Raw genomic sequence first — 72,089 nt, forward strand, 5'->3', positions numbered from 1 at the left:
ATGTGGCGATCGGTCAAAAAAATGACCACTTCAAAAATTTTTTACATTTTTGGGCTCGAGATCTTGAAACGTCGAGATATGCAAAAGGTTGGGAAGTTGGAGGTTTCTATTGGCTTACATATGGATGTTTGTATGCGTGGCACGATTTTGTTTACCCACTTTGAAGCTTAATAACTTCTGTGCCTTTTGTCGAAAATTTTTGAAATTTTTCACGGTACTCTTTGGATATTAGAGGATTGATGGTATTAAATTTTGATGGTTAAAGGCGAGGAGGTAAAAGATAGAGGGAGTCATGAGACATATTTCGAGTGGGGTCGGACTTAATGAAGAATTTACTCCTTGTTAGCATTTACAATTTTTTAAAATAAAACTGATCTCTATTCTCAAAATTAAGCTTTTTGCCATTTTATAATAAAAATTGTTTAAATCATAATCAACACACAATTTTAATTTTATTGCCAGAAAAATTATGCAACTCGTTCCTGGATTTTTTAAAAATGATGTTATGATTCCAAATAATATTTAGTATCTAATGAAACACATTTGATGTCTATTTTAGTACATTTTTCAGCCAAATAAGACATTTTTCATTCAGAAAACTTGATGTATTCTAGATAGGCTTCATAGTGTCCACGAATTATATTATATTGTATTAAGTTTACTCGTGAATTTTTGAAATACCAAACCACTATTATTTGATTTTACAGTTTAAAGTATCCTGCAAACGAAAAGTTTATGTTTCAATTTAAACAATCAGTGAGATTATACAAAATTATATAATTCCATTATAATTACTACTATATTTATCCTATATATTCATGTAAAGAACTGACGAAACACAGAATATAAGTAATGCGAACACACTTTTCATGCTATTAGTTTTAATTGATTCAATTTATGAAACAAAATATAATTTTATATTATTTTAGATTTCAACTTAAATAGTCCATTAAGAGATATAAAATTATTTGATATACTAAAATTAAGTGAAAAGATGTTATAAACTTTAATAATTCTAAAATTCGATTTAAAAGTAGAGTATCGAGTATGAAGAAATTGCCGAAATGAAAATAAAGCTTCAAATCTTTAATGCAACTCGTTCCTGGAATATGAAAAATCAAATGACCAAAATGAAATAAAATAATTAAAATGAATGCGAAATTAGAATATTAAAATCAAGTAAAATTGATTTCTGACGTTTTATAGGCATGAGTCTTTAATATAACTTAATATCATTTTAATATAGTTTTAGTTTTATATAAATGTATGAGCCTTTTTTTGTTGTCAGAAATGAAAGATTTTTCACAATGATAAGAATTATCTGCCATAGAGTAACTGATGAGATTCTAGAGAAAATTGTCTTTGTTTACGGATGATCTTATCAATTTTACTTTTATTGTTTATTTGTTTTGAAAAAGATAAAAAGTTTTGCACTTTTTTATCAACACAAATTGTAATAGTGTATATGAAATTTATTGCATTTACGACGTTTAAAAAAGTTTAAGACAGTTGTTTTTAATGGTGTCCTTAATATAAATATTGTGTAGACCAGTGTTTTTCAACCCTGTGGGTCGCGACCCCCCTGGGTGCCGCAAAGCCTTACACGGGGGGTCGCGGGTAAAAGAAAAAGACAAGTGTTTGTAGGTCCTACACTATAATAAAAAAAACTACAATCTCAGTGAGAAGGCTGTGCCTGTTTATTTTACAGTGCAGTTGGTTTTTTGATCGCTATTTAAGTCTCAACAGAAAGAAACTTAAATACGTAGTTTTTAAAATCACTGACATAGTTTTAATATGGCCCTGGGGGGTCGCCAGAATTTTTTAACTTGTAAAGGGGTCGCTTATTCAAGAAGGTTGAAAAACACTGGTGTAGACTTTTATTTTGTATTTTAAACAAATACTTTACCGAAGATAAATAAATTTAATTATTGTTCTTACTTCAAAATAATAATCAGTTCTAATCTAACTATAGTGTAGTATACAGTTTGTATATAATAAAGTATAAATTGTAATGCAGTAGAGTCTTTTTAGTCTATCACTCTCCAGTCCGACACGTCCAGTAATCCGCAGGGCGGCGCACATGACATTTTCCTGTTACTACTTGTCGATGTATTCGACAGAGAGAGACTGATAAACCTGTCAGTCGCTAGTTGTATGTTGCAAATGTGGTAGACGAAACGGTCATAATTATGGTTAATACGATAGATTAGCCTGTGAACCAAGTGCGTGTTTTAATGTACAGTACATACATATTAATATCAAAATTCAGTAATCCGTCATCCGCCGGTCCGATATATGTCGGATTACAGAGACTCTACTGTATACTGTCTACTGTATTCATGCGTAAAATTAAAGCAGAAATAGTTATATATATATATATATATATGTATATTGTAACCAATTTTGGAAATCAGTGTAATTATATGGCATGTATACTTTAGTCTTCATTTAATTTTATCTTAGTTAAGAAATTATTAAATTAAAATATTTCATATGTTATTTATGATTGCTAATGGGCTATTAATGTTTAAATGAACTCTAGTGTTCCGTCACTTGTGGTAATGGAACTCAGAGCCGCGTAGTCTTATGTTTGTCTTCGGAACAAGATACTTGGAAAATCATTCCAGATATTCATTGTGATTCTTTGAACAAACCAAAGACAGAGCAGCCCTGTCAGATCCAATTATGTACAGATGAATGGTACACTAGTGAATGGACAGAGGTATGATTTATTTCTATCGATTTAAAACGAAATATACATAACATATTATTAATATTTTAGTAGAAAACTATATTTGAAATTAATCTGAAATTCTTGAACTATACAGTGCTCTAAACCTTGTGACACGGGAGTACAGACGAGAGAAATAACGTGCATCAATAACGAACAATGTGTCAGTATGAATTGCGAAGAAAAAAATAAACCGCCAATTCGACAAGCATGCAACACAAATGAATGTCCCGAAGTCAAACAAGGTAGGATACATGAGTAATATACAGTATTTTTTAAATAAATTTTAAGCGTAATAAATATTTACCGTCGATTAAATAAATTTCTTGCTGTAAGCTTCATTTAAGATTTAGTTCCTTATATAAAAAAAGCCATTTGTCTTAGTAAATAAACAGAAAGTAAAGATCAAATAAGTGGAAGAATTGATCATCTTTGCTATTCCTGTATTTATATCCCGATAGAGCAGCCTGTCCATCAAGTGTTATCAAGAGATTTTGACCATTACTTGTTTATCCAAACATGTAATGGCAAAAATCTGCAGTCAGATCGATATAAGACTTTCCTTAACTTCTTGATAACTTTATAAATCAATTATCACAAAATTGTTTCCATTATGTCGTTAGTATATTAAATCTACATTTATTCGTTTTAATCATAGTGAATTAATTACAATATAAAGATAGGTTTTTGCTTTTATTAAAATCAATTCTTATCTGTGATTAAGAAACGTCAGAATATTTACGAAATTTCTATGTGGTGTTTTAGGAGCTAGAAATTTCAAATTTTTATTTGTTAAATTAAAAATTTCGTTAAAATTTGTTTTTGCAGATTTAGTAATATTGCATTTAAAAACAATATTTAATCTTTATTTGGTGTTTTTTAAGTATTTTTTCCATAAAATGTTCTGAATTTTAAGTTTTTAGTGATAAGGGTTAAATTATTTTTTAAAATATTTGATATTCGTACGACGTTATATTGAGGCGGAGCGTTAGCAAAGTCTCTTCTATGTGGCTTATAGAATTCAGTTCATTCTCAAAATTTGATCGGTCGACATTGATTAAACTTTGTCATTTTACATAATATAAGATGAGGAAATTAAGAATGTATAAAAATCGGAGTTAAACACATCGAAGACTGTGATTTCTGGTGGTGGAGCTATTTAAAGCTCCACCACCAGAAATCTTGTTTATCAGGAAAGTTTTGCAACTTTAACAGACTTCAGGGATCGTAATACACTACACGTGAGAAGCATTACTGCTACATACACTGTTCATTGCCTTCAAATGTTACACTTGAACATTGGGGTACACATCAGTAAACATTCTCTGCAGTAGAAATATTTTTCGTGCAACAAATAAATGCATTCTATTTGTGTTTTTGTTTTTTTATTTTAGTTTTTGCAAAAGTTTTTTTTTGCATTCTTTGTACAGTTTGTATACAAATTTTGGTGTCAATTTTCAAGATGGAAGTATTCGAATGCAAAAATTGAGAACTTTCCGAGAATTTAAGCTAGGTACTGTACTTCATATTAAAAGTTTTCACATGAGATCCGTATATAGTGGAATAGAGATGGATTAAGGCAAAGTAACATGTGGGCGATCTGCCAAAGAGGATGTGTCCTGGGAGGACTTTCAATGAAAAACTGGCCCCAGTTTACATGTTCACACGTGAAGAAAAATCCGGAAAATTCTACGTGGCCAATTGGTCAGGCGCAAACCTGGTATTAACTATGTGTTCAGTAGTTTTGTTCGCTCGACTCGTGTGATCCTTTTGAGTGAACAAATCAATTCGAGAATCAATTTGTGTCTCCCTCTGCTGTCGAAAATTCTAATCGCATTATATTAATACAATAATCAAATTATTCTGTGATTTGACTTCTCCAAAATTTTAATATGCTAATTATTTGTTAACTTCAATCTCTGTATTATAACAATATTAATCAACTTCTTCTCGAATATACCGTACTATGTAGTTACTAATCACTTCGTAAAAACTGGCAAATCTTACTTTTCAACGAAATATATTTGCTACATATTCTAGAGAGCAGCATTTGGTTCTTGAAAGTTCTAGATTCTTAAAAGCAATCGATTCTGCCTTTGAATAATTTCAACAAAGATTAATATTAATGAATACACTAGGCATGTATGTCCCTCGTCCATTCGTTTTTCTGAAAAGGTTCGAAATCGTTCCCAGAATGTAGTTTTGTCATGTCCTGCGGTGATCGTTATACATTGAGACTATTTTGTCTATAAGTAGAATTTTAATTTTCTGCTTCATTTAGGTTAAATTACGATCTTTGTACCCAAACACCTAGTCTGTTCCGCGTTAGATAGGATTCCTGTATACATTAAAATGTAATATAGAAAATCTCTCCGTTCCGAACTTTTTCTCCGATTAGGTAGGTTTTCGTTTAGATAAGAGCTTTTATTCACGATTTGAAAAAAGCGCCGAATACTGGTCGTAGATTCGTGCCTGATCAACGTTTCTGGAATTTCTTCGTGTATCTAGTATTTAAGTAGGGATCAATTTCTTTTAGAACGCTCTTCCGGAAGGTATTTCCGTGTTGCATTGCTGTATCCTATCAAACTAAACCAGACCGTCTTAAACAGGTTTTACTTTATGAATATAAATTGGTTACCAAAGCAATTTCTTCACATTATGCTAAATTTGTGATACAATACGAAAACACCTTTGTATTCACTTTTGCCACCTCCAATTATATACTCAACAAAAAAGAAAAAGAAAAGACAAACTTCGGTGAAATTATGATCTATTTCCTTTTCTCGACTCGAGAGAATAGAGTCAATAAAGTAGAAAATAGTGGTATAATTTTTAATTTTCGCATTCTTTCTGGACAACTTCGAAAACTGCTGGATTGCATTAAGTGAAATCTGAAATTACTTCAGAACTTTCTTAATCATTTCTTTCACTCATTCAAAAACAGCCAACCGCTGCCAATTGATTCCTTTTACATCCGTTTTCACAAGAAAATAATAAAAAGCCAAATGTAAGAATTTTTTCAAAGTCAACAATGTGGGAAATTTTTACATACCTTAAAATATCCAATCAATTTAACAGTGACCTTTTTCTAAATTAATTACGAATAGTGAACTAAACATTAAAAAAGTGAAAAATTTTCAATAATTTTAAATTGTAATAAAATGAATTCAGTTTTACACATTTATTTGTGTAAACAAATAAAAATTGCTTTTACTTTTTACATAAATAAATGCTTACATTATTTTTATTAAAAAATAAAAACCCACGGCACAACTACATCAATACTATAACCAGTTATTTTCAGTAAGTTGACTTATTTAAAACATCAATTACAGTGGTGCTTCGTACTTCGAATTTAATTCATTCTATGAGGTCGTTCGAACTCTAAACCATTCGAAGCCCGAATTAATTTTTTCCATAGAAATAGCGGAAAGCGAATTAATCCATTCCCAGATACTAAACAATACCCATTTCGATAAACTTAAAACAGCAAATATACATAATTTAAGGTTAAAATAACGCAATTATAATAACTTAAACCGTGGAAACAGTAAATAAAATATATAAATGCTGTATAATAGAATGAAAACTGCATTTACTGGTCGCACCTCGTCGAATTCGACATCTTTAACATGGCCGCCAATCTGCCACGTGTACCGCTTTCATGCTTCACGATATGTTCTTTTGCATCTCAATAGTCGATATTACAACCTTCCTCTTATACTTCGTTGCTTCCATACACTGCTCGGATGCCATAGTTAATAAGTAAAGGTTAAGTGAATGTTCGGGCAAGCTCCTGTCCACAATAATCGATTCGATTGCGGTTCAGATCGCTTTTCTTGAGATCAACTATATATCCCATAATATGCTGGTATCTAGCATCAACAAATCAAATCAATTCAAATTTAAATATTGATTTTTCAAATATTTTTTAAAAACGTTTTTAAGATATTCTTGGAATATTAATTATTTATTTTTAGAATAAAAGTAATTAATGGTAATATATAGCCTATTTTTATTTGAAATACTCCAATAATCAAATTTGTTAAATAAAATAAAAAACAAAAGTACTAAATCATGAGAAGCCCACAAATAAAACTTTTTAGAGAGAAATAGATTTAAAGTATATAATTTTGTAATTTACTTTTTACTTGTTTTTCTTTTCGAAATAAAATGATATTGACAAATACTATATCAAAAATACAAGTGAGTTTGAGTACAGAGAACATTGCATAGATTAATTTTTAACGTTTAAAACAAAATACAACTAATAATACATTTACTCAATTTGCGAAAGAATAAGCAGAAATAAATGTACTAAAGATACGCGTAATAATAATATCTACAGTAGAGCGTCGTTTATCCGAATCAATTGGGGAATGGGGTTGTTCGGATAACTTATTTTTCGGATAACCGATTATGTACGAAAAAACATATTAACCTATCCCGTGTTGAAATTTTTCTCCGTTGCGTGTCGCTTCGCGTTGAATTTTCGTCGATGTTAAGCCTAACGTAAACTTTTTAAAATAATAATCGTGGCTATTGTATCGTTAAAAATTATTTCTTTATNAGTGATTACATTTACGATAGATTTTTTTCCTTTTATGACAATACTTTATTAACAATGACAATCTTTTATTAAAAATTATTTCTAATTTAAATAAAAACATTTTTTTTTTCTTTTCTAATCTGTAGAAGTTAATAAGTAAATGAATACGTGCAGAATAATTTATAACTGTATTAGGTTAGAAAATCAAAGTTCTATATCGAATTAATCAAGAGATATTTAAACTCAGGAGAATATTTTAATCAGGGTGATGTTTCTTTGAAATTTATACAAATATGCATCAAATTATCGTAGGCTTTTTTACTACTACTATTATTATTTAATCTAGAGCAGTATTTTCCGAATGAGACGTTACGATTCTTACGAATTTCTGATCGTAAGTTATTGTTTTCAGTTGGATTCTTGATTTTATTATTTTATTTATTATTTCAAATTATTTATTATGGCCAAATTTCAAATATTTTCTTTACTCTTCAGTTTTTCTCTTCTCAACCTCTCAGGATTCATCCCAACAATATCTAAACATCTTTTCCCTGACATTGTTTTTGTCAACTTTATTATGGGCGTTCTATCGTTTTTTATTCTCCAAACATCGAGTTGAACTGATTTGCTTTCATATCATTCGTGATTAGCGGCTTATTGTATAAATTATACATTTCATAGTTATCATTTATTGGTTATCCTATCCATTACCGAGCCAAAACATTTGGAAATTATCTGGTTTTCAAACCTTTGTAATTTCTTTCTCCCTTCGTATATAGCTGCGTGTTTCAGATCAGCGCAGCACCAAAGGAAATACCATTGTCCTGTATGAACGAGAGAAAAACTGCAGGGTAAAGGGGCTGGAAGAAGAAGAATTATGTATTGTTTAAACATAAATAATGAGTAATTCTTTTAATTTTATAAAAAATAAATATTGTAATAATGTAAAATATTATTCGAAACGCAAAATGTTAATAATTTGAATTATTTTATTCAAGTTCCAGTTTTACAATTTTATCAATAGATTCAGTCTTGCGATACTAGTATTCGAAATATGTTGAAATTAATATATTGAAAAGAAAGAATTATTTTAATATGCAATAACTTTCATTCCGTGTGGAAGTGTGGTTTTAATATTAAGTAGGCAATAAATCATGTTGGGCGTGTATAGTGTTATTCGATGAGTAGAATTTTATGCCCGAATGATACGACGACAAGAATACTGTCACAACAAATCAATTGTTATTTTGAATATATGCGATATCATAATTTTTTTATTGCAATTGCGTATGTTGTCAGTGTTACCAGTAAAAATTAGAATTTATTAAATAAATCCGATGAATCAGAATGTACTGTACAGGCATCTTCTGTGGAAATAGTCTGTTTAGTATCACGTAACAAATTTTTAATTTAAAAATCTATGTTACTTGATACCACATAGAAACATTTTGAATAAATAATAGATGTACTTATTTATAATATCAATGAAAAGTCTCTACTTTTCCATCAGAAAAGTTCTTATTTAGTTTTTTTATTTTTCTATTCTAAAAATATTGGATTTCAATTTATGATGAGATCTGAATTCTACTTAAGCGCCATTTATAATGGATACGAAAGATATTTTCGATAAATATTGTTTATTTTATATTGATTAAGCATATTCGAAATATGAATAATATTAAGATTAGCACCAAAACTGAACAGATGATTAATGTAGAAATAGGAAACCATAATCACAGAAAGAAAAAGAAGAAAATATTTTAAAATGGTATTTGTGACAAACTCATTTTTAATAAAGATTTCAATTGGAAAGAAGTTTTGTTTTCCAGTACAGTTTCTTATGACGTATTATAAGTGTACTCAATTTATCACATAATTTTCTTAAACAATTGGCTAAATCCTTAATACGTTAATTATTTTAAAACCCTAATCTGTTATTAGAAACACTGCAAAAATTTTAATATTTTAAATGATTCTGTTTATAATTGGATGAAAGAATTTTTGAAACAAATTTTATAACAGTTTCTATTAAAGGAAAATTGTGAAACTATGTATCAAATTAAAATTACAAAGTTTAATAAGCTTAGGATATTATTTCATGAAAATGTTCCCGAATCACCGAGTGAATGAAACGCCTGAATACTGGTCGTGGGTTTGTGTCTCACCAACGAGCTGACCATTTGCAGTTTTATAGGTTTTATTTACGTGTCTATCACTTAAATAAGCCCCGGTTTCCTGTAGAATGCAAAGCCACGCACGAGCATATATTTATATTGTAATCATCTACTATAGCTAAATACTACGGGTATAATACAATGTAGGAACTCTGTATAGGTGTATTGCACTTTAAAACATCATTTAATATTTTAATTAATTACTTATACGATATTTTATTAGCAAAAATTAACGGACAGACCTAGAGAATCGACCAAGTTCAAAAGAATCAAAAATTAAACCGAGGACGTGTGGCAAACTTTATATGCAATTTGTTTTATTTTTATTGTTAATTTTTAATTTAATTTATTATTATTAATTTTTTAACAAAATATAGCATTCCATTTGTGTACATCTTATATTAAAAAAAAGCTTTGAAAGATAGTAAAACTCTGTTACTTCTTAGTAAATTATTAACCTATAAATATTATCCAAAAGGATGTTCAAGCAGGAAAGTTCAAGCAGTGCAGACACTTTCCGAATGGTGGCACAAATTTCTCATGTGGCAACTAGCAATGCATAGAGATGAAACTTTAGAGTAACATATGAGGCTTTATATGAGATATACACTACAGTATAAGAAAGTATGTTATTGTTTTTTGACGACGGTTTTTGCTTTATAGAATGATCGTATTTATCCTTATCGAAATTATCTGGTTAAAGAAATTCATAAGCCGAATAAGAATGGCCAGCTCCATCTTTTATCTAAATCCTATTAAATGCGCCTAACATGTTTTGGCCTAATTTGTCGATTCCTTTCAATTTTTAAGGAGTTTTATCTTAAAAGAATTTTAATAGCAATAATAGACACTTCCGAAATCCGTTGCGTTCGAACCTGAATCTCTTGTGAGACGGGAGAATTCAGTTTTCCGTTCGATTCAGTCTGACCGGAATTGGCAACAATATCCTGAAAGAGATTTTGACCAGTCTCGTAAATAAAAATCGTCTGAGAATCTGTGCATTGTGGAAGTAGTTGAATCACATCTATTTCTATCTCTTAAGCAATATGATTGGCCATTAGTTTTACTCGTTATAGAAGTGTCTGGTCCGTCTCTAAAAAATAAAACAACTTATTTAACTCATTCTAAAGTAAAATAATGCTTCACGAAATGCTTCATCGAATGTAATCATAACAAGTTTATGTGGCTGTTGGAGTGATTACATTTACGATAGATTTTTTTCCTTTTATGACAATACTTTATTAACAATGACAATCTTTTATTAAAAATTATTTCTAATTTAAATAAAAACATTTTTTTTTTCTTTTCTAATCTGTAGAAGTTAATAAGTAAATGAATACGTGCAGAATAATTTATAACTGTATTAGGTTAGAAAATCAAAGTTCTGTATCGAATTAATCAAGAGATATTTAAACTCAGGAGAATATTTTAATCAGGGTGATGTTTCTTTGAAATTTATACAAATATGCATCAAATTATCGTAGGCTTTTTTACTACTACTATTATTATTTAATCTAGAGCAGTATTTTCCGAATGAGACGTTACGATTCTTACGAATTTCTGATCGTAAGTTATTGTTTTCAGTTGGATTCTTGATTTTATTATTTTATTTATTATTTCATTATGTTTATTGGACTGAAAGTTCAACAAAAAACTACGACTGAAAAATGAAATAAAAGAATTTATAAACATTATATTTTAACGAAAGAAAATAATATTTTTTAATATAAAATTATTATTAACGACATATTATATGATATACAGGAATAAAGTAATTTAATTATTTTATTCCTTTATTAAAGTGAATTACTATTTACGAGTTTATTTATTACTCTTTATTTTAATTTAATTAATTTCATGTTTTGTGTGTTCTTAAAATATTCTATCAACTGCTTTTTACTAAAATTAAATATCTTAAATCAGAAAAGAAAAATTCAAATGAAATTATCGGAAATATAAAATAAGGTATCTTCAATTCATTATCTTATTCTTTAAATGTACTGTAATTAATTTTTGAAAGATTTTTGTTAAAGTTTAAATAAGTAAAGAAATTTCGCTAAATTGCCTAGACTATTCAAATATACCGTAAATTTGACAGTTGTCAGTAATAAATTTTAAAATTTGGCTTAATTAAAAAGGTTAATAATTACAATTCTATGTGCATTAGTGAAGATGAAGATGATTAGTGAAGTATACAAAATTATGATTGCAATTTTTTATTTTTTGAAAAATATTTTGTGTTATTCTTCAATATCTTCGTCTGAAGTTTCGTCTGGATTTTCTTCGTCAATTTCACCTTGACAAGTGTGAATTATCTTCCCGAGTAAACCCTGAAATTCATATAAAACTTATTTAAAATAATTTAAATGTATATTTATACTTATAAGCAAAAAATAAAGCTTGTAAATTTTTCCCGGATATTTTATTATAGATACGGGAAAAATTTAATTCATTAAACGTTAAAAATTTCACTATTGTGAATTCTTTTCACACTTTCGCATTTTCCGATAATGACGTCACTAATGACGCTTGGCCTTTTGCGTTTAAAGTGTGGAAGAGCTAAGTGTGATAGTGTGAAGGGCAAGGTGTACTTCCACCAGAAAAAGGAAACGCTAAGTATGGATAGGTCTTTCTGCTTTAGGTATTGAAAGAAGAAATCCCCTCTAGGCTGATTCGTTCTCACTTCTAAAGCACTGTACATAACTTTATGGCATTCTTTTTGTTGTTAATGATCTTTCTACCTATTCATTTAGGCATAAAAAGTCATTAATAAGCTTTAAAAGTTGAAAATTTAGTCGAGAAGGATATTTTTCGAAATTACAGTAATTTCTTCACAAAATGATTTCAGATCTGTAATAAAAATTTCTTAGATTGTTCCGAATTAAAATGCAGTAAAATGTACTTTTTCATCTTTTATAGCTTAAGAACCATTCAGAGGGAAAAAATAAAGACAAAAATAGAAAAAATTGCAGAGAAAAATTTTATGTATGTAAATCCTAAACGATCAATCTATATTGTTTTTATACCATACGATATTATATAAATGTTACTGATACAGATAAGTGACAAGATTATTGTTGTTTAGCAAATTATAAGAAGAGTTTAAGAAATTTTCTATATTTCGGCTGATTTAAATCATATTTATAATTTTAAAAATTTCAGAAGTTCAAATGTCTAAAACTTAAATAGAAAAGGCTTACACAGTGCATTACACTTCTATGATCAATTTTTCAAGTTGAAAGGAAGAAGAAAAAACGACGCCACATTCCATTATTATAAAAAATCTGCCGAGGGTATATTTAGTGAGGAATAAATCATAAGGAAACGTATAAAGTGTAGCTGAACGGAAGAATATAGTACAAGAAAGCTGTAAAGAACCTTTTCCGTGATAGTAGAGATGACAATATATATTATGTAACAATGGTTCTATTTGAGTCTTGAACTGTTCACCGAAATTTTGAACTTGTCACCTTTTGCAAATATATTATTACTTCTGCTTTTATTATAATTAATACTAATATAACATGAGTTACAATCCTATCTTGCAATAATTTATCATTATTTCTGCAACAATTTTTATCGGTTTGACTTCTCTCTACTTAGGAATACAATTAAAACTAATAATAATACATTAGTTTTAATATTTACATCAAATATACGTATTACCCGTCTTAATTTAAAATTATTGAATATTTACTTTTGTTGTTTTTTCTAATTGTATTCGTTACATGTTTTTAACTATTTCTATAATTGATTGTGACCGTTTCCTTAAAAATTCCAATGTTATTGCTTATTATTATCCATTAATTTTGTTCTCCTCCCAGACAACATTACGTAAGACGAAAGAGTAATCCTCTTCCTCTCAGATATTGTTTTCTGATTCATTCTTCTATAAAAAGATTCCTTTTTTTTTCAAAAAAGCATGTTACACTTTCATAAAACCAGAGTGTCAAAGTACAAACCTTTCAGAAATGAAGTTTCTCTGTTTTAAAGTTCCTATTGCAAAAAGAAAAAAGAATTTCGAAAAATTTTTAAATTTGTTTACGTGCCACAAACTTTAAATGAAATCGTTTTACACAAATTTCTATTGCAATGAAAGTCTAATGAAAATATTCTAAATTGCGCTTTCCATTATATACAGTACTACGTAATGGAATCAAAGCATAACGGTATCCATTGCATCTAAACGTTTCTGAATTGATCTTATGGTTTTCTTTGTTCTTTTGTCCCTTGCATAAAATGTTCTCATTTTCTTCTTTACAAACATATAAAATTCAAAAACCTTTCAGAAGTTTAGGAGAAAATGAGTTTAATGATTTTTTTAATAATATTTCTTACGTTTGGAAAATTTTTAGATTGTATTATAGAAATAATCTATTTAAACAAATTTTTATATTATAGAGTATAAATAAAAGGTTTCTAAAGCATCGCAAATAGGCAATTCATGTAATTATTTTAATACATACAACATACATCTATTGTTTAATGAAAACATATCCTTCGTCATAATATAAGAAATTCTACACAAGTGATGATGAACCTTTTTCTGAGACGGGTCAAAATTTATTAATTCCAAATCGTGGGTCAAATATATAATTTCAGTAATTATAAAATAACAAAAAGATACTTACAAATTTTACTTTAACTTTTTAATCTTTATCAGAAAAATAACAATAAATGCTATATAAGTGTAAAGATAATATTAATAATGATGTGACTATAACAGAAACAAATACTTCGTTTAATGGGAAATATCAATAATTCTATATCATAATATAATAAAAATAACTGAGATGTTAGGGGATAATTATTGCCATGAGCTTCCTTAAGGGTATAACATTATTTTTATTTATTTTACATTTTATTGAAATATTATTTTCTTTACAAAGAAGACGGATTTTATATTCTAAAAATATAAATTTCGGAACACTGAATCTATTTTTGACCTCGAAAAGTGTGTGTTTTGTATCCATAACATCCTCGTGTTTCCTTGTGTTTAAATTTTTTGATAATTAATATGCAGGTCGATTCAAAAAGGACTTTACAAGTTTGAAAGCATATAGAATTTTAATAAGAAGACACAGAATCACTTGAGGCGTTAAAGTTTTAATAGTAGAACAAGTTTATCTCGCATAGTTCAGTAATTGCATTGAATTGAGGAAGACGAAATAGTATTACTTTCAGTGACGAATCCATTTCATGTCAGTAGTAAAGTAAATAACCACAACTGCAAAATTTGGGACCTCGAAAATCCACAAGAAACTGTATAATATGTTTGTGACAGTCCAAAAGTGAATGTATTTTGTGCTTATAGCAAACATAAACTACGGCTCCTTTTTCCACGAGGGTATATACATTGTATCGTGTATCTGGATGTAGCTTACTGGAAAATTTCTCATTTCACAGTTAAACGGAAATGGCACAGAAGAGCGTTGCACACCAGAAAGACAACAAGACGGTGCAGCACCGCACTAACCTACTAATCCGGAATAAACGTTTTCCAGTCTCAGGTGGGTGGATTTGTTCCTTCGAGCAAGGCCGATACCATGGCAATCTCGGTCCCCAAATTTAACACCTCTAAATTTTTTCTTCTGGAATTTCATTAAAGATCTGGAGTTTATTCCATCTTTACTTGCAAATTTCAGAGCTCAAAATTTGTTTTACCGTCACATCACCGTTATTACTTCCAGTTTCGTAACTGAAGTAATAAAGGAAATGCTATTAGAGTTTCTCAAGAAATTGAACTTAGGTGGATATCTGCCGTATTACAAATGACTACATAAAAACCAAAATGACTGTTCGAGATAAAACTTGATGTGTTTTGCTGTAAATTAATGCATAAATTAATGCCTCATAGATTGTGAGCCAGCTGATTAACATTCTTTAAGCTTTTAAACTTGTAAAGTTTTTTCTCAACCAACCTGTAAATTAGATATGCATTTTACAACTTACTAACTTAGTGACACATTATCGTAGACTTTTTTCTTTAGACTTTATTCATGATATTTATTTAATGAAAAGTTTGCTTAAATTTGTTTATTTATTAAGCAAATTCATGCGTCGAGATGGCTATTGCATTATTATTGGTTAAATACACTGATTTCCATAAATTAAAGGACAAATGGAAAGATCGTGATAATTACAGCATCGATGTAGCGAATGCAAATGACTCGCGCTTGCATAGGTTTATGCAAATATACGAGCATAAAACCTGCTGTTTTCCAGTGAATCTCCTATTCATGCGCGGTAATGAAAGAAAGCATTTTGAGATTGCCATTTTGTTAAAATGACTTAGATATAATTTGCTAGTGAAATTACGTTACAGAGCTACAAGCAGACTTGAAGCAGGGCATTCAGGCAGACTTACAAGACGGTTGAACGTAAGTCATTCTGTAGTACGGGTGTGGAACCAGTCCAAACCACAGGATTATCTTCTCGAAGAGAAAGCCAAGGCAGGCTAGGGTAATGACGTCAGAAGACTGTTATTTGTGGCTGCCAGCCCACCAATGGCCAAGCGGTTCCGTTTCCTGAACACTGGTATTTCGGTCGTGGGTTCACGCACGCCAGGACGGCTGGCTACGTGGAATTAATGGAAAATGGCAAAGTTTTATCAAAATTGATCCATTAAATTTTGAGAACGAACTCAATTCTATAAGCCCATACAAGACGTGCTAGCGACCGTGAAACATCGTACGCGCTCATGAAACGACCTTATATCTCGAAAACGAAGTTATGAATCCCCATGTTTTATTGAATTTTTGAATTCTGCAAAGCAATTAATGAAAAATGGCAAAGTTTAATCAAAATCTATCGAAAGGATTTTGGGAACGAACACAATTCTGTAAGCCTCATAGAAGCTCCGCTTCAACTAATAAACAATCTATTAGTTTCGTAACTCCTGTACAGATATTCTTTGCTTGTTTAACGCGGGATTTGATTAACACGCGTAATTAATTGCGGCAATCCCTTTACATAGGCTACGCGGCAGAATTTTTAATTAACGCGGCTTTAGCAGCTGTCTTTACTTAACATAGACACTGTATTTGATTAATGCGATTTTGATATAAGCGGTAGCATCGAGAGATTAATATAACGATTAAATTTAGAAGATATGTAAATACAGTAAAATATCCCGTTCTTATGCTGTTTCAAAATAGATTTAAACTTAAGTCCTTGTCCTGTCTGCCGTTAGTATTTTACTGCTCAGAGGTAGACCGTAGCATAAATATATTTTTAAGTCAGAATCTACGATTAATTTGTAATACGGTTAATTCTATATTTTTAACACAGAACAATTAATTATTATGATGAATTTTGAGGCATATAACAAAGATTTTTAGTAAACTCTTACTGTTTACTAAACATCTTTGTTTAGTAAACAGTATTTTATTTTAAGTACAATAAATCATAAAAACGAGTATTTTATATTATATGATCGTCCTGTTAAAATTTAAAATATTTCAAAAATATTTTTTACAAATGTGACAAATTTAACGCATTCCGTATGAATTACAGTTGTCGTGAATAATGGATAAATTCTATAGAATTTCATAGTAAAAAGTTTATATGCTTGAAAATTCTACTTAAATTATATCTAAATATAATTTTAAATTAATAGATTTTGAGTTAAAAGCCTATTTAAAAGTTCTCGAATAGTTCAGAGTTTTATTAGTTATAAAAAATAATAAAATATTAATTTTTACATCAGACTATATTTAAAAGAATTTTTAATTATTAAAACAAGAATTTAATCAAAAAATCAAAATTAAAGAGTAATATTTTATCCCAATTTTATTACTTTCATTATAAAAATATTTAAAAAATAAAAACATTTTAATAATAAAAAATTAAATCTAATTAAATTAATTTTCTAACATTCTAAATTCACAAGAATCATTTTAAATAATAGCCTTTTTAATTTAGTGTTAACATTCTGAAATTTTTTATGATTTCTTTCCGTAATAACGAAATAAAATAAATTTTTTAATTTACGAATTAAGCTTTTAATTTCCTTATTAAAAATTAATATTTTAAATATTATGAGTAATAATAAAAATTTAAGAATATTGTTATTAAAGGTTATTACTTAGCAGGATTCTTTAATATTTTATCATGAAAATTATTTTAAAACATCATTTAAAACATTTTTAAAACATCAAACAGGATTTAAATGCCTTAATCAATTTATTTTATACAATTTATCATTATTATTATATAAAACTGTAGCCTACCTCATTTTTCTTTTTGCAATCTAAACCTTCGACACACGGACATTTGCCTATGTAAACGTCTTTATGCATTAGTTTAGTTAAACCTAATCCACTGCATTTTCCCCCTGAAATTTCATATATAATAAGAACAATATTATATGTTAATTCGATTACTTTCCAGAATGAGGACGTTTTATTATTGAAAAATAAAACCTTATTAAATTAACTTTATAATTGCATATTTTAATGAAAAAATTACTGACCTTTAGTACCTCTTTTGCGACAAAGGTTTAAAACATTTCCCATTTTCAAACAACACTCATCTTGTGCGCAATCTATTTGCTTAAAGCATGGCTTTGGAAGTGCCTGTAAAAGTAATACAATTTAATATAATTTCAACTATATATATTAGTCTTATATATTTTTAACCTCTGTAATTACGATGACCAAAGAAACTAATAAAATGTATTTAATCATTTTAATGCAATTTCAACCCCTAAAATTCTTCGTCACTTCTGTGAAGATATTGAAAGTAGTGTTTAAATTTATATCTCTCACTTTTATGTGCTGAAGTTCGTGAGAATGAGCAATTGTTCAAACGATAAGTTATCATTTTTTCGATAAAGTGACACGAATACCTTATTAATTTTTAATACAGAGAATAAGTATTAATGACAAAGTATTATTTTAATATTTATTTTTATTCGGTTCATACGAATAAAAATTGTAAATTAAATTTTTCTACGTTACGAAAATTATTTTTCATTTCATGAAAACATATGTTATAAATTACTATATGTTTTAAAGATCATCAATGCGGAATACGTATTACGTAAACTAAGCATTTTCGAATTTTATTTATAAGTGAAATTGGCATTTATCGAGCTAAGAACCATATCCGAAGAATGTGTTTAATTTTAAAATTCAGTTTAAATATATTTATCGAGTAATTTAATAGAATGTTTGTAAGAGTTGAAGTTAAGATGTTTGTTATGACAGAAAGATATTTCCCCGAAGCCATTCCACCAACTGAAGAGAACAACAATCCTACAAAATGTGTGGAGTATGTTGTAAGAAGAATTTAGAATGATACTGTATTTATACTGCTGACGGGAGGGAACATTGTTCCCTCCCGTCAGCAGTATAAATACTTAACTTTATATTAATTTCAACTTAAAAATCGCAATTTATATAAACTTATCTTTCATTGGCATAATTTTATTAATCTTCGAAAAATTTCAATTATTTGTATTTTAATGTCCTAAGAATTGTTTTTGAATTCTTAAAATTTGGTTGCTTATTGACGTATTTGAAATAAGATATGCGTACTTTGACTTAAATTCTGTAAAAAATTTTTGATAATAATATATATATAGGCCTAACTTTTTAAGCTGTTTTTAGATTGCTTTACAAATAAATACTGTTTTGAATTGGATTTTATTGTTATTAAACGTTTACTTTTTGAAAGAATCATCTTATTTCAAAGTTTTAATGATGATCTGTAGCTTTGATGTGTATCAAAGCTTCGGATCATCATTTTGAGTTTATTTTGAATTTTAAAATACGATCTTTATGGCTAATAATATCAAAACATATTTGGAATTAAAAGCAATCTTACTCGTTGTCTTTTTTTCTCACATAAAATAATTGTAACAATATAAAAAATGTATTTTTTGTTTCCAAAATTTATTTGTGATTGCATAGCATCACAAACAGACATTCAAAATATAACAGATCTATTCGTTTACAAGAATATACGAGAATAATAATCAAAATAATAATAATAATAATAATAATAATAGTCGGACTTCACGAAACACACCAAAACAGGAAATACACATTAGGCGAGGCATTCTTCAGAGAGATTAATTAAGTTCACTTTGGAAGGCTACACTCTTGTTTTGTCTGATCTTAAATCCACTGTTCGATAGGTTAAACAATACAAAATTCGAATACAACATCAAATACAACAAAACACAATACATATAACTCATCTCGTGTACATAGACAACATAAAACTCTGCGCATCCACATAAGCACAGGTAAATGACATTAGAAATTACACACACTGCACTGACATTCAAATGGAATTTGGCCTAGACGAGGGGTGGCGAACATATGGCACGTAAGGAGAAATCATCTGTCACGTAATGTATCACACGATTTCGATTTATCATCTGTTTTTCCAATCATCTTTTATGTTTATCACCTGATCACTGTTTTTTTAATCAGCTTTTTTACATTTATTCTAATTAAAGCACATTCGTTTAGTTTCTTTAAATATCGTTATTCGAAGTCTTAAACTTTGACACGTATAAACATCTTTAAAGCTAGGGATGTTTATTATATGGTACGCAGGTTCAAAAACTCGCCATTCCTCTCCTAGAAAAATGCAGAGTTGGATGCAAAACACACGTTTAGGGCAATCAACACATATGTCGTTCTACTACTAATCATTTTGATTATGTCAGTAGTGGAATGACATATGTGTTAACATTGAACAAAACACACTCGCAGAATCACTGTAGAACAACTCCAAAGGAAAACACAAACAACACTAAGAAAATGTAACAATTATCACATTAAATCCGCCAATTCTTCTTCACAGAAAGGCCGATTCTTCTTCGCACAGGAAAAAAAACAAGATCTCACAGATACGTACATTTTCACTACAAACAAATATAGAAACTGTGAGAATTTTTCAATAGAAAACAAGAAACTTCACAACTAAATCATCAAAACAACCTACAATTAAACTCAGACATCACTGATAACAGTTATATGAGGTACAGATATTATGACGCTATCTTGAGCCAGGAAGGAGCGCCACGGTAGACATTCCAATGATCTTAGCCAGGATTACATTGACAGAACTGCTTCAAACTGTTAGCCGACTCAGGGACATTTTTTTGGAGAGATAGAAAGATTCACGATTGTCATTACAAGACCAGGTGGTAAATACAAGAAATTACAGAAAGCGCATCTTAAACACACAATACTTACATTTGTAAAAATACTACATCATCACGGATTATACAGCGCATTACATCAGGTGCAAACTTGTAGCGCTAACAGACTACTTATGTCTGCATAACCAAATAGCAACTATAACACATATAATACACCAAAGCTTGCGCACAAAGACAAACGATTATACACCCAGAAACCATACTAAAAACACACTACAGAGGCCATTAGCAAATAACATACATCAAACACTACTACCGAGCCGTACTCACAGAGAAAAACAGTCTATCACAACAGACCAACCATCACATTCATTGACAAACAAAATAAAATCACGTACAGTACATCGTAGACGTAATTGTTCCAAACATCCATAACAAACAAAATACACAGAAATATATTAGTAAATACCTATAACTTGCACACGAAATAAAGCATCTATGGAAGATGGATAAGCTATTCATTTTGCCTTTAGTCTTTTTTCGCATAATCATTACATCACTGCACTATACAAACGTCTGGAAACATCAGTTCTTAATAATAACATATAAATCAGATTAAAGAAAGCTGCCATGCTTTCCATGCCACATAAGAAATTCTTAAATACAAATCCGAGCAGGATGCATATCACACACACACATACTATTATTTTATTGTGTGTGTTATTATATATGTTAGGCTCAAAGAATGAAAACGCTCATTGAGCGAGAAAAACATCTACAATGCGTTGTGGTCTCTTTAATCATCCACAACGCGAAATTCGCGTCATAGCACTTGTAAAAATAGCCACAATGCGTTGTGACTCTCAAAAATACCATAATGCCAAATTCGCGTCGTGGCCTTCATGATATTTGACCACTACGCGTGCGGTGATTAAGAAAAGCCATAACGCATTCTGAACGTTAGGTGATGCAACTACGATACGACGGACAGGTTGAAATCGGTTCGAATGTTTTAGTTAGGATGTCTGATGTTGAGAGGGGATGTGCAGCTCCTAGAGACGTTTTAGTGTTGTTATGAGCATTAATCCATCAAGTCTCTATTAGTTAGGAAACAAACAAGGTCTTCTTGATCGACTTTATTCTCGTAATGAATTTACAATTTCTGAGAGTAACTTTATTAACATTCAGGACGTACCCTCAACTTCCTTAACACTTCGCTCAGCATTCATGTTAACATCTGGAAGTAAGAAAAGGTTTATAATTTCTCACTGTAAAAGATACTGTATTGATAAAAATTGCAAATGTTGCTCAAAGAACATAAAATGCAACTCGAAATGTCTCGGTAATAGTTCTTGTAAAAGTAAATAACTCTGCAACATTCTTGATTCCCATAAAAAAGACTGATTTATTAATAAAAGTTCCTGACAAAGTAATTATTTTTAGTAAATTAGTTGTTTGAAAATGTTGACATCTCGAGCACCGCAACAGATTTTCACGAATACAGGCATACCTCGACTTACGTCGTTTCGAGTTACGTCGTTCCCGATTATACGTCGCTTGTTAAAAAAGTATATGGAAAAATAAAAATCAAGTTTAAGTCATTTTATTCGACTTTACGTCTGTCCGTCACAAATATTGAAGTCGTAATATCACTAGATAAACGTTTAAAGCACATAAAATCATATTAAAATATATACAAGTATGTACTGTATTTACAGTACACGCATTCGTAAATTTAGATTATTTTTTTTTTGTACTATATTAAAAACTAAAATTTATTTGTTTGTAAGCTTAAAATAGATTTTTATTAACCATATATTATTTAAAATGCTTTCCTAGTGATAAGTAGATTCGGAGACAGGTAAATTCGACTTACGTCGTTTTTCGACTTACGTCGTTTTCCTGGAACCAATTACCGACGTAAGGCGAGGTATACCTGTACATTACATGTTGAAAAGTAACCAAGTTACATTTTTGTAAGTGGTGAATAATTTTGTTACCTACTTATATGAGCACCTACAAGCGTTATGGCTTTTCTTAATCAACTCGTAGTGATCAAATATCATAAAAGCCACGACGCGAATTTGGCTTTGTGGTCTTTTTGAGTTAGTCACAACGCGTTGTGGCTGTTTTTACAAGCGTTTTCGTTCTTTGAGTCTAACATATATAATAATAATGAAATAAGATGATGGCTGCCCTTATTTATTTTTTTTTACTACATCAATGATTGTATAAATAAATCTATTGCATTTATATAATTTAGTACAGAATTTGAAGCTCTATCTTCTCTGCAAAGTGTCAACTTAGTTAACAGAATCGTTACGAGGCAATTTATAATTTATCAAAAAATAGCTCCAAGTGGCTATAATAGTGGATCATGGCTTTAAGATGGACAGGCAATATGTTAATTCAGTGATGGTCACATTTAACAACGTTTTAAGTTATGAAATGCCGTCTATTTTCTCTTTTCTGTCGCTTCATGTTTTGCTTTCTATTTTATTGTGTTTCGGGATAATTGTGTTACCATTTCAGCTTGCAAAAAATGCGGATCTTAAGGACTTCTGTTATAAAGCAGAGAACGTATTATGAGTGATCATTATCGTTATATAGGATCGTGCAAATAAAAATTGAATATCCCGCCGAACTTTTATCAAAAACTGAGCTCCGAATGTTCATCGTACAGTTTTAAGGCTAAAACCCCCAAATTGCCATTTCTCATTTCTAATCATTTCGTGGCTTTTTCGACAAGCATTACAACACAGAAATTTTATAAATTATGAATCATTAAAATTAATGTACAACGACTTTTTATTGTATTTCTTACATTATTCAAATATTGTTCGTTTTGATGGGAATTAACGTCACATGGCATGCATTGGGATATAGTATTTCTAGAAAGGAAATTCGTAAGAATTTTCTAGAAACTACTTAATGGCCACTATCGGGGTTCTATCTTATTACGAATACTATTATTACTTTACCATTCAATTGTCGAAATGATATCGGAAACAATGTTAGAATAAACAATATAAATTAAAATTAACTTCATTAAATTTCTTAATTGCACGAATAATGCATGAAGCTCTTATAAATTTTAATAATAATGCATATACGTCGATATGTATGTAGAGATCTGATTTCCGAGACTTATTTAAATTTCCATTAGTTTTGAGGAGCATTTCTTCTTATATGACCTTATTTTGAAGAGTTAGCATTAAATCTGAATTGTAAAATTGTTAAATTCTTATAAAAATTATTGTAGTCTACTGATTTCGTTAAAATATATTTTAAAAATCCCTTTATAAATACAAATAAATTTTTGTTTATTGATTAACATGCAATTTAGGCATCATTAACTACAAACAAATATAGAAACTGTGAGAATTTTTCAATAGAAAACAAGAAACTTCACAACTAAATCATCAAAACAACCTACAATTAAACTCAGACATCACTGATAACAGTTATATGAGGTACAGATATTATGACGCTATCTTGAGCCAGGAAGGAGCGCCACGGTAGACATTCCAATGATCTTAGCCAGGATTACATTGACAGAACTGCTTCAAACTGTTAGCCGACTCAGGGACATTTTTTTGGAGAGATAGAAAGATTCACGATTGTCATTACAAGACCAGGTGGTAAATACAAGAAATTACAGAAAGCGCATCTTAAACACACAATACTTACATTTGTAAAAATACTACATCATCACGGATTATACAGCGCATTACATCAGGTGCAAACTACTTATGTCTGCATAACCNTGTTAGAAAGTTCCTTGTGAAACAATAGAATTTTTGAAATCTTTAACAATGGATAATTTTTATATTAATTCATCAATTTATATTAACAAATTAATAGCATTAAATTTTTCCTATCAAATCAGCCCACCGGTTACCGATTGGATAAAATCACTGAACACTAGTAGCCGATCGCGGGTTTCCGCCCCACTAACGGGCTAGCAACGTAAGTTTTTCGGGTTTTCTTCACGTATCTAATACCTAAATAAGGGTAGTTTTCGATAGAAAGTCCTTCACGGAGCCATTCTTCTTGATTGATCATCTGTATATTGCGTTGCCGTATCGCATCAATCCAATCCACTCCTATCAAATTCAGCCCGATTCTAACATAAAAAAAAAAAGATTCGGATAGAATAAACATTTCATTTACGTGAATGCTATTAATGAAAATTAAAATAAAATTGCATAAAAACTATGCAGTTGTACGTTAGTACTTGATAATTTTATTACTACGTCAAGTTCTGATAATATTAGTACCACAAAAATATGAAGAGGAGAATATTATCTTCGGCATGTATTTAAGTAAATTCTCGATGTTTTTGATATTCGCATTGCATGAAATTTGGTAACATTACATTATTTGTTTTACAAAATACATTAAAAGCTGATGATTCTATTATAAACTCTGGAAGAATCTTTAACCAAACTGTCCTCGGAAGATCATTGGAAAACAGCATTGGACAACTCGATGACCAAATACCAATCTCTAAAACTTTTAGCTTTGAAAACAAACTGACTGGAGAACCTTAGAGTAACAAAGACAAAATAAAAAAAGAAAGAAAGATGAACTTCATAGTTTATTTACATCGCAACGCCTTTTTAATAGAGGAGAAGATGGTATTATGGAACCCCAATTACATTTTAGTGAATTGTAAACAAGGTATCATAACTACACCCACATTTTTTGTGCGAAAAGTACTGGTAACTAGTAAACTAAATGTTCCTAATTGGATTTTTCGCTAGTGTAATTATAAGTATGGTTTTTGAAGGCTTTTGTACAAAAAGTCCGAAAGTAGGCTTAGAGAAAATCGGGTGGTAATATGGAACCTTACTGTATATTTTCAAAAAAATGCTTTAATGTAGCCAAAAACAAATAGGAAAGGACAAAAAATGTTAAATAATTACAAAATTATTTACTCCAATGTATTTTATCGCAAAAATGCTTTTATAATAGAAAAATATGACCTCCATCAACAATATATATTCCAGCAGCTCTTTTTCGATATTCTCAGGAAGAATTGGCTTTCTACCTAGTGTCTTTTTCACAAATTGCTCTGGAGGAATGTCTGCTTGCAAATAGAAAGTTCGGAGGAGTTGAGTTCCATATTACTGTAAAAGCACCAATGGGGTCCGTATTTCACGCATCGCCATCTCGAATTAACTTATGTCTGTCAAGACCAAAATTTAAAAAACGTGAACATCACACAGATTAATATGTACCCCTAAGTCTCTGGAACGGAATACATGCACCAGTGAACCTACAACTACACGATTTATATTTTAAAAATAATTAAATTCACTTAGCATTCAAAACTTGCGAATTTTGAAAAAAACAAATTTGCTGATTAAATACGGACAACCGTTTAACTGAAGTAAAACGGGTTTTCCCCTTGCTATGGATGTCTGCCTAGTTCAGTTCATCCACATTCCGCTACAGTTCGCCTTTATTATCAGTTCGAAATGGGATGGTTCCATAATACCCGCAGTGTTCCATAATACCACCTTCTCCTCTATTTTATAGAAAATATTAAAAAGGCGTTGCGATGTTTTATGAATCTATAACTTTTATCGAATCAATCGATCAATTGAATGAAACGCATTAATTCGAAGAAATTTATCAGTTCAGACTGCAACTGACCAATTAAGTTTTGAAGGAAAATTAAGAATTTGACATTCAGTAGACAGTGAATAAATTTTACTCGTTTATTTCAACAATGTATTTCAATAGTCAAGATACCTCATCACATTTTCATAATATCAGAATAAGTTCATTTGTTTTGCAAATATAAAACAACTGTAATGTATAATTCTTGTTTCTTCCCTTTGTGTTCGTACGATGTCAAAGAAAAGTATTGAAAAAAAACAATTTTTTAAAAAGTTTATTCATGTTTTATAAGTTAGAAATTTCTCTCTAATGTTAAGAAATCCGAAGTTAAACAATGCATCAGCTATTTATAAATGTATTATATTACTCGATTTATGCTGCTATTTTCCGGAATGAGTTAAAAATAAATAATCTAAAAATAATACAGAGTAACTATAAGAAATTTACTTATTACAACGTTTCGAAAACAAGAGAAACTGTTTAAAGAAATGCTTTGTTTTGTAGAATAAAATTAACAAACTTTGATACCGTTTGTCGGAAATATCTCTTAATTTTCCATTTATAAAAATTCAATTTAAGAGTTTCCAGAAATACAGTACTTTAAAAAATCACTATTTGGTTATATCTTCGACAATATTGTCAAAAAGTTGCATAAATTGATTGTTACAGATTCTATAAAGCAATTAGTGTTTATAGCCTAAATTATAAGAAAGATAATCGATGAAATTTATTTCGTTAAGGAAGAAAGTGATGGATGAAGTACAAGGACGACAGAATAATTATTATCCTGTCATCCGAAATAGTGTCTTTTTCACGTGTAGATTAGGTTACATCAGAGGAGTACATTCTCATAAATATTATGTTAAGGCAACGTGTTGATGAAAGTCGCAATGAGATTTATATTTTCAGTACTGAAAGAACATCCATCGGGATATGCGAGGAACAATTTTTCAACAAACGCTAACAGTGAAATTTGCTAAAACATACATCAGAACTACTAGTGAACCAAAACCGCCTCTGTTGTGTTGTCAAGTAGAAATAGACTTATTACGTCATAAAATATTCCATTTAGACCCTCCGTCATCCATTTCAGTTGTGTAAATATTGTAATACAAGTGTTTTAGTTATAACATATTGTTGAGATGTGCAGAGCACACTTAATTATACACAAAAATAGCGCTGATTTTTGCCTAATCTCCTAAATATTGCAGGGAAACCAGAGCTTAATATTTCGTGTACACATCATTTATTGAATAATCCCGGTTGTGTCTTCAGTAATTTCTTTATAATGCTTTCCATCGTTTGTTAGAAAACGTTTTGAATACAGTTTTTCAGTTTTATCTATAATTTTATCGTATTCATTGTAGAGAGGTTTAGTTTGATAGGAAAAGGCGACGCAACATACGAGCGATCTATTGAGGGGATGCCTGCCGGGAAAGCATTCTATGGATAACTGGCCCTATTACATGTTACATACGTGAATAAAACGCCACACGTTCAGCCTGTTGGTAGGACGCTCCTGCTATCTATTGCTCAGTGGTTTTATCCACTTTGCTACTGAGAGATCCGTTGTATACAGGAGTTCAGATTAAATATTATTTTAATAATCGATGGCGTTGTGTTTAATTATTGATCTTTTATTACAATTATGTATTTTAATTCATTTCTATATAAATTCAGAATTCGAAAAAAATCATTTAAATTCTCAGTATTTGATATATATATATAATAAAAGAGCAAACAATCAAGTACTTGTAAATATTTACAAATTTACAAATATTTAATTTGGTAAATTATAACACCATAAATTTAGTAAAAGTTCTTAAAAACAGGTGAATACAAAATTTAATTTATAAATATTACTTCCTCAATAAAACACTATAACCGAATCAATAAATATAAATCATGATCCGGAAAGAAAATATCTGTAGTGATAATATTGCCAATTGAAACACTGATGCAAATTACTTTAAAACATTCTGAATATCAATAACTAAATCTATATCTATATATATCTATATCTATATCTATATATAAAAATGTCTATATCTATATATAAAAATGGACGTGTGTGTCCCTATATTTCACTTTTCCTCAAAAACTACACATCGCACATGAATGCTGTTTGTATGTGGTGGTAGCCCCAAGTCTCCATTCGTGCACTATGGGGGTTGCGTCTCGATAGCTATAAGGGTGCGGGAGATACGGGGCTGAAAGTGGTTGAAAGTGGTTTTCTATTTCGAATGTTATGTTCGAATTTGAATTCGAACATAAAATTCGAATATTGGTTCTATTATAGAACGATTGTAAACGTTCCAGAAACGTTGAAAGTAGTTCGTTTGACTGGACGTGAACAGGAGACGTTCAGAAATAGAATCGGGACCAGGTCTCTAATTAGTCTGGAAACGGGGGACCTAATTCTTGCATTCTGTGAAAACGGGTAAGATTGGCTATAATGTAATTATCTTAATCTTCACTATCGTTACTTTTTGCCCACAAATAAAAACCCAGCGAAGCGGGTCCTTGCAGCTAGATTCTAGATTGCTTAGAAAAACAGTCTTTTATATATAAAAACAACTATATTACATACAAATGTACGAACAAATAAAAACCCAGCGAAGCGGGTCCTTGCAGCTAGTAATATATATAAACGTATATTCGATATAGAGTACATCAGGGTTACGTGGTGAATAGAAGTTCCGGAAGCTGTGAATGTGAAAATAGATTTTATTTAAAATAACTAACTAAATTGGTATTTTCTTGTCATACCAAACAACACAATAACGAACAAACTAAGAGTGTTGTCCGAAAAACATTCGAAAAAACAAAATATAATTTTCTGCTACATTACTATCTCACCTTTAGAAATGTGGGTTAATTGGTGAACAGCATACGGATGAGCCCTCTATCAAAGCCTTCTCTGTTAATTTTAACCGATTACAGGGTAGACTCATTTTTCAAGCTTCTAAAATATTTATTACATACAAGAAAAAAGTCGTCCGCTAATCTTATGATTTTCGAAACTACAGTGAACAAAATGTGTAAAACATTCTGCAGGCCAGAAACAGAAACATTCGACTTTTTCACTTATTTTTACAGAAATTGTCCGTAAATAGCACACATAGCAAGCATGGCTTTCAACTAACACAATATATTAATATATGGCACTACCTTTTCGTTTATACAGTAATTACACATGGTCACTATCTAATCCTCACTTACCCTACATTTCAGCATAAAAATTAGTTTTTGATAGCTCGGTATTGTATAATGTACTTTTATGATTTTACTTTCTTTTACAAACATGCGTTTCCAAAGATCCTTGGAAGCACATTATACAAAATACGCATTAATAGCGAATTTTCCACGAATTGTAGAGAGACTGAGAAGAATTGTAACACAAAAAATATTAAACATTTTAAAATTTTTTATTAAACATATAGACATTTGATAAGAAAATTTAATTAGCTTTTATTTTCAGCTACAAACGAGTTCAAACTTTTATACTGAATACTCATCATTCATTTTTTGTATCTAAAAATAACAGCAGTTCAAATGTTGCAATTTGCCTTATCATTGAGGCATGTTGCAACATCTAATGGGTCAGGTTGCAATAATATTGTTATTACATATACATTTATTTTCAAGCATGATCTTATTGCAGGATTTTACTGCACGTTTCAGGATACTTTCAGCTGCTCCCCTTCATTATTAAATACTACGCTAGGCAATTTATAGGCAACATTCGTGGTTTGGTATTTTTTTATTTTTTTATGCTCTGTAGTTTAATAATAAACCTCGACAAGGTAAAATAATGGATATTGTATTTTTCTACAATATTTTTTATGAAAATACTTCTTCGGATGCTTTAAACAACGTCAGTTGGTTTTCTCTTTTCTGTTTCTTGTTTGAAATTTCTCACATCGTTTTGCAAAGGAAAAGCTCCTATCATCACGATCATAAAGTTTACAGCTGATTCACTTTTTTTTATTACAATAAGCATTACAATATAATCGAGAAAAATGAAGGTTTAGAAGAACGATGCAATTTTGCATCTAACAACTGTTGTCGTAGCGTACCCCACACAACATGTGGTACATGCCGTAAGCTGTGGTCACACCTTGCGATTTCCAGCCGCGCAGACAACTGCAACAACTATGACTTTTCCCAATACTTAAAACTCTCCGAAAGCCTGCGCGACTGCAATAGCAACTAGAAACAAGAAGTTGTTATCGTGCCGATTGCAAACGCGCATCCAATCAGCAAACTCCTTTTTGCCACGTCATACGGTGGCAACTTCGAAAATAGTTATCATCATGACAAAAAGTCAGAATACAGATATAGCTTTAGAATCGAGATTGATCCAGCTGATTCAGGCTCACGAATGCATGTGGAATTTTAATTCTTCGTTTTATCGAAAAGAGCATAGACATCGCGTGAGATAATCGAAAGTCTAAGCACTATTTTTAAGTATTATTTTTAGATTTATAGATATAAAATGTTTATTGTGTTTAACGATAATATTATTTTAAATATCTAAAGAACTAAGTGAAAAGTACTATCATTTGCGAATGACATTCCTTAACATTAAAAAAAAAAATAGAAGATAGCAGGCGATGTGGATGTTAGTTTAATTATAAGGTCTGTGACGAGTTGCAACGTCAACTAACAATATGACACGACGAGACGCGCGCAACTCGCGCTCTCGCAGTAGCCTGTACGGCTGAAAATCACTAAGAGTGACCACTGAATTACATCTTTTTAGGAATGAAACCATAGACTCTTAAAACATGACAGTAGTATTATCATCACATCGTAAACTACTAACTACAGCATACAATAATACTGTACAAACACATTACTATTTCTTCAAAGTAAGAAATTGTGAAGCTCGTTTTCTTATTTCAGAACCCTAATAGTAATCTTTCCCTTATAAAAAGAAGTACCTCGCTTACTCCAGCCACCGAAACTTGTAGAATAAGAAGTATTGTAGCAGTTGCAAAGTCTACCAGTACGCGGTGGCACTACTCGCAAACGCCTGTTTTTAAATTGCAATGTTGCAACATTTTCTTTATAGTTTCGAAGAAAATTACTGGTATAATTTTAATAGGAAACCTTATTTGAGAAAATTAAACGACATTTTTTCTTCTTTAATACAAATTATTCAGAAAACAATTCTTCAAAGTAGATTTTTGTAAAATTGATGAGTATATGCAACGTTTATGTTAATTTGATGAATAAACGATTTTATTTTTATTTTTATACTATTTTAAATCTTATTCATATTCTACGGTTAACAATTAAATATTTTGAAAATAAATATTTGCAGAATTATTCGAATAAAAACAACCGCTGCGATAAAAATAGCACGTATGAGAATGCTTTTATATTGAACAACATAAATCTTTGAAACAATAGACGGTTTATGTGGACTGATTTGAATTTTTCTAACAGTCAAAGAATTGGAAATTCCTTTACTGGTTTTCAAATTCGTAGAAAATGACTCTTCGTTTTCACATGTTCAGTGTCAATCTTGGCATTCCGGTCATTCCTACGATTTCGGATCTATGTATTGTTTTCATTCCAGATGAGAAAGTTCTTCTGGACGTGGCATTACTATATTTTATACTTTTTTCAGTCTTACACGCAAATTCGTGAAAACATATTATTTTCAAAGATTTTTCTATAAATATATTGATTCCTGATAAAATGATTAAATTACACTCAAATATATAATTGCAAACTAAACGGAAAAAATTTGAAAACAAATATATCCGATGACTTTATATGAAATAAACAGATTATTCTTTAATGATTAGTTTAATTAAGCTTTTAATTTAATTTGTTGCAGCTTTTGTAATCGCTTCCCCATTAATCGAAGCTTATTTAACTGTTTTCAGATTCTGGATGTGTGGATAAATTCCGCAACTGCAACCTCGTTGTTCAAGCCAGATTATGTAGTTATACTTACTATCGGAATATATGTTGTGACAGCTGCTATCCCTTCAAGTAGTGAATGATAACAGCTGTCCGAAATGTCTCCCGCGATTATCTTCAAGATTCGTGTGAAAGATGTAAGCGTTAATTAGTTAGAGTTGATTCGAAAGACAAAGATTAAGATTCGAATTGTTAAGCATCAGAAAAGAAAACGAAGCGTCTGAATAGTGCGTAAAATGTGATCAGACATTTTAAGTATGGATTATCTCGCATTTCTGCAGTAAAATAGAATTTTCTTTCGGTTTCTTATTATGGATTAGGCACAAAAAACGATAATTTTAATCTCTAAAATCGAACTGAATTTAATTATTAGGAAAAATTAAAGGTGTGAATTTTAAAATTTGTTGTTCTTTTATTTTTTGTTCGAAAGCTTAGGCTTATAAATCTGTGAATACTTAACGCTTAAGCAAAATCTTGTGTCCGACGATATTTTCTCTTTAGAAACGTGTAGGTGCTGTATACTGTATGTACACGTATGAATGGTGCCAGCAAAGAAAGGTTTCGTTGGGGATGGATCGACTAAATTATATAAAACGATTCGTCGATACTTTGAAATAAAATGCAACAAATCAAACACGAAATACGCTGCTGGATGTGAAAATAGAATAAATTTACACATATCTATATTTATTAGAATATTGTATGTGAAAGGGACGTGTTAGGACCCGAGGTTGCTGGCTCCGATTGTATTCGTCGAATCAGAGTGAGAATAAATTTAAGCAATAAAAGAGAAATATATTGTTAAATTAGAAAATATATATTTATATTTTTAGAATAGTTTATCAGAAAAATTAAATAGTGTTAATAATAGAAAATTATTTAATCTTACTGCAAATAGACGCATTGATGCAACGTTATCCGCAAGATATTGTAAAGAAAGATAGGCTTAGGCCTATATATATATTGTAATTATTATGCAATGCTAAGAGTCAGAGTTATTTTAATGTAAATAAAATTTCGTAATAAAAATAATTTTGCCATTTTCGATTTTGTTTTAATTGGTTCTCCCCGTCACCTTCTTCCGTTTATTCTTCTTCTAATTAATGGTGTATATATTTGCTGTATGATTCATAGAGAAGAGACGTTTATTTTCTTCTCTTTCAAGTTTATAAACACAACTATTATTTTGCATGTAGTTGTAAAATAGTCTGCGTGATAAGCTGATAAATTTGGTAACACGTTGATGGATTTTTTAGAAATCGCATAATTATTGCATTCTCTATCGCATCACATGAACTATAAAACTTTTATCCATATTGAATTATGGATAGAACGACGCGGATGAGCGTTCTCCCAACTTTATGACCCATTAATGCTTTTATACACACTATTAATACAGCATCGATATAATAAAAATAGTTTCTGAAATTTAACAGAAATCATAAAGATAGTACGGGATGAATCAGAAAGGTTTGATCTCATGGTATGCCGACGTTATTTGATCTCATGGCATGCAGACGTTATTTGATTTATAGAGAACCGACATGGTTTTTGAAGAAGTCGCCTTTCTAAGAAGTCACATGTCCGAGTTACTTCAGCATTCAAGATGGCACCAAGCTTACAGCGGCAAACACATAAATTTCATTAAACAGTGCAAGGAGGCCACGCTGATTGGTTGACCGATCCTGGTAATCTATTGGCGCTATGCATCGTTGTTATATTTATAAATACAAGTATTGTATATTGAAAGTTTGTTTATTAATGCTGTTATAACGGTGTTACCAGAAAATACGAATGAAAGAGATGAAATAGAATCTGACAATTTTTTAAATTTCGCTGGATGTAAAATTTTCCAATAAATAAAAAGACAGTCAATTCCAAAAAAATTTTTTGGAATTGACTGTCTTTTTATTTATTGGAGAATTTGACAAAATGTCTCTGTCCAAACAAACGTGATGGATATCAGAATTACCTTGTCTGAAGTCTGTAATTACAGGTTTAAAAAGTTAGTAGGCCAAGATAACAAACTTCAACAAATTGATACAGTCTTCTGTAAAAAAAAAAAACAAAAAAATATATATATGTAAAGGAGCTTCAGCATTTTACAGACGGGATTATTCCGTAACTCGTTACGGTCTGGGAGTTATATTATCCAAGAACATCCAAATAATCAACTTACAACGTTAAACCTGTCGTGCATGCAAGCAGACTTTTATCTCACGCAGAACACGTAGAAAGATGTTCGTCTGAGTGTATTTCCTTTCTACTCGCATGCACTACACATCTAATGGGTCTTAGAAAAAAGAAGCTGTAGGATAGTTTGAATTGGCAAACTATCATAGTTTGACTCGTGGGGACTGAATTCACTATATTAACACGGCAGATCTTTGGAAATAATATATTCTCCAGGCTCCAAAAATTCCTCCAGAATCGAACGTTAGATAATCTTTCAACAAGAGAAATTTTATATACAGTATATTGAACACAGTTTATTTCAATTTTTGTTTTTTTTTTTAACTCTCCGTCCTATGAGCCCTAAGAAGGCCTTTTTTATCCATCACATTGTGAGTTCGGCCAGACCAAAATGGAACGGCCTGGTGGTGAGGGAAGGGACCCAAATTCCGGACGGTCCACTCCGAAAAATTTCGAAGGTTTTTCGATTCGTCCGGATTTGATCCTGGTTTCCCATGGCGCTAGACTCCCACTTTAACCGTCGACTGTAACTATATTTCGATTAGTACCGAATCAGTCGTAACCGAAGGAACATATACGTTATGTCAATTCTGTTGTAAATTATGCAGGTTCCACACTTTGACTTCGAATGACATCACAAAGGCAATGAAAGACGATAACGAACTGTCGAAATTTGAAAAGATTTTCACGGGAGATATAATAGAAGAGGATGATGCGATTTTCGGTAGCACTATAAACACGTTGCGTCGAGCTTTCTACTTATAAAAAAAGAATAACATAACTTCCTTTATGGCACAAGTATTCCGATCTATTCAAAATTTCGAAAAGTCATCGTTAAGATAGCATGTTCAGGTCATCAAGGTGTGATAAGAAAACAACGATTAAGAAGAAAAGTCTGGTGGCCCGGAATAGATAAAGAAGTGGAAGAGGAAGTAAGACACTCCTTATCCTTACAGTAAAGTCTTCCAGCTCATTACCCAAATTAACTGATACAGATTAACCTTCAGCTTCGCGAAAAGAATTAACCACCGATATACTGTATGAGTTATTCCCATTAGGTGAATATATTATAGCTTTAGTAGATTATTATAGTAGATGGTCAGAAGCTATTTTCATGAGGAAAATAAATTCGAACAATATCACTGGAATCAAACGAGATGGTAGAAAAACTTAATTGTTTACTACAGCGTTTCTATAGTAAAAAATTTATTGGGCAGCAATTTTCAAAAATTGTAGGCTTATAAATTCCCATGGTGTTGTCTGTCTGTCCTTCCTTAATCTCGTGAACAAGTTAGATGAAAGTTGAGACCGGATATAAAAAGCTTTGGAGCAGGAGGTCCCGATTAACTATACATGAACTTCCAATTTTGACTGTAAGTCATGTTATTTCAATTCAAAACCTTTCTCCTGAACGTAGTTAGATAGATGACTGGCATGACTCTATTGTTCACAGGAAAAGTATGATGCATAGGTGGCAAGAAACTTTAAATTGAGAGCATTGTGTCGCTGTCACAATAAATAATTGCTCGTTTTAAATGTTAAAAATTAAACATTTACACACGAAATTATTACATAAATATATTATTATAATATTACAAAAACAGTCACTTGCGCAAGAATTACATACTTAAACATGCAATATTATTATATAAAATATTTACCATCTATACTAAAAGATAATTATATAGAATATTTATAAATAAACATACATAAAATATCAAGTATAATCCCTAGTATCTACAAACTGACTACATTAACTAACAAACTGAATACATTATATTTTCATGATCGGCTTTTACATTATAGTAACAGATACGACATTGTTAATACATTCTTATACTAATTTATGGATGAAATGATATTTTGACATTAAAAGATCTTTCTTATTTTGAGTGATTTTTTTGTTTCCATTTTCATATATCTGTAGTGTCGTAAATCATCGGTTATAAACAAAAATTACAACTAAGTTGCTATTTTGTAAATACAATTGTCGATTTTCTAATCTTTCGCCATTTCAAGCAATAAAATACATAGTAAACAATGCATTTTTATTTCACGTGACTTCAACTAAACCGAAGGATTACGTTAATGCGTAATGTCAATAGCTCGTCCGGATCGAGACATCAATCAGCGTGGTCCCCTTTGCACCGTTGAGTGGGAATTGTAAACGTGCCAGCGGCAAGTTTCAGTTGCAGCATGAACAATCGCTTCTTGAAACGAGCGAAAAGCTGCAAGTCTGACGAAAGGCGATTTCAATATCGACACAAGGTTGGTAAACACTAGTATTCCCGTTTTCGTAAATTAAATAGTTTTGGTACACCGAGAGATTAGACACGTTGCCTCTTTTCTGTCTCACCCGAATATAGAAACACCATGACAAGAATATTCCGGTGTCTTTCGAGACTGTTGTATGTGGCTATATATAACGGTATAGTTACGCACATGATTGCCACCTTTCGGGAAATAAAAGAAACCCAAGAACCTTTCGGGAACCTCAAATCCAAGAAACTGAGGAAAGTAAATTTTTCTCCAGCTTCTTGGGTTTGATGTTCCCGACGTTTTTACCAAAAACTTTTGAAGTTCGTGCGTTGATGTTGTTTAGTCTGTGCACCTCTAGTGTTGCTTGGTGAATTTTTTTAATTCTGAGTGTGAATCGAATTGTTCTTTTTTCTAACAGAGACAAAACAACTCATTGGATTCGAGAGGACGAAACTTACCACTTCAATAGCCTTCTATCGAATCTTGTAATACGCAAATGAATGACGTGATTCGGAATTTTCCCCGGTATCAAATTACAGGGTGGTGCAGAAAGGTCGGACGTTTTTGAAACGGCTAGAACTCACCACCAGGTGGAGTGACAGATGTGTAGAGGGAGGTTTTTTTTAAAACTCTTTCCGCCCTGTGGGCACTAAGAGGGCGTCATTTAGCAAGCCCATTATGGGTTCGGCTAGGCCCACAATAGGGCGGCCCGATGGTAAGGGACAGGGCAGACATATCCAGTCGGATCACCCCCGAAAAATTTTTGGGGATTTTTCGACTCGTCCGGATTTGATTTCGTGTCCCCCAGAACGGTAGGCTGCCACTTAACCGCTCGGCTATCCGGCCGTCAATGTGTGGCATATAGCGTGAAAGTAGTGAGGTCTTAGCACTGTCTTTTCAGTTGAAGGCATGGAGCCTTGAACGATAGAATACCATGTGTTTGCGTATGACTGAGAAAACAGTCGTACGCAAAGAGGATCGTACTCAGTCGTACACATCTGATGGAAATATGTTTCCGCATCCTTGCGTACGATGGAATTCCCATCAGACTTGTGTGATTTCAACAGGATGGGGCGGCGGCCCACACAGCTAGGGCACCAATTGACGTTATTCGTCGTCTCTTCCCTAGTCGCCTCATTTCCAGGTTCGGTGACATTCATTGGTCTCCTCGTTCGCCCGACTTATCCATATGCGATTATTTCATGTGGGGACACTTCAAGGCACATGTATATGAGCATAAGCCCGAACTGCAAGAACTGAAGGAAGGAAGTTATTCGCGTGGAAGTCGCCAAAATTTTCTCCAGAAATGCATCACTAATAACAGACAACACATGAGAAATGTTGTTTTCCACACTTGATTCTGTAAAATGCTATTTCAATACGAATTCACATCTTCCAACAAATATCTTTTGTAGTAACAATTACAAATCTTGTGATTTTTTAAAAAACGTCCGTCCTTTCTGCCCCACCCTGTATTAGGGTATTTGCAAGAGTCGTCGGTCGTCGGCCTCAGTTTTGTTCCGGACTGGACAGAGAAACCACTAAGAGAGAATCTGTCAAATTACTAGTGAAAAATTATGAATATCTGATCGAATTAGTTGTGATTCTCAAAATGTAATATAGGCCTATTTCTTTAGAGTACGGTAAACAATTCTGTTATTTTTCGTGATTATCGAGTGCTTTAGCAAGTTTATGAACAATGCAAAAATAAATAGCGAGGTGAGGCCGAAGTTTTAAACGCGAAAACGTGTACGTCGGATGTTCAACGCCGCTTTCCTGTAAGCCTAGAAATTTGACAATGGTGTTTGGATAGTCAGTGGAATCATATTTGACATTCCAAACACCATTGTCAAACTTCTAGGCTTACAGGAAAGCGGCGTTGAACGTCCAACGTACACGTTTTCGCGTTTAAAACTTCGGCCTCAACCTCGCTAGTAAGTGCCTAAGCAATAAACGAAATAGCTCAGCACTGACGAAACTCGTCCCTATTTTTCTTTCAACACAAATTTTTGTATTACGAACTTTATTTATTATTATTTTTTTACGACGAGATCGCTGCCATCGGAACAATCTTCAGAAATACTAAGGTGGAGTTTTCGTTCACTCCAGTAATTCGACAGGATCGTTTGGTAATCCGCAAGGAAGCCTCTTAATTTATTTTATTCTAAACGAAAACAAATTTTAACTTAGCCGTTTATAGAAAAACTTTATGTAGATACGAAGTGGATGCGTTCAATTAACGACAAGTTTTTAACGAAACGACATTTTTTAATTATTTGCGCCGAGTAATTCGGGCTCGTTTAGATTAAGCTCCACCGGGAAAAATAAACCGCTGCACGTTTGACTAGGGTAACACTGAATTAATAGCTGAACTAGAAATTGACGAACCGGTAAAGGAAATGTGCAGGGAAAAAATTAACACAGGTATTAAAAAAAGCATTTGAGTAAGAGTTTCAAAAAGTGGTAGTTATTTTACCGGGCTACTAGTTGTTTGTTTGGATAATTTGCATACGCCGACACTTTTTTCCGTTGAGAGCTAGCGTGACAAAAAGACACGTAGAACGAGCCCGAAATTTAGCATAGGATACGGTGCCGAACAAATACCTGTTTTGAATTTTTTGCTATTCGAAGGAAGTTTCGACGGATGCCGACGAGAAACGGTAAGTTAAGCCTTTTACCAACAGTAAATATATACGAATCGGACAGGGCACGACGGATAACAAAGTAAACGTTGGATGTGTCATCTCAATTCCTTTTATCCGTGCTTATTTTTGCTAATTTTTGTGTATTATATTATCGCAACGGCAGAGAAACGAATTTAAGAATCTGTATATGCTGATATGCTAAATCTTGGCATCTTTTTCGTTTTTTTTTTTAATATTTTATTTATTTATATAATGTTTCATTTTATCTCCCCAAAATGATTTCGCCCCTTTATTCCAAAAAGAACTCAAAAGCTGATCTGTTTTCGCATCATATACCTGTCGGGAAAATGCGTCCAGTCGCATTTTCCCGACAATGTGTAACAAAATATTGGGATTTCGCGCTTCGATTCTATCAACTTCTAAGATTTTCTAGAGAAATAATCATTTTGAGTAGACTTGTAGGAATTTAAATTAACAATTGCGTCTGAACAAATTGTATGCCCGCGTGTCTATTGCAGAAGACACGTCGCGCAGATGTCGTTCGAAGCGATAAAGGGCTGGATTTCGATTATTCAAATGGCAGTCGACGAAATGCCAGTTGATAAATCGAATTAATTTTTTATGCGCTTTGTTTTATTTTTAAAATGGAATAATACAATTTCCGGTACGAAAAGCCGACGAAAGTTGGTCCAAAATAGATTATACTTTTTGAAATCCATTAAAAATAGAAAATATTTTCATTCGAGTAATAATTAACGAAAGCCATTTTCTTTCCTTTCTACGTTATCTTTCCGTTTTCGGTGGATAAAACCCATCAAAAGTAGACAGATAACACGGAAAAAAATTATTCTTGGTTAATTATCTTCTAAAATCCGCTCTTCTGAATCAATTGAGTAGTGTTTTTTTATTTTTATTTTTTTTCCACAAATGAATAAAGTTGTAACGCGGAAAGATAAATAATTGCCACTCGTCTTTTTCCAAATTTCAGAATCGTTCTTACATTAAAATTCGTTATTAGTATTTATCGCAAGCACAAATAACGATACAATCGCATAATTTCGTTTCGGTCAGTAAGTCTGTTCTTTCATTTATCATAGAAACTTTTTATGTATTTAAACAAAGGAGATGAATTATCTACTGAAATTTTTTGAATGACGTTTACTTTATGCGTAAATAGTATTATGTGCGTAGAAAGTATATTTATAAATTTTAAACGTTTTAATTAAATCGTATGTACAAAGCTGTAAAACGTTGGGGGTTAGCCCTTTATTCAATTTTTGAAGAAGAGATTTGTTGTTTGTGTACGGCAACTCAACTGGCGAACCATCTGCCGAAGGGGGATGCCTTCCAGAGAAGGTTTGTATGGGAAATTGACCCATATTTAGATTGTTACAAACGCGAAGAAAGTCCGGAAAACTTCACGTAGTCAGCCTGTTGGCCAGGCACGAACCCATGACCTGTGTCGGGTGGTTTGCAGAGTGGTGTGGTAGATTTAGAATTGGCCGTTATGAATGTTACAACAGTTGCAATTTAATGAAGTGTTACAATCTGGTGTTATGCTCTGATATACGATAAAAAATAGTTAACAAGAATCGAGCAATTTTTGTTGCCACGTGATCAGATTGGAGTTCATAGCGAATGCTGTTTTACGAAGTCGAAGTGGTCTCAGTTTTATTTATTCATAACATTATCCATTTTATTACTAATTGCGCTTTAACTCGTTACCTACAAAGAGAAGTCTACTGCTATTAACGAAGAGTATTAATACGAAAAATGTCAAATTGGGGAAATTCGAAGCAAAGAGAAAGGAGGAAATAAAAGAAACCGAGTAACAATTAGATAAATAGATACATTAAAAAATTTCGATAGTATGTTGGAATCTTGTCTTTATTTATTGGAGCACGAAACTAAAAATGCATTTGTTGAAAAGCATAGAGGAGGTATAAGCAAATTTAACTAAGGAAAGATTATCTGCTTTATAAAAAAATCCAGCAATGAGTTGATTAACTTTCCTGACAGCATTTAAAACTTCATCTGTAGCGCCATCTGTTATGATATTTTATTTTTAAAAATTTTATTTTTTTAATTTTTATAAAATGGCAAAAAAGCTTAATTTTGAGATTAGGGGCGAGTTTTATATAAAAAAAAATTATAAATGCTAATAACGAGTGAAGTCGTCATTAAATCCTACCCTACTGGAGATAAGACTCGACCCCCTTTATCTCCCCACCCCGTCAACCTTTAACCATCAAAATTTAATAACATCAGTCCTCCTAACAAACAAACCTCCTTGAAAAATTTCAGAAAATTTCGATCAAAAGCACAGGAGTTATTAAGTTTCAAACAGGGTGAAAAAAATATTTCTCCCCCACACACAGTAACATTCATACATAAGGAAAAAACTCAGGAATTTTTTTGCATTTCTCGACGTTTCAAGGCGTCCTAAGCCCAAAAATGTAAAAATCTGGGGAGGTCATTTTTTGCCGGATCACCATACAGTACTTCCCTTTGTTGAAACAAGCCGTGTATAACAGCCGGTAAAGTAAAAATTAAGTTTCGATCATCTAAAACAACAATTTAAGAGTGAAAATTAATCCCGAGAAAGCTTACTAACGATATTTCGTGAAGATGGAAAAGAAACGATAAAATAACTTAATTTCTATTTAACGAAAAATATATTTACAGAAACCAAGAAAAAATTCTTAAATAGAGAATATATGCAAAAGTGTCTTTAAACTTAGTCCTTTATAAGCACATGAGGAAATTAACAATTCTACTGCAGAATCGACCTTTTATTAGTCGGCTACTCGTCCGCTTTCATATGTTAGAAGAATAAAGAAGAATAAGTTAAATTTGATAAACGAACTGTCTTATTTACGTGTATTGTTAACGCCGCGCTTTTTAAGCATTTTTCGGCGTAATAAAATAAAAGCAATAAAAATGGTAAATAATTTAATACAGTGGTATCTCATATTTCGAACGACTCTAACTTTAAACGTTTCAGAGTTTGAACGGTAAATTCGAGAGAAATTCGATCAGAAGAATGAAAGATGCTTCTACGTTCGAACTGCGGCTTAGTGAAAAAATGCACTCGCTGCGTAAAAGCCATCTGTGTGCGCCCAAATCGTCTTTTGTGTTAACCTCGTGTTTTCAGTGCTTTTGTTTGCTTTATTTTTGATATATTTGATTATACAGTATATATATATAACCTCTACCTATTAACCATGGCATCCGAGAAAGTGTGGAAGAACAAAGCCTACTATAAGAGGATGGTTTTAATAAGATCAGCGACTGAGTTGAAGAAGGAATTTATCGCGAAGTATGAAAGCTGCACATAAATTGCCGAATTTGACAGTTTGCACCATTCATAAGAAAAAGGAAGCAATAAAAGCAGTATATGTGGCAAGATATGACAACATTGACCTCCAGGAGATCGCATATTAAATTATTGAGAAGGTGGGAAAATTCCTCCTAGTGAGAATAAATGAGAAGCAATTAGCTAGTGATATCATCTTCGAGAGGATTATTTGCGAGAAAGTCAAGCAAGCAAACCTTAAGAAAGAGGACATCACCACTCGCTAAGGTACTGTAAATGTAATTTTCATATTATTATACAGTATTTACGTTTATGAGCGATTGCGACTCGAAGGAAAATTTATATTCTAAGCTATTTAAGGAAATTTAACCTTGATTTTTAGATTAGAATAACCGGAAAAATTTATCTAAAATTAAAGTAATTAATGGGATCGTGGTTAAAAAAGAAAAAAGTTCATTGTCTATTACGTTACGTCTGTTTAATGTTTTTAAAAGACAATTCAAAAATGTTTATTTTATCTTCAGGTTTAGATAATTAAAAAGTGTAATTCATATTACAATTTATTTGAATATTAACTTACTATTTACATACAAAATGTTTGAGTTAATTTTACATTATATAGATTTTATTAAAAAAGAAATAAATGAAATTAAAGCTAAGGAAGTAGCACAAATTCGCGATGGATCTCTCTTGATATCACTAAATATGCTTATACGTATTTGTCACATGCAAGAAAAATCACAAAATATGCTTTAAGCATTGTGTGTTCGGTCATAGAGTATATTTTATGATTTACAAGCAACTTCACAATAAAATGAGCTATTTTCTTTTATATAAAGGGAGATCTTTGAATCACTCTATATTTCAAATCGAAGGGAAAATGAAGCAGTTTGAATAAACTGAAATATTTCAAGGTATTTAAGAAATATCCATAAAAAATAATTAAAATAAATTTCTAACAATGGATTCTGGAATGGACAATTTCTCAAATTTCGTAATTATTATCTAATCGATTTTAACAATAATTTCTAGAATATATATGTTACCGCTAAAGCTCGAAAGTCGTTAATGTGTACATTACCTAGCTAATCTGCAGATTAACTAGGGTGATCCGTTAAAGTTGCTAAAATTGTTCTATTTCTCAAATTACCTAGGTAATGTGCAGAGTATCTACGTCATCCGCACATTACCTACTAGGCACTCGGTAAAGTGAAAATAAGATCTTTGCCACAAATAAATGTACCACAAATAGGTGTGCTTGTCGCAAAAACCAATTGCTATGAAATTCAAAGTGTCATCAATCTTTAGACTGCACTAGTAAGTAAGCACAATTGGATAATGTTACCTATGGTGAGTAAAATGGCGGCTCGTCTCTGATTCCAGCAAAGAGAAGAAAGGAAACAGTGGGAACGCACCTTCAAACTTAACCTAACCTATTATAATAATTTGGTTGGTAATAATTATGGTAATTTATTAGAATAGGTTAGGTTAGGTTAGAACGTGCGTCCCCACTGTTTCCTTTCTTCTGTTTGCTGACGAGCCGCCATTTTACTCACCATAGGTAACATTAACTGCACAATTATATCATGCCATCACCAGAAAAAGTATGATAACTTTATTATTTTTCGTCTCCGGTCCAAAAGTAGTGTATCGTTGAAGTCGTCTCGGTCTCCCAGTTCAGATAGATACTCAAAGCCTTGAAATTCCAATCTATAATCAGTTTTTTAATTGGTTGATGATTGATTCTATCAACTAATTTGTTGATTGTTTGATTGTATTAACTTGATTCTTTAGATATCGAAAATTAAATAAAGAACAATATGTTAATTTAAGCGTACAGAAACGTTGCTGTTGTTCCAGCAAAGATCTTATTTTCACTTTACCGAGTGCCTAGTAGGTAATTTGCAGATTACCTAGATAATCTGCACATTACCTAGGTAATTTGAGAAATAGAACAATTTTAGCAACTTTAACTGGTCACCCTAGTTAATCTGCAGATTAGCTAGGTAATGTACACATTAACGACTTTCGAGCTTTAGCGGTAACATACATTTGAATTTACAGATTTAAAAATATTTATTGGTTTTACTAGTCACTTCAATGGGATGTGAAAGAAAGAATTTGGTTTACTGCATAAAATTCGTTAAGTGTACCTAAATTTTATTAGACGTTAAATATTAAACAAAAAAAAAATTAATTAATCTTTAAGTCAAAATTTTTTAAATAAATAAACTAATATATTTAGTTTATTTTAAACTGATCGTAAAGTTCAATTAATATTAGACTTTTGATGTTTTAAAAAATAAACAAATAAATTTAAAAATAAATAAATAAATAAAAATTTAATTAAGAAAGGAAAAAAATAAAATAAATTTTTAAAAATAAACTGAACGTTTAATAACATTTAATTCGTCTTCAAAAGAGTTTAATAAACAACGATTTTTTTTAATATTAAGAGATTATTAAACTAATATTTTATAGATGTAAAAGGTACTTATACTGTACTGTTCTGTACTTAGGGGAATATATATAATGATAAGAAAACTTTATCTTGTAGAAAGAATAATGAATAAGTTATGTTTTTCATAATTATTTTTGAGTAGATTGACTATTAAATTAAAAAAGTAATATATTTAATTATGAATATCTGTAAAAAATCTCGAAAATCGGAAAGGCAAGAGAATTTAATAATTTATTTTAATCACAAATGGAGCGGCATCTTTAATGTATACTTAAATATTTGATATTTATTAGTTTAAACAACTGTCCCCTTTTACAGTTTAATAATGAAGTTAGATTAATAAATATGATATAAATTTTTAATACGTCATAGACCCTCTCCAGTATATCTGTTGGAAGTACTGTACAGTGGATTGGTTCGTTGCCAAACTGTTTCTGTGAGAAGTGAATTTTAATTCCAATAATTAATAAAAATGATAGGTGAAAAAACGAAATTTTCATACAAAAAAACACTAATTTTTCATAGTATTTATTTTATAATATTATAATTACACGTTTTTTTCTTCGGTCGATATAGACTTTGTTCTTGAAATATTAAAAGTCACGTCTTCGATCTAATTGTAAAAAAAAAGTTCGGATGGCGGTATTTAATGGAATTATAACGAATAAGAAAATTAAAAAAAGATAAATATAATTAACAAAAACTGTACATAAATGGGATTTTGAAAGTAAGAAGTTTTGACATTTAGAACATTAACCGAATAAGTTGATTAGATTTCCGCTTCGATCCGATTATAAACAGTTGATTTAATTCCGCCCTGGTATGGAACTTCTGGTATTTGTCCGCTACCGAAATTGAATATGAAATTAAAATCCTAAACCGTGAAATACCTCTAGAAGAATAAATGGTATTTTAATCGTAATTAAATTTTTTTTCATTAAATACATTTTATATCATTTAAAGTAGGCCGCATTACTTGTGATATTCTGTACTGTACAGCATCGAAATAGGATTTTTTATGTTGATTAAAATATCGCTAATCTTTAAATAGTATTTAATTATTATAAGACTAATTACTTAAATAACTGTATATAATAATATTAAGTTTTATTAAGCATTTGTAGTGTCAAAATCTATTTATTCGTGTTATTAATGAGCTTTTGCTACACCTGAACGAAACAGTACTTTTAAAATTAAATTGAACACTGGCCAAATTTCTTTAAATAAACCTAAAATAGTAAATCGTTATTCAAAGTTTTTAAATTTAAAGAATATAACACGGTCATCTTTAGTTTACTCTTTCAATGTAAGCATTTAAAGCCTTAAATGTTATATACCTAATGCGAATATGTTACGCTTTAAATAACATTTAAGTCGAGTTTGTAAAGTTTTATGTACTTTTCCATAATAATTAAATAAATATATAGCCTACAATTATAAACAGTCAAATATCTAATTTTTGATATTTTATCATCATTAATTAAAAATAATTGGAAGTATCGCATTTATAACACAGACTTTGTGAAGATATAATTTAAGCAGGTGAAATTTAAGAATTTTTACATTCTTGCACGCAAACACATCTAAATAAATACAGTATTTGGTTTATCATCATCATAATATGTACTGTGCAATACATAAAGTGAAAAAGTGGGATGATCATATTAGAATTATAAATGAAATAATATAAACTGAAAATATAGTTCTATGTACAGTACAGTACTACAGTATTTTCTTTCTTCCAGCTGGTCCAAGAAATCAGGAATACAAGCATCGTCACAGAAAAAGGCTTTACTTTGTGCCTTAAAGGCATTATACCTACAATGACTTGACTGAACATTAGAGAACCTTTCAGCAATATTAGTGGAGGAATTTTAAGGCACAAAATAGAGCTCTGTGACGATGCTTGTTTTCCTTATTATTATCATGGTGGCATTGCTTCATCCAAAACTTCCTGTAGCACTTTATTCACATGTTGACTCCTACTGTCAAATGTGATTCCGCCACATTCTTACGTCACAACTTTCAAAAGTTTCCTTTATTTAAACGTTTGCTCTGAGCCTTACTATGACATTAGATTGTCTGCTTCACAGAGTTCAACGTTCAGAATACAATTTGAAACTAGTGTGAAACTAGAAACTAGTACAGAAAAAAACAGTGAACTACTTGACATATGTATTAACATTCTTTTGAGAACACTTTTTAATAGCTATATTAATCCAATTGAATCTACGGTATCACAAAACATACACATCAGCGGTTGTAAACGAATTCTATTATTTTTAAATAATCTTTAACTATATCTGTGTTAATTGGCTTTTGAAACACCCCTATAAAAATACGAACTTACGCGATAGGTGGGACCGAGCGATAACCGCGTAAGTCGAATTCGCGTAAGTCGGGGTATAATTTCGCAATTTGCGTAAAATCCAAGTCGGATGTATGTAAGCTAATAAATGTTCTCGTTAATCTTATCTCGTCATTTGATTCGTTCACGGTTACAAGAAATCACCACATAGAGTCTCTCAAGTCTCCGTAGATATAACAAACACAAAATAAATTGTAGCTATGCGTCGATTCCGCGTGACACGTCCGAACATGTAAGCTGAACAATAGTATGGGGGGAGTGAGTAATCAAGAGTTGCGTGGCGCTCAAACAAAAGACGAATCGACGAGATTTGAAAATCGCGTAACTCCGGGATCGCGTAAGTCGGGGTAGCGTAAGTCGAGGTATTACTGTACATGTTTGCAACGTGTATTTCCATTTTTATTAAACTTACGTTTAATAAAAATGGAATTTTTATTAAACTTACGTTTTTGTGGGAATTTTGTGGGAGCATTAGGTGGATAAAGGAAATTACGAAAGACAAAAGGCAAGAAGGAAAGCGTATTTATTATATTATATAAAATGAATGCGCGCGGGAAGATGAAAGAGTTGCACCTGGCGGTGTCTTTTGTAAACAAGTGGCTCTTCCGAGGCTATGTATTCTGGAACAGTACCGGCGAAGGGACACTCACGAAGAATTGCTGCTTCACCTCTTGCGCTCACACGCTCTGAAAATCAGAATATTCTCTAAGACAATTGCTAATCTTATATGTATGTAAACAGATTATACACGCTATGAAATCTGTATCCTCTATTTGATCAGCAAGTGTTTCTGATATAAAATAAGCTTAGTTTTTCAATACTGAACTTTATTCGTGGTTATATCGTATTAATTGACGTTTACGTAAACATCGATACCACGAACGCTCATTTAGCATTATTGTTTCTTTAGCAATGACATTTAAATACAAATACTGTCGATATAAAAACTAAATATCAGTTACTATTTTAATATACAGTACTATATTTTATAATAAATCGCTTATTAAAAATTCGTGTAATTTATATTTTTCAATAAAAAGCATAAACTGAAAATTTAAAAATTTAAAAAATAAATATTGAACATATAATAGAACATCAAAGTTACAAAATTACAGAGTAAAACGTCCCTAAAAGCAAAATAAAGTTAAAATTTCCGTTCAGAAATAAATCTTTTCCTTAAACATTACGCCGTGAATTCGAAATTTCACACCTTTTTGTGAATTGACGCTATTGTGTCAAGTCACGTACAGGTGCGAAATTTCTAATTTACAGAAACTTATAAATGAAGAGACAGTACTTAAAACCAATAAATAAACAACTTTAAATGTTGAACTGTCTGATCTGATAATTGATCTGTCCACCTGTTTTTCTTTTAGATCTTGATAAATTTATTGTTTATCTGCACTGATAATCTCGAGGACAATGGTAGGAATAAAACACCGTATTTCGTTGAAAAAAGAAATTCAATAGCAATTGATAATTGTCTCAAGTGCTTTTAAAATTTGGGGGACCAAAGAAAAGCGCGATATAACGAGGGGTTGTTGACTTAGTCACGTGATAGCTTGCAGTAAGTCATTCCACGCGATAAGTGATTGACCAATAATGTCCCAAAATTTCTAAAATGGAATATATTTTTTTTTTTAAATAAGTTCTGTACTTATAAATTATTAGGCTCTTATTAATTAACAGATGAAAAGTAATCGGAAGACATAAAGGTCACATGATAAATGATTGACCAATAATATGTTAATTTAAAATTTAAAAATGACCTATTATTTTATAAATACTCAATATTTTGAGATAAAACCTTGAAAAGAACAAACAGGAGGCGGTCAGCTCTCGAAAGCTCTATAAACATATGTAGACTCCTAGACTGTTCGGTAGCTCGGTGTCGCTATTCTCTCTTGTTGTAAATCTAGGTTACAAAATGCCGATCGCATAATTCCATAAAGATCCAACGAATTTATTCAAAATTTAAGAGTTCATAGTACTCATCGTGGACACTAAATATTTTAAATTTTACCCAAATCGATTCATTGGTCTTATAGATGTTAAAGGTTAAAGTTAGCACTTTAACATTATACGTGTGGTTGATCTTTACTATAGAGTACTACCGCATAATGGAAAATAATAATAATGGAACAGAAGTGTGTTTCTACATTATATTATTTCGAAGTTATCTATCTTCTCTAAAATAAAAAAAACGTTGAATTTATCATTTAAAGATTAACAAACGAATAAGGTTTCAACATATCTTTAACATTATAATGCATACCGAATAAATGAATGCTCATTAGTACACTATTATTACTTTTATTTAAAATATATCTATCTACTTAGGTCCTGCTTATACGAAAGAACAGATACTTATTCAGACAACAGTATGAAATACAGGTAACCTCGTATAACAAGGGAGTTACGTTCCAAAAAAATTGCCGTTTTATGCGAATCCGTATTAAACGAAACAAAGAACTAGTGCGAAAAGGGGGGGTTAGGTTCCAAAAGTTAAAAAACATGCTATTAAATCCTTATTTAAATCTGATTTATTATTCATTTTTTCATAGGTAAAATACTTATTTATTATTTAAGTAAATATTTTACCAGAGGATTATTCATTTTATATGATGATCTCAGCATGAGCATCATCAACTGGTAACAATTTGTGGGTACGTTCGTTAATAACGGTCGCTCTGCAACGGGAGTAGGCCTGTTTGTAGGCATTTAGGAACGACGGTGAAAGAAAGATGGCGGCGCTCGCACTATCGATAGTATCGTGTGGAGGAATCTATAATTCTAAAATGAGCTTTTAGAGGCAAAAGAAGGGTCCCAATTGTAAAATTTAACCATTAAATGGATTATTTGTTGAAAGAGCATTCAAAGTAGCCACGAAAACAATTAAAATGCTCGCGCGGAACAGAGCCGTAACTAGGGTATGGCCAATGTGGTCCCCGCCATAGGCGCGATTTAATAAAGGCGAGAAGAATTCGGAATATGTATTTGAAATTAATAACAAAACAAAAATTTATATTCATATTTATATAGTATTTAAATGTCATTAGATAATTTTTTAGAATAAAATTATTATTTTTTTAATAATAAAAATTAAAAAGGCGCCATTTTTATTCTTGGCCATAGGCGTCCAAAATCCTAGTTACGGCTCTGGCGCGGAGTTACGCGGAGGTATAAAAGAACGCACCCTTTATTACATTTTATGTTGTACGAGGGTTTTACCCAATTTCCGAACCATGTTAGAGTGAACCCGTGCTATAAAAGCACCGTGTTATACGGGGGATGTTCCCAATTCTCGAACTGTGTTAGGGTCCGTGCTATAGAAGTGCCGTGTTATACGAGGGTTACCTATAGGCAGTATTTAAATAAACGAATTCATTTTAGTCAGTTTAAACGATTTGCATCCAAAATCTTTCATAATTTTACCCATTTTTAACAATTTTTTCAAATATCATAGAAAATAATAATAATACGCTAATAAAAATGTTCATTTATATAAAGATATTGGATCGATTAACATGACAGTTTCATAATAATAGACAAGTTCGTAAAAGCTGTTGGAATATTTGCCGTTTAATTATGCGCCGTATGACGAACAAAATGCCATATCATAATACTAAGAATCGGAAGAATTCCAAAATAATTATCTATTACGGATTTCCAGTTTTCCTCCTCATTATAAAAAAAACCAATAGTCAAACTCGATGTTTTCTAAACCATTTTAAATAATCCTTATTAATTAGCAGTATATACAGTTCGGTTTATTCGTATGAAAATTACGCTTATCCAACGATTCATTAAGCTTTTAACTGTCAAAATTAAAAATAAAGTGACGTAATAAGTGTGAAATAAGTTTCTAAAGGTATTTACTTTTCGATTTGGAAAACTTTGACGCAATCTGATATTACTTCATTGATTATAGTAAAGATAACTCACTGCATTTAATGATTTAAACAACATCTTGGAATACCATAAAATCGATACATTTTTATATAGATTTATCGCTTCCGATAATCGATAAATCGTGTAAGCTAAAATGGATAAGCAAACAATTTCTTATTATCGAATCGGAGAAACAAACATTAAGAAATAATGAAAAATGTTGATTTATCATCAGTATTTTTATCTATAACTTTCAAATTTAACTTTATAACGCTTTATTTTTTATAAAGTGAAATTTCGATACAATTAATACAGCAAATTTTTTCTATTGTAATGTTGCAATTATTTTAATTGGAAATTCAATTCTGTAGGATTTAATTTCTTTCTTTGTATATAAGATATAAAGGCACTTATTAAAAAACGTTCATTAAATCTTTTAAGATAAAGTAAACAAGACTTAAGTTAGAGAATGCGATATTCTTTCATTAAAATTTATTCATTGAAAATACTTCTGAATTATTTTTATAGAATATTTAGAAGAAACGACGAAAAATCTACTAAAATTTTAATTTATTAATTTTAATCATTAATTAAAGTCATTAATGTAGATACATATCTACAGAGAGAATGTAATTTTTTCTCGAATTACATTTTTATTTTATTTCATCATTGAAAAATCTTCTTTAATGTAATTCTTGGAGAGAATATTAATTTTAGATTTTCTTTATGCCTCACTTATAAGAGTGTGGCCTAATTTTCTATAGTTCTTACCTGATTTCCAAAATTAGCTACGTTTTCTGAATTTATGACACAAAATCACTTATTGATTTAAATTATTATTAAAGTACAATAAAATCGCATCATATAAAGCCATGTCATTTCTTTCCACTTAGAATAATTAATATTTTACATGGAACTGTTGCTGAAGGTTTTCAAATATCAAAAATGCTTAAAAATACTTATTTAACCGTACTGAATTAATAAAAAACATGACATCCAGCGCGTGATATTTAGCAAAAATTATGTTTTTACTCATAGAATAACTCATTACATCAAATTAAAAATAAAATTAAAACTAATTGAAATAATTAAACGAGATTTAATTGTTAATTAAAAAAAATTATTCATTAACTGTCAAGAATTTTTTAGAATCATTGTAAAAAGGTTAAGAAAGTAAAACCGTTATAAAAGAATTTTATAGACGCTTTCAACGTAAAGAAGCTTATTTACTTTCTTTCAATTACTTTCATTATCACTTCCAAGTTTTTTCTTTCCAACTTTTAACGACTTTAAGGAATTGCCAACATAAAATCAGCTTCGTCTATTTTTAGTTAAATAAGAACTTGGGTAGTATTTAGAAGACAAAATCTATTAAACGTACCGCATAATGGAAAATAATAATAATGTAGGCAATGTCCGTCCATATTTAATAAAAATGGAATTTTGTGGGAGCATTAGGTGGAGAAGGGAGGAAATTACGAAAGACAAAAGGCAAGAAGGAAAGCGTATTTATTATATTATATAAAATGAATGCGCGCGAGAAGATGGAAGAGTTGCAGCTGGCGGTGTCTTTTGTAAACGAGTGGCTCTTCCGAGGCTATCTATTCTGGAACGGTACCGGCGAAGGGACACTCACGAAGAATTGCTGCTTCACCTGTTGCGCGCACACGCTCGACCTTTCACTGTCCCAAACAAAAGGGGGGAGAAACTATGGACGTTGCGAAAGATAGCATTTCCGTATGACGATGCTCCAATGGGGTTGGAGTCACGCAAAGATCGCCGCATCGTCCACGAAGTCATACACCTGCTGGCTCGACTCACGCCTGGGCTCGGTAGATTCCATTCAGAAGAAGTTTATCTTCTTTGAGAAATTATCGCAGATGTCTACCGACGCATTTCCAAACAGGTGATTAAGGGCCCGTTTGAAGTTTTAATTATTTATTTTTCATGATGGCTGCTTTCTTTGCCGAAATAATTGTGATAGATATCGCCGGTTCAGCACGCTACCGCCGAACAGAGTAGTACGGGTTCTCTAGCTTCTAATAGCTTAATTTATAAAATTCTACGAAAAAGTAGCGATATTTCACTGTTAGTATAGTCGCGGTTTATGTGGGATAATTGTGCCTAGTTAATGGTTCTTTTCCACTACTTAGACTGAGTGGACGTAATCCTAAGGCGATTTTCCCATTGCTCCTTTCTTACGTTACTGCTTTATATCGGAACAGGAACGATACTTTTGCCACCGTTCGCTTTATAATTATGCCTTAAATTAGCATATTCTTTAGCGAATTTTAATACTTTTATAAGCTAGACTCGAATATAGTACGGGGCCACAGAATAATCGATACGTAATCTCTTGTCCTACTACCGAAGCTATTTAAAATTAATCGACTCGAAATAAAATATTGTAACTTTATTAATATGTGTTTGTTAAATTTTTTTGGCAATTTGTTTTTCTTTTGTAAATGGAGAAAATTCTGGCGAAATGATTTATATTTTTATTAAATCATATCAAATGCATAGCTAAATAAAAAATTAGTCAAGTCATTACAAGACTTTCTAGAAAAATTAAATCTATATAAATTATTTTGTTTATTTTAATTTGTAGGCTTATTAGACGATTGCAGTAAATATTTGTAATGTTCGAAGGGAAATTCGAATAAGAGAGTTTGTGTAAAAGAACTTTTATATAAATCTTGCATAAAAGGCATGGTTCTGTATAAAATTATAGAACTTATTATTATTATTTAATTCAAGCATTCATGCATAACGAAATACTAGCTTATCTCCTTTTTATAGAATAATGTTAAACTTAAATTTCTTGAAAGGTAAAAATGTCGTTATCAACAGTCAAAGCAGACATTTGTAGATTATTGATAGTATTTTGAAAGACGGAACGATTCTTGGAAACAATAACCACACGGTATTGAAAATGGCAAATGGAACAATTACCCGGCCGTGTTCTAGCACCTAGTGATTGCAAAACCAAGATGTCTGCCCCAGGCTATATGGTTAGCTATCGATCCATCGGATCACGTGACGGAGACCCCTAGGGGGTTCCGCGTCGGGATGACCCCATTGACTTCCGTGACCCTCTCCCGTTAGTTTCTCACGGATGTTGAGACTGACTTAGCCGCAGGCTCTACTAACTTTCTTCGCCGATCGTGGCCAGTTGTGATGGGCGGATGACACACGATCAGCTGGATCCTATGGAAACAGAATTTTCCGGCGCGTATTCTTGCCAAAAAAAGGCACTCTTCGAGCCTTTCGACTTAACATTTAAATTATCCGTCCGGTGCGAACGACCGTTTTTAATATCGTCTTTATGTACGGATTGTAAGAATGCATTTAGGAAAGTGGGGTCGTTTTCCCAGACAAGTTGCGCTCGGGGATAAGATTAAAAAATAAAAACTCTTCACACGTGGATATAATACGAGGGAAAATTGTCGGTTATAATAAGATGTGGGCTTTATTATCGTGGCGGCCGAAGAATGTTTCTCGTTCTCATGTCCGAGAATAGTTGTTGCGTGCCTCCTTCCTTCCTATAAATGAACATAAGCTGTAAGTTAAAATCCTATTGTTGTCACCTCTCCCATTGTCATCTCGTGCACCCAAAATAAGTTGTGTGTGACTCTTATACGAGAAGAATGCATGAGATATGCACTACTACACCACTAATGTGTTTTAAAACAGGTCAAGCTTCGATTTATTCGGTTCGGTTATCTTCTACTAATTACAAATAACCGCGAATAAGTGCTTTCCGTATCTCCTACTACAGGTTTTAAGAAATTACAAACGAAACTTTCATTTAACTCGGCAACTTATCAGAAATTTTTTTTTAGTTTCCACGCATTTCTTGGCCATTCGCAGGCCGAGAAATTTTGCGTAAACAAAATGATTAGAAATTTTGCATTTTACCATATCTTACGAAATAATTTCCGATGGGCATTCCCCGGTGTAAACCGTGATTCGTGACCATAAAATCTCTCCAGCATGATACATAAAACAAGCTATAGGCCCAAACATCCATTAAGCTTGATTTCTCTAGTATTATATGCATTTATAGTAGTCAATGAACTTTAATAATTTACCCGAAAGACATCGGCATCCTTATTAAGCAAATGAACATTAAGAAAAAGAATTCGAGTCAATAACAATTGCAATCTTTCTCTAACATCGATATAAAAATTAACTACCCTTTACACCGCTGCATGTTCTCTATTTGATTGTTACATTGAAGACTACAATTCCAACTCGTACAGTTTTTTATACACAGTTTTCATCCGTTAAAAAAAGACGAAAAAAAGTATAAAATTTTACAAACGGGATACCTGTTCATACTCAATTAAAACGGATAAGTTGGACAATCTTCAATTATAAAATTAATGGTTAAGATGGCGTTTATAACGCATTGGCACTCTTTAGATCCGACGTTCGTGGCGATTTTTTTCCCTGGGTACGAGCATTAAAAAAGGGGAGCCTCCCTACGCTCCGAGATACTAAGAGGGTCGGCTCATAGTGATTAATAAGCCCGAGTTCACGGAGAACAAAGGACGTTAATATAATAAACCTACTCTCATATACAATATAGTTATTAGACGGGCATTAAAGTAGAGAAATAATCAGAAAATGCAGCCAGTAAGCTAATAGAGGAGTGTTTTAAGTCGAAATAATTATCAAACTCGACAGATGGCGCTAAACGTTAATCAAATAAAAGAGCCAAAGGATTAATTAATAAGTGAAGAGGGCTAACGAGGCGCCCAGAAGAAGACTTTGTATCAATTAGAAGCCATCCAATCGGCTGTTTAATCGGGCGGACGTAAGCTTTAATTAGACACAAGATGATTAGATATGCACTATCCGGACGGCGCATGGTGTCTTTTTGTTGCATCCGCGTGAGTGACAGAAAAATTTATAGTTGATAATTGCTAGACCATCCGTGGATCACTTACATGCATTTATCAAAATGGTTTGGCCATCGACTGCATCTGAGAGCAGACCGAAAACCGGTTCTTAGGTCCGCGAACGTCTGGCACATAAGCCTGCGCATACTCACTTGTCAAATATTCTGGGACACACGGAGGGCAAAGAGCATCCAACCGGTTGGATCATCCCTTTAAAAATTGAAAAAAAGAGAAGACTCTATCGGACACAATGCAGAGTAATGTCCTCTTTAATATCGAAAGCTGCTCCTCTCCACCATTTTGGGACATCCCTTTATCGTCTTAATACCCTGCCGGGGGATTTTTAAGACGATGAAGGCTTTTCCAACGGCTCTGGCTAATAAAACTAATAAAAACGCACTTGTACCTCGTGTTCGGATTACTCGTGCAGTACCTCGTTTACTTTAGAAAATTAGTTCTAAAGTATGCACTTAAAATTTTGCATAAAATATTTATTCATAGTATAAATATTATTTGTTTATTTAGTAACAACTCGAATTATAAATGCAAAAACAATGCAAATTTTTTTTATATACATTATGATCAAAGACTAATTCCATTCTAATTCGAGACACAATATTGTAAAAAGTTCAAAGCGAATTGTTTGATAATTCTAGGCTTGCACTTTTCGTAAATTTACCAGAATTATTTATATTTGGCACAATTCTATTAAATTAGTTTCTGTAGTGTTTCCTGTTTCTTATTATTGCAATGTAATTTGAAATTGTATTGCATAACGTCTAGTGCAAGATGCATTTCCGTCATGCAAACTTCTCGTCGATAACCGAATGAACACGCTTCTTAAAAATAATAATAATAACTGTGTAATTAATGGCGTTTTATTGTTACAGTTAAAGACATTTAGGTTTATAGTTTTGAAATAATTTGCGCCGGTAGATGCAAAGGAGACAGTTTTCTCCAATCAGATAGGATCTAAGAGGTGACGTCCCGCGGGTAGAAGTGCAAATCTTTGTAAATCCATTAGTAGTTAGTGTACGACTTTGAGAGATTATAGTAAAGCACTTCTCCGGAATATCCCTTCGATGATCAAAGTGGTTATTAAACTGGTCTTTTTACGACATTTTGGGGAAATGAATCAGAAGAAAAAAAGGGGAGACTCGTATGAATGATAAGAAAATGCATAGTCCGTAAAAAATTTAGGGAGGGAGAAAAATGCCTTAACTGTTTTTAGTCTTTGTCGTTAATGATGCTTATAAAAAGAACTGTGCGGGGTCCATTCTCTTTAAAACTGTTTACAGACAGCCATAAATACGACATTCCGAGTTGGTTTTATGTAAGGTCTCTATGTTTAACTGTGGGTGGTCTGGGATGAGTATGGTACACATTCTAGTCCTCTTTACAGTAGAATACTTCCATTTAAATTCATAATGTGCTCTTAATATGCAAATTACACGAGCGCGGGATGAATGGTGGTTTTGCTTCTGATTTGAATTATTGCCCGATATTATACCGAGTTTTTTTCATAATTAGTTCATAATTATCGCGGCTGTCTTATTTAAATTTCTTAATTTGTGTTACCTTTCCAATTGCCAGTACTATTATGGTCACTGAAGAATTCTAAGCATTTGAACTTCTGCTAAAGTGATGCGTTAGAAATTCTTTCCGTGTCCTTAATGTCCTAATTAACTATACTCTTAAATATGCCAATTAAAATTGAAGCTGTTACATAATTAATTGTTTTTAGAATATTTTAATTAGTTAAATATAAAAGTTTTAGTAAATTTTAGCAGCGAGATATTTTCTAATTATTCACTTTTACTAAAGTAAAGAATTTTGCTTTGATTCTATATGGATCGAAATATCAAACACATAGCAAAGTCTATGCCACTATTTACAGCATTAGCGTTACACCGCTTATATCCTATCATCTGAAGCCTATTATATATGATTAAATATAATATCAATTTTTAAATTATTATATAAATATTATATTTAAACGGATGTTGTAAGCATTGGCTGTGCCAATAAATAGCATAAATTTTGTGCATTTATGCTGGAAGCAATGGTTGCGTTACTGCTTACAGCATCAGTGTCACGTGTAAATTAAAGAGAGCGCGTATTATATTTAAATTAAAATTATTTATTTATTTATCGGCTGCAGTTTCTCATTTTCTTTGACTTACACCAGTGGATATACGATTAATAGCGAACTGTACGATAATTAGCGAAGCAGAAAGGAACCGTTCGAATAATATACAGTACATATTTTCATTGTGGCCTTCAGTAGATGCATTTGTGAAAAAATTTTCAGAGAATTATTTAGACGAATTTTAGAGTTAGAAAGAGCTTGTAATGAAAGTAACAAAGTTGTAGTTTGTAAATCCAACTTTTATTGTCCAAGAGTTTTGCATTGAATGCAACTGACTGGAAACTTAAATTGTAACTGTTTAAATAATTCTTTTTATTATTATATTCGAAAAACTAAATATTATAAACTTGATTTTTATAATCGTATGCTAATATTGGACTTAAACAACAATTGAATTGAAACAACTGAAACAAATTTTTACAGAGTAAAATATAAATTCAAATGTATTCATGTAATATTTAATCTCCTAAAGGATTATTTTATTTCCTATTATTATGTTGACCGTAGATAATTACAGTTTATCTTCAACTTGTAAAATTGTTTAAATTTCTTACATAATAAAGATTTTACCAATTATTTTATTTTTTGAGGGCGTTTTAACGGTCTCTACCATGGCTTTTTAAGTATATAAATGTCTCAACACGTTATTTATTAAATATATAACAGATATTGTTCGATATTTGCGACAAAAAGAGGGGAAATATTTAATAATATCGAATTTAATTCGAACGAACAGTCGGTAAAGAAAGAGTTATTGTATTTGTGGGAACGAAAAGACTTTCAAGGTCCTATGAATAACTGAGATAGCAGAGGAGAGTTTTAATCAGAGACATGCTTATGCTAAGTTGGTCGGCCCCGGAATGTTACTGATGTTGTCACTGTAACGACACGTTGGAATTTCCGACAGGTGTTTGGTCCTCGCTTTATATCAATCCCGTCTGCGTGCTCTCAGGTACGCTTGTCAACTCTTCGTATCTCATTCGGATTCATATTAAATTCGCAGAAATCTTTATACACTAACGTTTCCTTTAAAATATTTCTTCCGACTATAGATATTTCGTTGCAAAATGGAAAATAATTCGCGCAATTTTTCATTTATTTAGGTTTTAAATTCACTCGCAAAGTAACTTATACGGAGTGATGTTTATGATTTATTTACTTAAATTTTGCTTGTTTTTATAAATAAACCACAGGATGATATTTCTTATAGAATAAAAAGTTTGTAATGTCCTTCGTTAACATCCGGTTAAGAAAAAATTCCAGGCCTTTAGATAAGGTTCCGTCAATGGATTTATTAGATCAATTATATGCAAATTGAATTAAATGAATGCAAACTTAAAATAAATTCTCGAACGTCAATTCGGAAATGTTTCCAATAATTTATTAACGATTATAATTTGCATGTGTGAATTTTTTCCATAAATAAAAGGCATTTTTTTTAGATAGTGCGCTGTAAGAGCAATGGCTATATTTAATACAGGCATTGAGTTTAATCAAAAGCAAACAAAACGGGGTAAAAAAAAACGACCTTTAAGTGTATTGAATCTAATTTAATACTACCAGTTGAAATCTCGATCTATAAATTTCCGGTATAAGCTACGGGGCGTTAAATCTCTCCAAATTTTGATAGTTTTCTCTTAAATCATTTGTCCCAAATCATATATTCGTTAAAGATTGATTTAAGAACCACGCATAGAGCTAACCAGATCGATAAAATTCTACAAAATGAATATGCTAACCACGTGTATAAATATGCGATCTGACACCAATAGAGTTATTCCGCATTCAAGTTTTCGAGCATAATTTTCTTTTTATTTGCATATAATATTATAGACGGTTATATACGAGCTATTTAAATAACAATTTTAAAGTAATAAAATAAAGATACGACAAATAACCTAACCACAGCATAAGGGAATGCAGTTTATGGTTACCCTGTGTAAATCAAATTCGAGGAAAGATCAGATGGGTAACTTTTAAGTAAACATTATTTAATTATAGGCTTGCGATTTTTATGTCTCTTAGTATATGANTTAAAAAATGTAAATCAAGATTAAATAATTTAAAGATTGGTGATAACAATAAAATGTCCATTGCTAACATTTGTAAAGTCCTATTTTTAAGAAATATGAGGGATATTAAGTAAGATCGAAGCACATTCTATCGTAACTGCTCTTCCGAAGACAATGTTTATTTATATTTATTTTTCACGACATATTTTTTTTTGACCGATATATCAAAATGTCTCTTTTTGGCACCTAAATATTCGACGGATATCTACATAATTTTTAAAAGAAGAGTTATTTACATGGCACTACGTTACTTCCCTGCAAGATTCACAACACAGTTGTCTGTAATAAGAATAGCTGCACAGTCTGGCCCTTACTACTAGCTGGCAATTAAGATATTTATCGATACAATCTGAATCTATAATAAAGAAATATAATTAGATATATTGTACAGTGCGTAACATTCGATTTAAATTAAAATCTTTAGGGCAATAAAAACTTAAAATGTGCTTTATTTTTTTTACCTTTCTTTGAACATATTTCGTTGTTGCAAGATTGTGTACTTTGCGGTTTTTCCTGAAGATTGCATCGATCATTTTCTCGATGTGTCGAATCCGAACATATCACTTCTCGAGTTTGTATCCCTCTTCCACATGTTTTCGAGCACTGAAACAAAGAAAAATCGAAATGTAGGTTACTAAAGAAAGCACATAAGCTTGGAAATAAATATAAAATTTATGTATATTATTTTATTTAAATAGAGATTTTAAGAACGTAAACTTGACTGATATACAATAAAATTTGTGAATTGGTACAGATTAAATTGGTACAGATTGGTACAAATTGTAAAAGTTTTATAGAGATTTGTAGTTCGATCATTACGATTACAACATGTGCCACGTGGAAGAAGAAAAAGATTGTTCGCCTTTGTTTCGTTCTTTGGCCAAATTTGTGAGAAATGTTGGAGGCAGGTGTGGTTGATGGAGTGAACAAAGAAGAGGGGCGAAAGTTACAATTTTTTTCTTTAGCCACATCTTTGGATCGTGTGAACTGACAAAATTTCATAAGACTGCCTTCTACTGTTACGAGTTTTTGAATTTTTAAATAGGATAAAGTTAAAATGTTTTGAATGTTTTTATTTATAATATATGAATAATAATAACATAAATTAGAATGAAATTAGAATTTCGAGATAAATAGTCGATAGGTCTGTTCATTTCATCTTTTTAATCTTTTACAGTTTAAAAATTAATTGGAATTAAATTCTAATTAAAATCGTGTAGACTGAATTTTTTTAGAACTGTTTCTTAATTGGAAGTAGCCTGCACACAAAAAATGTTAAAAAAAAACTTCTGTAAAAATTAATACAAATTATTTATTTAGTAATTTAATATTTAACGAGTTAATAAAACGAAATATTAATGACTATTTACTTGCGACCATTCGTTGGTAAACCATTGTGGTCCACAGGGCTTAAGATGACAAGATTGTTCTTTGGGTGGCTTTTTTTTACCGTGACAATCCTTTTCGTATGTTTCTTTCCATTGGCCATTTACGTGAAGCAAACATACGACGTCTCTCGTCTCTATTCCGTGTCCACATTTTCCGGAACACTACACATAAACAACATATTTTATTAAAAATAAATTTATAAATGTTTTAAGAAGCTTATATTTTCATAGAAAAGTAAGCGTAAATATTTAATATTTTATTCTATTTCTTCACAAGAAAGATTTTCTTTCGAGGTTAGTACCGAAGTATATTTTAGTTTTTTTTTCATAGTTGTTTTTCTTATAAAAACACAATCATTTCTTGAGAGATGTTTATAGTAACATGTTCTTTCTTTTTTGTAAGTTCAAGAGAGCGTAATGACAGAGAATAGTTATTTAAAAATTATGCTAAAGATCCTATTAAGTCAGAAAATAATGTTAGCCATTATAACGTCACGCAATTCTAATGAGAATGTCGTGTATTGTGAATATATTTCCCCAAAATCAAAATCAGAAGATAAGTAGTAAGCATTCGTGCGGTTAAACTAAAATGAACAACAATATTACTACATCTTGGATCTCCAGACTTGACTCGACTCGTAATAAAACATAGGCTAGGTTAATTAGATTCTACGAATGAATATCTAATTATTTTCCAGTGTTATTTTTTCAGATTTTTGTTTAATTTAATTGCAATGCTTTCAAAATTTAAGAAATTTATTATTATTATTTCGCAGTTAAAGTGTAAACAATGAATCCGGCAAAAATTTAAATTACAAGATATAAAATGCACTGTATTTATGATAATACCTGACTCCACGGTCCTGTGAACCATTTTGCACCACATATTTTAGTACAAGATTTTTCCGAAGGAGGTTTAGATTTGGGATGGCATTCAATATTTTTTGTCGAATTTAGAGTAGGACACATCACAATTCTTGTCTGAACTCCTGTTCCACATTCCACAGAACACTAAAATTAAAATTATTATTTTTACTTTGGATAAAGTCGTAAATAGGAAAAGATTTTGGTATCAATCATTATCATTTATATTTAAAAATTAAAATTGTATTGCACATTTTCTATTAAATGATTGAAGAGCAATGTTCGGAACTTTAATTATAATCACTCTGTAAGTGATTTACTTCTGAGAAGTGAGAACAAATTTCAAATATCAAAAATAGGAAGGAAAAATTGAAACAAACCGTTTTGGACCATTCTGAAAAGAACCACGTGTTGCTGATACANATCTAATACGGCTGAACTTGGTAAAACCAAGTGCCAAGGTTAATTTACATTTAAGTTTGCTTAAACTATATTAGTGAAAGGATTAGTTACCATTTGATATTATACGACATAAGCATTAATTAATTTAATAATAATAATTAGACGGTAATTATCTTTCGTCGATCAAAGGGTTTCGTTATAATTATCATAATGTATGCCGTGGATATTATCGTTTTGGAATAGAAGCGTACTTGACCTATTGGTGTAGTTACGATTTCCAAACTGATATTACATCAGTACACAAATTGGCATTTACTATCGTTTTGAAAATCCTGAAGCGATCTTCCAGACGTTATTAAATGCAGATTTACTGTTTCCTAATTGAGAAAAATGTAAATAATTTCTTGTTTCTTTAAAATTCCGATCGATTTAGTCGCTTAAAATGCTTTTATGTAAACTATTCCTCTCGAAACGCTACCTTATCATTGTTGCTCCTTACTTTACATTGTTTAGTCATTTAAAATGTAGGCCTATTCATATTTTCATAATGTTTGGAATTAACTTAACCATTTCTTATTCATTATATGTAGTAATGTGTTTCATCGCTTTGCATTTCAATATAAGATTTATATTGTAACATATGTATATTTTAAATGTCCTCCTTTATTTTCTTTCTCATCGTGGATTCGATCGGGCATACAATAAAGATATGATAGCGAAGATTGGGGCTAATCCGCCTTGCGTGCAACCTACACTCGAATTTGAATCCTCCAAAACTGCGCGTAAATGCTTTTACCACTAGTCCTAAATTTTTTAAACGATATAAAATTTTTGTAGAATTTATAAAAATCTTTGCATGAAATTTATTATTATAATGTGATACAAGTATTAAAATAATCTCTGGTGATAAAACTGTAGTTAAATTCGTTGTTACACATATACTTTTTATTTTCTAAACTTCGGTTACAACAGTCCTAAATGCATCCTTTAATCTCTGCCTCTCTCCTTCCACTGCCCTTTCTTTGCCTTTGTCTTCTGTTCTCACGCACTCAGCTTCTCCCCGCAGGATTTCGAGTGTAACTACTGCTTACTTCATAAACACCGTACATCCTTCCATTTTATAAAGAGCAGTTAGGGGTAATATTTTCTTTGGATACGTGATAAATGTCTATACTTTTATCTTTCGATTGGTGTACTAATTTCATAGGATACTTCAGATAGTTTTCGTTTTATTTCGTAAGTCCGATAAGAGTTGGTTGGGTCGAGCTTCCTGAACGTAATACTGTTTTTGTTTTCTAGCCACACGAACTCTCTTTTCCGAAAGAGAAATGCGGGGGGGGGATATTTATTGTCATAATACCTTTATTTTCGAAGTGAGATTTTATAGTCCTTTCGAGAGCGTTTTTCTTGCTGTTTCTTGAAATCTCTACTCTTCTGAATTCTTCAAAGACATGCGCGGTCTTGAAAAATTCTGTAAGAAAGTAGTCTACACTTCGAGTGCTTATCACCTAATTCGGGACCGGTTTTCCGTAGAGTGTCCATCCGGGTGGCATCCCTTTTCTTGGCCGATTGCATACCAGTTGCATTATCACGTCCTATTGATCGTACAATCCTATTTTTTGGATTAGGTTTATAAAATCTTTTGCACTCTGAGTTCGTAAGCACAATTCCCAGACATGTCTGATGAAAAGTTCGATTGAAATACTAATATGCGGTTTGTGAGAATCATATTCTTTAAATCCTCCAATTGTGTTGCTTCCTATTACTATTACTTTGTGCCAAAAGGTTTCCCTGCCAGGCCCAGTAATGTTAACTGCCAGCTAACTGACATGTTTTTTTTTTTTTTTCATGTGGCCTACTTTATTAGATTGACGAATTGAACAGCCTTACAGCCTACTAACTGTACTATATTTTTAGTCGACAGACTAGAAGTCACAAGAAGAGGGTGAAGAGGGTATATTTTTAACTCCTGATTAGTAAACTCTAAATGACATTTATTCCAAGTTTTTCAGAAACATTATTTTGTGTGACCTGTCGTTAGTCTTTCCATTAAATATTTTTCCGTTATGCATTTCTTCGTGATTGAACCCTTTCCTTCTAGTGCCTGAATTCATTTTTTGGTGAGTAAATGTACAATTTTTAAATGTTTACCACGTCATTAGATTCGCATGGCAAGCAGTCTTCTTTTTTCGTTTATTTTTTCTAAGATTATATTTTATGTTGAAATTATACTAAGCGCGACCCTTGGAACACTTAAACGATCCGGTGTTAATTTTTTTTTCTTTTTAACTGATTTGAGTCATCTCCAGGCATTGTGATCAATAATCCTCTTAAATTTTGTTCCGTGCAGGAAGATAGTGGTGCTTTAACAATTGTATTAGGCATTCCAGTTCTGTTATTGCATAATTAGTTTGGTACAGTAATAATTTCCTAGAAAGCATGCACAGGATATAGTTTTATATGCTTCCTGTTTTGTTTTAGTATTGCTTTGAGTTCCTGTATAGGTTTATATTATAGTGCATATTCTTCGTCTGTATTGAAAATGCATAGAATCAGTTTAGTATTTACAATATTTTTCACATTTTCAAAAGACTTCTGGCACTTTTCAAGCCACTTAAACTCTATTCTTTTGAGAAGACCGCGCAAAGGGCATAATACCTTCGTTGCGTTCGATATAAACTTTCGGTAATAGGCTCCTTTTCCCAGAAGCTGTTAACCGTCTTTTTGTTGGTTGAGGAAATTTTTTCACAGCTTTCGTGTTGTTGGAGAGGGGCATAATTCGATTTTTATAAAGAATGTATTAGGATTGAACTGTTTTCTTTTTTCTGCGAATCTACATCTTGTTAGTTTTAATTTTACGTTCTTCTTTATAAGAAACTGAAGAACCTGTTAAGTGATTTAATCTTCAAATGTTGCCGAAATATCAAGATGTCATCAAGATAGTTATGTGCAAATCCGTTTAAGTTATATTTTCTTAGAAGTACGTGTATTATTCTCTGGATAATTGCAGGTTCATTTCTAAATCCGAATGGTACGACCTACTCATAATGACCTGTCAGTGACAAACGCTTTTTGTGGATATTTCTTTTATTCACTTTCACGTGCCAGAAACCCGAATTTATGTCCAACGTGGCAAAAAACTCGGAGTCGCAAAGTTTATCTACTATATCCTCCATTTGGGGGAAAGGAGCGATTATCTGGTACTACTATCTCGCTTCATTTTCTGTAGTCAATGCACAGTCTGATTTTTTCCTCTTTTATCCTTTTTTATCCACTAACGTTAAGGGAAATCAGTAAGGTGAGGTGGACTTTGCTATAAATTTGTTTTGGATGAAGAAATAGAAATATTAATTTTTGGTGTTTAAGGTAACGTTTTTGGTGCATCGGTGCGGTTTTATGGAAACGTTGTTGTTTAACTCAATGTTAATTGTTCCAAAGCTATGCAATAGATACCGTATTTATCTTTAAAAAAACGTGTTTTTTTGCATTTATTTAAAATAGTCCTTATTCTGTTGATGTTTTCGGAGACTTCCTTCTTCAGATCTTTATTTCTAGGATCTACTTCTAAACTCTTTCCTCGTTTATTTGTTTCATATATAGGGGAAAGGGGAAATCCGGACACGGGAAAGATTAAAAGAAATATTTTAAAATGTAAAAAGTTTCTATCAGCCACGTAATAAAGACATATGCTGTTATGTTCACACGTTTTTGTCTGTTTCCTGCAGATGAAAACTTGTTGTTTTTGAAAGATTTTACTCTTTCAGTTAATGCGATATTTGTGATAAACACTTATGTTTTTGAATATATTTATAAATGTGGATAATCATGTGTTTTGCCATATATCCATACGGTAGCACGTCTTCCTTCAAAGCTGGTTATAATCAAACATGGTGATTTGGGATAATCGTGGACATAACTTATAGTGTCCAGAATTCCCTCGGGGTTCGTTTTATTTAGTCGATTTTCTTCATAATACTTAACAATTTTAGGTTTCCCATGTAGGTCTACAGCAAAAACTGTAGTGATTTTAATATCTGAAATGTTAATTTCTTATTTTTATAAATTCGTGGATTTATTATATTTCAATTTCTAATGAATATGTGTAAAATCTGATGAAAAAGAGATGAAATATAATAAATTATAAATTATATTTCATCTCTTAATTTTCGTTTTAATCACTTTCTAGCTGTCCTGTCTTTACGCCACAAGAATACTGAACACTGCACAGTTATCTAGTTTTAGAGGAAAAACGGATTCAATTTTTTTAACGTTCTCTTCCTTTTTATATGAATTGATACCCAAATAAATCTGTTGGCTAAGTTTTCTCAAACTGGTCTCGTGATACAGACTAAAAAAAGTCTTATATCCGCGATTCCTCCAGTCTCCCCAAACTTTATTACTGGTTTTAGATTTTTACTGTAAAATTGTATACATTTCCTGGCTTATTTCTTCATCCTCAACATATAAACCTTGGAATAACTGATATTCTGTAGACGAATTAAGATTTCTGGTGGGTTTGGATCTGATTAAAAACTTCAATGAGTATTTACTTCCTTTCATAACTAATAATTCATCTATACATTATATCATCTACAGTTAGGTTGGCTTTCACCCAACCTCAATATAATAAGATATTGTTAACTGTAATTTTTAAGCTCGCTGTCTTATGTTTAAAGATGGATTGTTTTAATGTAAATTGTTTATCAGCATTTAGAAAAGACAAATTTGCGCTGTTATCAAAGCGGCGGCGTTGAGGATTTTCTGCTTTAAAACGCAGTATTTAGATCGGGTTAAAGTAATACCTGCCAACTGTTGTAAATTTTCAGGCAATTCTTCATTAACATTTACGTAGACTGATTTACGAGTTATATAAGAATATAACTGCTATATTCTGTGCTACAATGATGTTTATTGTCATATCCCATACTTTCTTTGCGATGTCTCCGTGTATTTTTGTTTTTGACAAATTCTTCCGCGGTTTTCACGATCTTGTAAAATTGGCTCTATGAAGTTAGTTCGACAGTCATGAAAAAGTTTGAAAGTTTTTTCGGCAACCCGCGTATCGACAAAGAAATTATCTGTTGTTCCGTTAGTTGGGCTGTCGTGCCTAGTCTTCGTTTATGTCTAGTGTCGCATTGTACTTGCGATCCATGCAATTGATTAACGGATCTGTCGTCGACGTTACTAACCAACTAAGCTACGTCTTACGAGTAATTCCTTCCACAATTAAAAAATTTTTATAAACGCGTATTCTGAGTATTGTAATTCTTGCTTTTTCACTCCTCGAAAGACATTTTTGGTCTAATATTTGGTGCAGATTCCATCGTTTCTTTCAATTCTAAGGATTGCTTCTTTATTAATATAGCCTATTGGTTTCAGTTCTGTCGACTTGCAACAACAACTTATTTTCTAAAGTTCGGTTACAACTTCGGTTACTTTCGTCTCACGTGTTCAGCTCCAGGCGTTAATGAGTGCTCATTTCCTAAATACCTCACATGTATACAATTCATATCGTTTTTGATACTTAAGATTATACATTTTTTAATGTACACAAGATTTCATATACCCACTAATAATAATATTAGTTTAGTTAGATCTTTATTTCACTAAACACAAATTTACTGCGTTATTACATAAATTTTATTTAGGAAACTTTTAACTTGTAGTAAAACTCTCGAATAAACATCGCAATTTATCTATAACAAGAATGGTTTATTCATTTTCCAACTTAATAAATAGATTTTGGATTCAAATATTAATTCTCTCGAATTGTATAAAATTCGAATTTTGAATATATTTATTTAATAATAAATAACGTTCAAGAATTAGAATTAAAACGTGCCTTCAGTCAATGAAAATTCTAATTTTTTCAATAGATTCTTTGATTTGATTTTCGACCGCGCGTTAATAATTAAATTTAAACATGAATTTTGTAAATGATTCTTTTTACTTTCAATACATACACAAATATAATACATTTAATACATCTAACAAATGTGGAATCATGAATAAGTAAGTACTCGAGACAGTTTATATCGATTAATTATTGGATTTTAAATAGATTTAAATTAATATTTTAATTTTAAACACATTTAACATTTAAATAAAAAATATCCACATATTTCATACGAATAACTACGTTTCTTCATCTTAACTGTAATTAAAATTTTAAAGAGGTAGGGAAATTTTGGGAGATTTAAACATTTTTTGATTAATTTTTTTCTTTTTTTTATATCAGAATTATTTAAAGTCACTATCAATTTTTCAAATGATTATGCTCCATTAATGCTGGAATAAGACCGCTTATTATAACAATTATAAGCGTTTCGTATTAAAAATTTATTAATTAAAAAATGTAAATCAAGATTAAATAATTTAAAGATTGGTGATAACAATAAAATGTCCATTGCTAACATTTGTAAAGTCCTATTTTTAAGAAATATGAGGGATATTAAGTAAGATCGAAGCACATTCTATCGTAACTGCTCTTCCGAAGACAATGTTTATTTATATTTATTTTTCACGACATATTTTTTTTTGACCGATATATCAAAATGTCTCTTTTTGGCACCTAAATATTCGACGGATATCTACATAATTTTTAAAAGAAGAGTTATTTACATGGCACTACGTTACTTCCCTGCAAGATTCACAACACAGTTGTCTGTAATAAGAATAGCTGCACAGTCTGGCCCTTACTACTAGCTGGCAATTAAGATATTTATCGATACAATCTGAATCTATAATAAAGAAATATAATTAGATATATTGTACAGTGCGTAACATTCGATTTAAATTAAAATCTTTAGGGCAATAAAAACTTAAAATGTGCTTTATTTTTTTTACCTTTCTTTGAACATATTTCGTTGTTGCAAGATTGTGTACTTTGCGGTTTTTCCTGAAGATTGCATCGATCATTTTCTCGATGTGTCGAATCCGAACATATCACTTCTCGAGTTTGTATCCCTCTTCCACATGTTTTCGAGCACTGAAACAAAGAAAAATCGAAATGTAGGTTACTAAAGAAAGCACATAAGCTTGGAAATAAATATAAAATTTATGTATATTATTTTATTTAAATAGAGATTTTAAGAACGTAAACTTGACTGATATACAATAAAATTTGTGAATTGGTACAGATTAAATTGGTACAGATTGGTACAAATTGTAAAAGTTTTATAGAGATTTGTAGTTCGATCATTACGATTACAACATGTGCCACGTGGAAGAAGAAAAAGATTGTTCGCCTTTGTTTCGTTCTTTGGCCAAATTTGTGAGAAATGTTGGAGGCAGGTGTGGTTGATGGAGTGAACAAAGAAGAGGGGCGAAAGTTACAATTTTTTTCTTTAGCCACATCTTTGGATCGTGTGAACTGACAAAATTTCATAAGACTGCCTTCTACTGTTACGAGTTTTTGAATTTTTAAATAGGATAAAGTTAAAATGTTTTGAATGTTTTTATTTATAATATATGAATAATAATAACATAAATTAGAATGAAATTAGAATTTCGAGATAAATAGTCGATAGGTCTGTTCATTTCATCTTTTTAATCTTTTACAGTTTAAAAATTAATTGGAATTAAATTCTAATTAAAATCGTGTAGACTGAATTTTTTTAGAACTGTTTCTTAATTGGAAGTAGCCTGCACACAAAAAATGTTAAAAAAAAACTTCTGTAAAAATTAATACAAATTATTTATTTAGTAATTTAATATTTAACGAGTTAATAAAACGAAATATTAATGACTATTTACTTGCGACCATTCGTTGGTAAACCATTGTGGTCCACAGGGCTTAAGATGACAAGATTGTTCTTTGGGTGGCTTTTTTTTACCGTGACAATCCTTTTCGTATGTTTCTTTCCATTGGCCATTTACGTGAAGCAAACATACGACGTCTCTCGTCTCTATTCCGTGTCCACATTTTCCGGAACACTACACATAAACAACATATTTTATTAAAAATAAATTTATAAATGTTTTAAGAAGCTTATATTTTCATAGAAAAGTAAGCGTAAATATTTAATATTTTATTCTATTTCTTCACAAGAAAGATTTTCTTTCGAGGTTAGTACCGAAGTATATTTTAGTTTTTTTTTCATAGTTGTTTTTCTTATAAAAACACAATCATTTCTTGAGAGATGTTTATAGTAACATGTTCTTTCTTTTTTGTAAGTTCAAGAGAGCGTAATGACAGAGAATAGTTATTTAAAAATTATGCTAAAGATCCTATTAAGTCAGAAAATAATGTTAGCCATTATAACGTCACGCAATTCTAATGAGAATGTCGTGTATTGTGAATATATTTCCCCAAAATCAAAATCAGAAGATAAGTAGTAAGCATTCGTGCGGTTAAACTAAAATGAACAACAATATTACTACATCTTGGATCTCCAGACTTGACTCGACTCGTAATAAAACATAGGCTAGGTTAATTAGATTCTACGAATGAATATCTAATTATTTTCCAGTATTATTTTTTCAGATTTTTGTTTAATTTAATTGCAATGCTTTCAAAATTTAAGAAATTTATTATTATTATTTCGCAGTTAAAGTGTAAACAATGAATCCGGCAAAAATTTAAATTACAAGATATAAAATGCACTGTATTTATGATAATACCTGACTCCACGGTCCTGTGAACCATTTTGCACCACATATTTTAGTACAAGATTTTTCCGAAGGAGGTTTAGACTTGGGATGGCATTCAATATTTTTTGTCGAATTTAGAGTAGGACACATCACAATTCTTGTCTGAACTCCTGTTCCACATTCCACAGAACACTAAAATTAAAATTATTATTTTTACTTTGGATAAAGTCGTAAATAGGAAAAGATTTTGGTATCAATCATTATCATTTATATTTAAAAATTAAAATTGTATTGCACATTTTCTATTAAATGATTGAAGAGCAATGTTCGGAACTTTAATTATAATCACTCTGTAAGTGATTTACTTCTGAGAAGTGAGAACAAATTTCAAATATCAAAAATAGGAAGGAAAAATTGAAACAAACCGTTTTGGACCATTCTGAAAAG

General features: G+C 31.1%; 2 protein-coding genes and 1 long non-coding RNA gene across 3 annotated transcripts in view; 1 reads left to right on the plus strand and 2 right to left on the minus strand.

Moving 5' to 3' along the window:
- The first annotated feature begins 2,425 nt into the window (after nucleotides 1-2,425).
- On the plus strand, nucleotides 2,426-33,192 carry LOC111636454. Its single transcript, XR_002758536.1, has 3 exons — nucleotides 2,426-2,722; nucleotides 2,829-2,976; nucleotides 32,102-33,192. It is a non-coding gene; the product is annotated as an uncharacterized LOC111636454 (long non-coding RNA).
- On the minus strand, nucleotides 11,655-18,210 carry LOC111636453 (toxin CSTX-20-like). The gene is made up of 4 exons (XM_023381703.1): nucleotides 18,094-18,210; nucleotides 17,928-18,030; nucleotides 17,686-17,789; nucleotides 11,655-11,784 (listed from the first exon to the last, which is right to left on the minus strand). The coding sequence occupies exons 1-4, from the start codon at nucleotides 18,139-18,141 to the stop codon at nucleotides 11,695-11,697; spliced, it is 345 nt and encodes a 114-aa protein (XP_023237471.1). The 5' UTR covers nucleotides 18,142-18,210; the 3' UTR covers nucleotides 11,655-11,694.
- A 27,177-nt stretch (nucleotides 33,193-60,369) lies between the features above and the next one.
- LOC111636455 (thrombospondin type-1 domain-containing protein 4-like) overlaps nucleotides 60,370-72,089 on the minus strand; it is a 100,108-nt gene continuing 88,388 nt past the window's right edge. Inside the window, exons 10-19 of the mRNA XM_023381704.1 lie at nucleotides 72,068-72,089; nucleotides 71,673-71,834; nucleotides 70,806-70,985; nucleotides 69,897-70,038; nucleotides 63,367-63,427; nucleotides 63,029-63,062; nucleotides 62,634-62,795; nucleotides 61,767-61,946; nucleotides 60,858-60,999; nucleotides 60,370-60,751 (exon numbers count right to left, since the gene is read on the minus strand). The exon at nucleotides 72,068-72,089 is cut by the window's right edge and continues 152 nt beyond it. Coding sequence (XP_023237472.1) covers nucleotides 60,639-60,751; nucleotides 60,858-60,999; nucleotides 61,767-61,946; nucleotides 62,634-62,795; nucleotides 63,029-63,062; nucleotides 63,367-63,427; nucleotides 69,897-70,038; nucleotides 70,806-70,985; nucleotides 71,673-71,834; nucleotides 72,068-72,089 — 1,198 coding nt within the window. The 3' untranslated portion in view covers nucleotides 60,370-60,638. The remainder of the gene's footprint in view (nucleotides 60,752-60,857; nucleotides 61,000-61,766; nucleotides 61,947-62,633; nucleotides 62,796-63,028; nucleotides 63,063-63,366; nucleotides 63,428-69,896; nucleotides 70,039-70,805; nucleotides 70,986-71,672; nucleotides 71,835-72,067) is intronic.

This window comes from Centruroides sculpturatus, unplaced genomic scaffold (genome assembly GCF_000671375.1).
Source record: "Centruroides sculpturatus isolate CEXI.00-Female unplaced genomic scaffold, Cexi_2.0 scaffold1048, whole genome shotgun sequence".
In the NCBI taxonomy this organism is placed as follows: domain Eukaryota; kingdom Metazoa; phylum Arthropoda; class Arachnida; order Scorpiones; family Buthidae; genus Centruroides; species Centruroides sculpturatus.

What these genes read in the sequence shown, in the direction of transcription:
- LOC111636453 (XM_023381703.1), bottom strand. Translation starts at nt 18,141, where the DNA reads ATGATTAAATACATTTTATTAGTTTCTTTGGTCATCGTAATTACAGAG. An exon ending in TCGCAAAAGAGGTACTAAAG is followed by an intron (nt 17,790 to 17,927) that starts GTCAGTAATTTT and finishes ATGAAATTTCAG; the next exon opens with GGGGAAAATGCAGTGGATTA. An exon ending in ATTGCAAAAAGAAAAATGAG is followed by an intron (nt 11,785 to 17,685) that starts GTAGGCTACAGT and finishes TATGAATTTCAG; the next exon opens with GGTTTACTCGGGAAGATAAT.